This window comes from Cervus canadensis, chromosome 6 (assembly GCF_019320065.1).
Source record: "Cervus canadensis isolate Bull #8, Minnesota chromosome 6, ASM1932006v1, whole genome shotgun sequence".
Taxonomy (NCBI): domain Eukaryota; kingdom Metazoa; phylum Chordata; class Mammalia; order Artiodactyla; family Cervidae; genus Cervus; species Cervus canadensis.
The window spans coordinates 55,211,504-55,272,451 of record NC_057391.1 but is presented as its reverse complement, the minus strand read 5'-3'; the positions used below and the strand labels follow the sequence as shown (position 1 = coordinate 55,272,451).

At 44.2% G+C, this 60,948-nt stretch overlaps 1 protein-coding gene and 1 non-coding gene across 2 annotated transcripts; both read right to left on the bottom strand.

The window, feature by feature from the left end:
* Window positions 1-5,621: 5,621 nt before the first annotated feature.
* Window positions 5,622-5,728, bottom strand: LOC122444362. The gene has a single exon (XR_006270206.1). It is a non-coding gene; the product is annotated as a U6 spliceosomal RNA (small nuclear RNA).
* A 6,224-nt stretch (window positions 5,729-11,952) lies between these two features.
* Window positions 11,953-54,083, bottom strand: TNFAIP8L3 (TNF alpha induced protein 8 like 3). The gene is made up of 2 exons (XM_043471996.1): window positions 53,773-54,083; window positions 11,953-13,472 (listed from the first exon to the last, which is right to left on the bottom strand). The coding sequence occupies exons 1-2, from the start codon at window positions 53,822-53,824 to the stop codon at window positions 12,910-12,912; spliced, it is 615 nt and encodes a 204-aa protein (XP_043327931.1). The 5' UTR covers window positions 53,825-54,083; the 3' UTR covers window positions 11,953-12,909.
* Between the last annotated feature and the right edge of the window lie 6,865 nt (window positions 54,084-60,948).

Here is a 60,948-nt window from a genome sequence, read left to right as displayed (position 1 = left end):
GAATTTGGGTTAATGACTTGGGAGAGGGCAGGGATGGTTAGATGGAGAAATGACAGTGACATGGCAAGTCACTGTGTTTGAACAAGACAATCAGGTTCTGGTTCTTATACTGAACAAGGATAGAAACCGAGGAAGCACAGGGGCAGCAGAAGCAGATGCGCAGCTTTGTGAATCCTCAGGGCAGCCCATGATAGGACTTGGTACAACCTGAGAACAACATAAACTACTCTTTACCTGGGCAGGTGACAATGACCACACCCCTTTCTGTGCAGCCTTGGCTACCTCCCCCTAGTATCAGTCTCCCCTTAAACAGTCACCCAGAAATTCCCCAGAGAAAGGAGGAAGGTCAAACAAAGTGACCTACAGTGAGGGATTCTTCCAAAGCTCTAAAAGACATTACCCAAGATAGGCGTCCAGTGTTGTCATTTATGACTTGTCATAAATACCAGCACTAGCAGTATTATCTTCATATGAGGAGTTGACTTCCTAGTGCTTTAGAATTGCAGCATCATTAATATCTATGAATATGTTGTTTTGTCTGCTGTCATAATTTGTCGGCTCCAACAGAGTTCTGACCAATTTTAGAAGTATCCATGTAAGTGAATGAATATAATGATAACAAGATAATGAAAACAGAACAAAATAAGGTCAAGTATCACATTTACTCCACAAATATTATGATAGAATGAAATTGTTTAAGAGGAGGCTAAAGTAAATCGTGTGTGTGTGTGCAGAGATGGGATGGGAGGGATGATGATGTGTGTATAGCCACCAAGCTAAAAAGAGAAAGGATGCCTAAATAGGGAATCACTTCCCCTGCCCTTGTTAATGGTGTTCATCTTTAGAAATGATTTGGTGGTGACCTAACAGACTAGACTCAGCACATTTATGTACATATAATTTAAACTGGCACTTTAATAACAACAAAAAATATTACTTTATAACACTCAATGCTCTGTGACATGTCTGGAAGTGTGCCATTGAAGGAAATTAATTCTGAAATGGAGTTAGTTCCCACCTATTTTCACTAAAAGTCATTTAGATGGGAATGAATAGTTTGAGATTGACTCTGTAAGGTGTTATTTAAGGGAGCAAATAAAGAAATGGGTAAAAATTATTGCAAACTCCAGTTTTATGAAAATAAAAAAAAAATTGCCTGGGATCTGATCTATGATTCTCTCTTCTTTCTTTGAGTTTGGAATCCTGTCTTGCTCCCAATTACTTTTTCAGCTATTTGACACTCTCTGGGGAACGTTCCTGATGGCTTTGGTTCCCATGTATGCTGAAGGCAGATTTCAGGTTAGGAGGTTGAAGTCCATACCCAGGAGATCACATGCAAGAGTTCAGCTGCTCTTTGAATGTCCATATTGTATAGGTAAACTAGTGACAGAGTAGATTAAAAAATTACTGCTTAGTGGTTTGCTTGCAACTGATTTCCTCCAGACTTCCTCTCAAAGGCCCAAAGTGAACTCAATAATATTATTTCTAGGAAAGTGTGGAAGTGAAGGTGGTAAGGGTATTGATTTGAGACTAGGAGAGACACCTAGGTGTGGAAAACTGGGTTCTTCCATCTCTTGTTTTGTCGCTGAGTCGTGTCCGACCCCTGCCACCCCATGGACTATAGCCCACCAGGCTCCTCTGTCCATGGGTCCACATCTTGAGACTTCTATATATAAGGGCTTGAGATGTGACTTTAGAGAGTAGGTATCTGCCATATAATGTACTCTGGAAATAAGCAGCAACAGAGAGGGAACGAAAAAAAAAAAAGTCTAATATACCATTTAGTCTAAAAGGAAAAAAAAAAAAAACTACACCTTATAGCTCATCAATTCTTTAAATTTATTTTTATTTTTTGTAATGTGGTAGCTCCAGGACCACTTTGGATAGTGAATACCAGTGACCAACACCTTTTAAATGCCTCCTGCTTGAGAGTTTGTTTTCTCGCCTCCCAGTTTCAGTGGAAACTCCATAACCTCTGGGTCCTCTTTACAAAGCATAACTGGGGGTTTACAAAGAAAGAAGATGGAGTTAAGAACATTCCCAAGTAAACCCACCCAATGACTGCTCTGAGGGGTGGAGGTAAACACTCACCAGAAATTCAGGAAGGTTTGAAAGCTGAAGTAAAGTGCATTGAGCTTCTTATAGAACCTGGTAAAGCTCGAGGCACCATTTCTGAGATAAACATCCTTATTCACATGCCACAGACACACTGTTTCCCTCAACAGAGAGACTTGAGGCCCAGCGCTTTTTATGCTAGAGCAAAAGATTTGGGTCAGAATCAAAGTTTTAAAGACTTTTTATTGAAGAAGTTAAAAGATTCGTTGGCCAGCAGCCAAATGTGGTCTGATTTGTTTGCATTTCCTCTGGGAACTCACAGGCAAGCGAGGAATTGGCTGGCCACAACTGTGAGGGTGACCCACTCCCCTGTGGGCCTTTTCTCCCTGGGCTTTACAAGGTGGGGGAGGAGAGCCAGGGGGACCCTTTCTTTACAAAGGCCCAGTTTAGCAGCCGAGTCAAGCTGCAGTTCTCTTCAGGGTAAAGAGGCCTACAATCTCCCTTCCCTACAGCGCAGTGTTTTACTAGTCCACAAGTGAGACCAGCCTCACTCAGAGAGAGAATGGCAGCAAGGGGAGAAATGGGAGGCGAAATGTCACCACTTCTTCTCTCCACTAGTTATGGTCAGAGGACCTGCTCCACGCCCAGAGGCATCAGACATGCATGCTCAATGGGCTGGTTTTCCTTGTTTAAGATCTTGGAGATGTTGAGTTTTACAAAAAGAATTTTTAAAATAATCCTGTTGTCTGTAGTTAACTCAGAGAGCTTGGGGGAAATTTGTCAACAGAATTTAACTTTAAAAAATGAAAAAAAAAAAACAAAACCTAAAAAAACCCAACAAACTTGGTATGGTTTTGGAAGTTAGAGAAGAAGGTATGTACACATAAACACAGAGCATGAAAATCCCTCTGTTTTTCTTAGGAATTTGATCATGTTGGTAGAAAATTAGGTAAAAATGTAAAAGGATACATTATTACAAGATGGTGAGGAGGAAGAGTTGAGAGATTTAAAGAGGTGGGTCCCTGGTTCTCTGGGACTGATGAATCCTGAAATGTGGCTGATGCCCCTTTTTGAGCAGAATTCATGACCTCTTTAATGGTCTGAACACCCAAGTTGGGGATGGAACCAGAAAACAGGAGGTCATACAGATATAGACGTGTTAGGGCATGGGGTGAGTAGGCAGGAAACCCAAGGGTGAATGTGCCAAGGAAGATTCTGGGAAGATGGAATAAGAAGCAACCAGAAATCTCCCCACCTAGGACAATAATTGCACTGGCAGAATTTGTCTTGAGTAACTATTTTGAAACTCTGGAATTTATTGAATAAGGCTTGTAACTTCCAGGGGAAGACTTTAGGAGACTAGTATTGCTTGTAAGGTCTGAGGTGGAGTTGGGAGATGTTAACTAAAGGGTGCCAGGTTTCTTTTTGAAGTGATGAAAATACTGTAAAATTGACTGTGTTTATGGTTGCACGTACCTGTGAGTATATCCAAAGCCACTGAATTGTATGTTATGTGAATTATATCTCAATAAAGCTGTTTTTAAAAAGGTGAGTTCACGACATGGGGATGCATGGAATACATTGTGTAAAGATATGTATTAAAGGTGATTCAAACAGGGACATGAGGGGAGGTTTTGCGAGTTCTGTATAATGTCCCACTTGTTGGGGAAATGGCTTCATTAATATATTTAAAAATAATTCTGGTAGTTTCCTGTATTTGGCTCAAATCAGTAATGACTTACTCATGAATTTCCTTACTACCCTGTTATCTCTACAGAGATATCGATACATTACTGGAGTTGAACACGTGACCTTGAAATGTGTGTCTCAGTAGAGAATCAGTCCTAACATTGAATCCCAGTGGGCCCCTGGTGACTGGCTGACTACCTGGTCCCACATTGTGCAGTTCACTGGTCTTCGTAGTTTTTACTTTGCATTTTCTGACTTACAGCCTTTCCCTTCTGTAATCATGAACTTAGATCTACACTCAAAAATCTTTTTTTAAAAACACTTAAGTATAGTTGATTTATAGTATTTTGTTAGTTTCAGATGTACAGCATAGTGATTCAGGTTTTGTTTTTTGTTTTGCAAATTATATATATATTCCATTATAGGTTATTACAAGATATTGAATATAATTACCTGTGCTATACGGTATGCCCTTGTTGCTTATCTATTTTATGTATAGCAGTTTTTACCTCTTAAATCCATACCCCTAATTAGTCCCTCTCACCCTCTCTCTCCCCTTTGGTAACCATAAATTTATTTTCTTTGTCTGTGAGTCTGTTTCTGTTTTGTTTATACATTCATTTGTATTATACTTTAGATTCCATATATGAGTGATATAATATAGTATTTGTCTTTCTCTGTCTGACTTATTTCACTAAGCATAATATTCTCTAGGTCCATTCACATTGAAATGGCAATATTTCATTCCCTTTTAATGACTGAGTATTATTCTATTGCATGTTACACACACACACATATTATATCTGCTTAATCCAGTCATCTTGGGTTGCTTTTGTGATGGGCACTTGGGTTGATGGGCACTTGAGTTGCTTTCATGTTTTGGCCATTGTAGATAATGCTTCTATAAACTTTGGGGTACCTGTATATTTTCAAATTAGAGTTTTTATTTTTTTCTGTATATAATACAGGAATAGGGTTCCTGGATCATATAGTAGCTCTATTTTTTTTTTTTTTTTTTTGAGGAATCTCTGTACTGTTTCTGGGAGCTCAGATGGTAAAATGTAGGAGACCCAGGTTTGATCCCTGGGTCAGGAAACCCCCCTGGAGAAGGGAATAGCAACTACTCCAGTATTCTTGTTTGGAGATCCCATGGACAGAGGAGTCTGGTGGGCTATAGTCCATGCGGTCACAAAGAATCGGACGTGACTGAGCGACTAACACACACACACGCACGTGCTGTTTTCCATAGTAACTGCACCAGTTTACATTCCCACCAACAGTGTCAGAGGGTTCCCTTTTTACCACACCCTCTCCAGCATTTATTATTTGTAGGCTTTTTGATGATGGCCATTCTGACTTGTGTGAGGTGATACCTTGTTGTGGTTTTGATTTGCATTTCTCTTACAATTAGCAACACTGGACATCTTTTCATTCACTGTTGGCCCTCTATATGTCTTCTTTGGAGAAATGTCTATTTAAGTCTTCTGTATTTTTTGATCAGATTATTTGTTTTTTCACTATTTTTTTTATTTTTTATTTTTTTATTTTTTTTTGGTCATTTGACAAGCAACTTTATTTTATTTTATTTTTTTATTAGTTGGAGGCTAATTACTTCACAACATTTCAGTGGGTTATGTCATACATTGACATGAATCAGCCATGGAGTTACATGTATTCCCCATCCCGATCCCCCCTCCCACCTCCCTCTCCACCCGATTCCTCTGGGTCTTCCCAGTGCACCAGGCTCGAGCACTTGTCTCATGCATCCCACCTGGGCTGGTGATCTGTTTCACTATAGATAATATACATGCTGTTCTTTTGAAACATCCCACCCTCACCTTCTCCCACAGAGTTCAAAAGTCTGTCCTCTACTTCTGAAAAATATGGAACGCTTCACGAATTTGCGTGTCATCCTCGCGCAGGGGCCATGCTAATCTTCTCTGTATTGTTCCAATTTTAGTATATGTGCTGCCGAAGCGAGCACTGTTTTTTCACTGTTGAGTTGTATGAGCTGTTTGTAGGTTTTGAATATTAACCCCTAGTTGGTCTCATCATTTGCAAATATTTTCTCTTATTCCACAGATTGTCTTTTCATTTTGTTGATGGTTTCCTTTGCTGTGCAAAAGCTTGTAAGTTTGATTATGTCCCATTTGTTTGTTTTTGCTTTTATTTCTTTTGCCTTGGGAGACTGATCTAAGAAAATGTTGCTGTAATTTATGTCAGATAATGTTTTGCCTATGTTCTCTTCTAGCAGTTTTATGGTGTCATGTCTTATATTTAGGTCTTTAAACCATTTTGAGTTTATTTTTGTATATAGTGTGAGGGAGTATTCCAATTTCATTGATTTACACATAGCTGTCTAGTTTTCCCAACCCCACTTGTTGAAGAGATTGTCTTTTCTCCATTGTATATTCTTCTCCCCTTTGCTGTAGATTAACTGACTATGGGCACCTGGGTTTATTTCTGGGTTCTTTGTTTTATTCCGTTGAACTATATGTCTGTTTATTGTGCCAATACCACACTATTTTGGTTACTGTAGCTTTGTAGCATAGTCTGAAATCTGGAATTCCTCAGGATTTCTTTGGCAATTCTGGGCCTTTTATGGTCCTATATATATAAAATTTCAGGATTATTTATTCTAGTGCTGTGAAAAATGTTATGGGTATATTAACAGGGATTGCATTAAATCTGTAGATTGCTTTTGGTAATATGGCCATTTCAACAATATTAATTCTTCCATGGATGGGATGGAATATCTTCCCATTTCTTTGAATCATCTTCAGTTTTTTTATAAGTAGTTTATCGGTTTTAGTCTATAGATCTTTTACCTTCTTGGTTAGGTTTATTCCTAGTGTTTTGGTTTTATTTTTAAGCTATTTGAAATGAGATTTCTCTTTTTTAAAAAGCTTTCTAACACAAAGGAGGTCTTGAAGGGGTTCATTGATATGTCATCTCTCAGTCCGTTTGGAAGTATTATTTCATTTAAATAATGAATAACTTCTCTTTTAAGAAACCTTACAGTACAGAAATGTCCAGAGCGTCTTCCCTTCTGTGGTGCTCAGAATGTGAAATTTTGGAACTAGAAGGATTCTTGGAGATTTTGTGCAACTGTCTGCTTTTACAGTTGAGGAAACTGAGGCCCAGAGAGGTGAAGTATAAGGAAATCACCAGGTATTGGGCAAGCTGAGACTAAACCTCCTGACTCATGGCTGATTTCATGTTCTATACTTTCTGCTGCCTATGAAAGCTGAAAAGAAAACCCAAAATATTCATCTCCCCAGCCTTCCCAATCCCAGACTCAACAATCTGTTTCTAAAGTCAAGTTGTAACTGTTTCTGAATCACAGAGCAGGGGCAGCCCCATCCCATCACTGAGGGGTATGATCCTCTTGGCAGGAATGTTGCTGCTGTGAGGGGTGGGCGGAGCCCAATTAATCCCCGGGGAACAGCCTTCAAGCTCTTCCTTCGCAAGTGAAGAGGCTGGAAGAGTGCTCTCTCCCTCCATAACGTAGTTTAATTGCAGCTTCCCTGCTAGCCTCTTGCTTTGTGCCAAGCTCTGGCTCCCACCCAGCTCCTCTTAAGGCAGAGCCAAACCCCAGACTCCCTTGTCCCAGGAACTGGTCCAGAAAGGTCTTAGAGTCGGCAAGAAGGAGCTCTATACCACAGCCTGGGGGGTCTGGCCGCCCAAGCTCCAGCTTCCTGGATAAGTGTTCAGGATTCCTCCTCTGTAGAGACCTGCCCCAGCTCAGCAAACAAAGGACAAGGTAGAGGAAGGACAGGTTAGTCATGGCACTGAGGAATATAGGAATATTGACTGTACCACTATACCAGTATACTGAGAATGTACCCCTGCTGGAGAGAGGTGTGAGAGTGCTTGCTCTGGCTTACTGCTCTTTCTTCTGAGACTGGGAGGAATTCTGAGTGTCACATGCCTTAAGTTCAGACAAGGAATAAGTCCCTGGGATCCTGGAACCACATGTCTGACAGCTAGGCCTCTGCATGCTGCAGGTGTTGCTGGAACTGGGAGGATGTGAACAGGTGCAGGTGACTTCTCTTCTTCCCAAAGAGGCTTTGCAAGTTTTCTCCACTCTACCCTTCCTTGGGAAGAGCAGTACCTGGTGTGTCCAGTAATGGCCTCTCTTGTGTCTTTGAGATTTATTATCAGAGTTGCCAGGAAGGGTTGGTTAATTCTTTGATTATTTATGGTAGCTTTTTCTGGCCAGTTTTCAAAGGGCAGGCAGGACATGTGGGATCCCGCCTTTTCCTGCAGAAGGCCTATGTATCCTCCAGATACAGGTTCACCTCTCAGCCCTTGAGTCCCCACAAATGAGTCTCCATCAAGGGTAGGGTAACAGTCATTCATTCTCTGCAAGCCTATATTTTCATAGGCTTTAGCAACATTTCTCAAAATGGAGAACTCATGGATGCCTAAGCTATGCCTCCCTTGGGGATGCTCAGGCCTGGTTAGAGAAACACATTAAGTTAAATTGTTTTCTTTCACTTGGGTTGATCAATCAGCATGAACAACATTGTAAACACAAAGAGAAACTCATACCCTGTAGGGAGATGATACTACCTGACTGTAAGGTAGCTTCCCATGACTCAGAAAGTACTGAGGCTGATTGTGATTTTTTTTTTAAGTTGTCAGAATGAGACAAAAATTTAAAAATGCCTTTTTAGAACTCATAGAATTTTACCCCCTCCAGACCACTCCTGCTTCCCAGGATGTTCATGGATTTCCAGATGCTCTTTTGAGGAAAAGGATTGTAGAAGAGTCTTTCACCTATCCAGCAAGACCTCCCTCTGCAGCAAGAGCAAGAGATGGCCTGGTTGGGGCTTTGATCCCAGAGCAGGGTCAGACTAAACAAAGGTCACCCACTGACCACACAGTTCCAAGTTGAGAGGATCTTGGAAACCCTTTCTCCCAAGGCCATCTGATTCATGACTGTATTGTCAACATCCCATTCCATTACTAGACACAGTTCACAGCTCAGTTGCTCAGTCATGTCTGACTCTTTGCGACCCATGGACTACAGCATGCCAGGCTTCTCTGTCCATCACCAACTCCAGGAGCTTGCCCAAATTCATGTCTGTTGAGTCAGTGATGCTATCAAACCATCTCATCCTCTGCATCCCCTTCTCCTGCCTTCAATCTTTCCCAGCATCAGAGCCTTTTCCAATGAGTCAGTTCTTTGCATCAGGTGGCCAAAGTATTGGAGTTTCAACTTCAGCATCAGTCCTTCCAATGAATATTCAGTACTAATTTCCTTTAGGATGGACTGGTTGGATCTCCTTGCAGTCCAAGCTAGACATTTCCTATTAATGCACGGTCTTTGCATCCCAGAGTTGGTCTAGAATTTTTACTAACTGGTTTTGCTCTTGACATCTGGGACCACGTTGATTTTTAAAAGCCCCCAGAATATTGGGGACCAGGGTATATAGGCCTTATTTGAGCTCCTTTTTTAAAGAAGTGGATGTAAGACGTTCATTGGAGCAGACAGGGAATATACTGATTTGCCCCTGAAAATGCACAGATGGGTGAAATGGGGATTTGGAGAAGAAGCACAGATGAGAAGTCTTTTCATTTTGCTTTGTCACTGAGCAGAGACCTGGAGTTGCTGAGGGTGTCAAGACTCACAGATGCAAACACAGGGAGGAAGAGTGATACAGACACACGGCAGGCACAGCTGGTAGGGAATGTGTTTCTGTAGGGTTCAGACACACAAAGAAGGATCCAAGCCAGGGTGGGATGGACACTTCAGCACAAGTTCCTGGTGTGCTCCCGTGGGGAAACAGCTGAGTGCTGTGGGATGGATGAAGACTCAGTGATGTCTCCAGATGAAAAACTGCTGTTTCCTGTCTCTGCCCTTGATGTGCTGAGTTAGACATTTCTCTCTGAATTTTGCATGGGACTGATCAAGTGAGTGTTTTAGTACTGTTGCTTCTCTTGAAATCAGTTTTCTTGAGGGTACCACCTAAATGTAGATATCATAACTTTGCTTTTGTGGGTTCTCGCTATTGAAAGTTTAGTACAAAGTTCTGAGCACAAGGGCTTCCCTGATAGCTCAGTTGGTAAAGATCCGTCTGCAATGCAGGAGACCCCGGTTTAATTCATGGGTTGGGAAGATCCGCTGAAGAAGGGATAGATTACCCGCTCAAGTATTCTTGGACTTCGGTTGTGGCTCAGCTGGTAAAGAATCCGCCTGCAATGTGGGAGACCTGTGTTTGATCCCTGGGTTGGGAAGATCCCCTGGAGGAGGGAAAGGCTATCCACTCTAGTATTCTGGCTTAGAGAATTCCATGGACTATACAGTCCATGCAAAAAGTTGGACACGACTGAGTGACTTTCACTTTCTGAGCACAAACGTTACATCTGAAGAGTTTTGTTTTTAAAAGCATCTACTGGTCTCTGTCACATTGTTTTCAACCAAAACAGCTTTCTAGGGGCACTAAGTGACATGGTTAGAGTCGTCAGATAAACCAGTAATGAGATTCCTTGGCCACTAGATTGTTATGTAAAATATTGGAAATGTGTAGCTTTTTAGTTGGCTGATGAAATTCACTCATCACTTGAATTTACATGCCAGTGATGTGTTTGAAAGGTATACTGGGGACGGAGGGTAGACATTGACTATTTTTAGAGGTGTGGTGGGTTCCTTATGCCTGGGTAGCTCAGCTCCCTGTGGCTATTGTTGATAAGATGGAGACACACACCACTGGCCTTGAGGTAGAGTGCCCCTTGCTTGGCTGCCTCAGTGGGGAAGCCGGAGGTGGTAGAATGTTTTGGTCCACACTGCCTTGTGCTTGCGGAGATCTGCTCGTGGAAGTGCTGATCCTTTTCTGACCAGCACAAGGAGGACCCCTCCTTCTGAGGCTGGTGGCTCAGAACCTGCTCAGCTCCGCTGTGCCCGCACCATGCTGTGATGCCTGGAGAGGGGAGAACCTGCAGTCATCTGTGACTGGGGATCCCGCCTTCTTTCCCTGCTGTCTCAGATGGAGAAGAGACAGTTCTACCCATTCCTTTGGCAGGTTGAGCTCTCTGGGTAGGTCTACCTACTTAGTGAAAAAGAACCTGCTTCTAGAACCACCCCGTCATATTAGAATGTGGTGCTTAACCAGACGAGTACAGCAAGGCAGTCATGGAGAGCAATATGTGAAAATTTGGCTAGTGCTGGGCTGCTTGCTGCCTAGTTGGCAGGTGGGCAGGAAGGAGCCTGTCACCTGCAGCTTCCATTGTGCTGTGCTTCGTCGCTCAGTCGTGTCCGACTCTTTGCGACCCCATGGACTGTAGCCCGCCAAGCTCCTCTGTCCATGGGATTCTCCAGGCAAGAATACTGGAGTGGGTTGCTATGCCCTCCTCCAGGGGATCTTCCTGACCCAGGGATTGAACCCAGGTCTCCTGGATTGCAGGTGGATTCTTTACCGACTGAGTCACCAGGGAAGCCCTTCCACTGGCACTGCCTAAATGACCAATGGCCTCCCCAGCCCAAATGTGCACAGGCCATCACTGTTAAGTCCTTGGGACTATGAAGAGGGGCTGAGCCACGCTTGTCAAACAGGAAGACAGGGGCTGACTACCTATTCCCTATTACCCACTAGACATCTTTCCTGTGAACTAATTTTGAGTGCTGGTGGCTGAAGAGCTTAACCGGATGCTTTGTTGTTGATGCAACATGCTGATGTTGACATGGGAGACGGTTGGGGTTGAATGGCCACAGTAGGTTCAGCTGCCATCTTTTCACACTCGCCCACAAACCATCTCTTGATGCTCCTGCCAGAGAGAGGCCATGGGGCAGGGGCATGAATCATGGGGCTTGAGCTAATGTAGTATTTTTGCATTATCATCAGATACCAGAGAAGCATAACAGGACAGAGGTGATGCTGGATGGGCAAGTCTTTTAAGGTGATATCCTCCAGACAACATTATAAGGCAGTAAATACTTTGTGTGAAAGTGAGGCTTTAAGACACACGGGGAAGGAGGTCACAATGTCCATATCTAGCTCCCCACTGAGCAGAGGCACAGGTCTCAGCCTGTACCTGCTCCCCAGGGGTACTTTGCCTTAGGGTCTGAGTGCAAAGCTCTTACTCTTTATTTTCTCCCTCCTTTCAATCCCATCATTCTTAATACCATATCTAACTCCAAGGAATTTGATTTTTTTTTTTTTTTTTTTTAGGAATTTGATTTTTGAATCACAACTCGAAAACCTCTTGTTTGAAGGATAATTCCAATTTATTAACAAACCAGAATAAACAGCACAAAATGACTGTGAAAGACCAAGAAAGACAGACAGGGGTTCATTCAGCCCAACTCTCCTGTGCATGCTGGGACAAACCCTCCCTGTGCCTCCTGGATGGTGCCCCTTGGATGGGGAAGGCCCATCCCACAGGCGCAGGGTGAGCACAGTTCTCCTCTGCTTCTGCCTTGTGTGTGGGAAACTCTCTCTCTACTCCCCCACCCCCCAGAAAGTTCCCCTCTGCAGAACCATAAACCTGCACATCTAAGACTTGAAAAACATTTTTCCACTTTGCTGCTATAGTTTTTCACACCTTTGGATTAATTTTTATGAATGAAATTGTGTGTTTGAAACAGCACATCTCGACACAGATTGCAAACCCAGCCTGTTAGAAACTATTGTTCTTTTCTCCACTGTCTGATAGTCTAGATCCAGGTTGATTCCCACAACATGCCAAAGAGAAACTAGTAAGACCTCATATTAGAGTTATTAAAAGCATGAACATAGTCTCATTTGATCCTCACAGCAACCCGGGAGGTAGGCAGGTGGGCACAATGGTTCCAGGATCCAGAGAACAAAGTCATAACTGATGGAGTTGGGAACCAAATCTATGTACTCTGACCCCTGGTCCAGGGCTCCTTCCACTCCACAAGGTGAACTGGGCTCACCCTGGTGAGCAGGGTGGTTTTTCTGCTCAGGAGAGGTGAGATGTCCTTTGGGCTTGCAAACAGAGGAGATTTTAAGTACATACCTCAGCAGATAGCTCAGAGGATAAACACACCTGAGCTCAATCTAGCATCAACATCAGAGGGATGAACAAGACAGACACAGGCATCTTTGACAAGGGTTTCTTCTTCTTTCCTGATTCTCATGTGGAACACACTGGGTGCTGTAACATGAATGCAGCGAAGTCCAGGAGGAGGGAAGGCATTCAGAGGACTTTTTCATCTATCAGTTTATTGATTCCCTCACAGATCTTCTTGAGGTTGGGCCTACAGTCTCCATCAAGGCTATAAAGGGTGGAAAGGAACTCCACATCGGCAAAGTGGTTGAAGACATGATTGATGCGTCCGTGGGTCCTGGGTGTCAGGTGTCGCTGCACCAGTTCATGCACCAGGTCCTTGCACTCGTGTAGGAGCTTGGAGAGCACGTTTCGATCGAAGGTGTATTCCACCTCATAGAAGCTGACGATGGTCATGGCGGTCTGGTTCAGCTTCTTCCTAAACTTCTCCACTATAACAACTTCCTCTGGACTGAACTGGTTGTTCCGGTAGAGGATCCCGATTTTGATTGCCACCTTGATTAAGTCTTTCATGATCTTGTGGGCTTCCTTCTTGTTATGTATGTGCTCTTTGGTGACTTTGTAGAGCTCATCAAAGATCTCGCTGCTGGTATCATCAATCAGCATGTTGGCCACAGTTTTGCTGGCTATTTTGCTCAGAATTTTCTTCTGGGCTTGAAGGGCAAGGTTCTTTGAACTAAAAACATCAGGACCTATGGTAAGAAAAAAAAATAAAAGTTATATAAATAGGAGAACCTTTGATTAAGTTTCTAGAAGTGAAATATGCTAACTTGAACTTAGGGCAAAAATTCATGCCTTCATAACCCATGACTCTTTTATGAAACCCCACCCTAGCCTGGTTACTCCACTATCCTTGCCACATGATATGCCTGTTTACCTTCTTGAACCTTTTAAATCATGCCTTTTCCTTTCTGGACATGGTCTTCTCGTGTCCAGGCCAGATCTCATCCTTTTGACCTACTTTATGCAGAAAGACTCCTTGAATCTATTTGCTCATGGAGAATTCCCTACAATAATTATTGTACTGGAAACCATTCAGTTTTGCAAATTTACAGGAGGAAATTATTGCTTAGTGATAAGAATGTAGCACCAGTGCCAACCCCATTCCTAGGACAGACCTGGGTGGTTAATCATGGGAGTGTTTTTCGACTGAGTCTTAGAATCCGTATTCATTGAGTCTTAAGATGTATTTTTTTCACATTTGATATCTTGGAAGTAGTGATCTGTCTTATAGTCAATGTTGCCAGGTGGTAGTTGTGCTGTGGTTGCATTACCTGTGTGTGCATCAATTTACACAATAGGAGACAGATTTGAAATAAAAGTCATGAGTACTCTTGAAAGAAATATTGCCTCACCAATGCTCTTGATGACAGAGAACTACACTGTGTGGGAAACACAGACATCAATGCTCCGAGCAAAGATGCTTCAGCCCAATAGTACCCTGAATATGAGGAAACTTAGAAAAACCAAACCCAGTTTATTTCCCATACTTTCCACTTTATAAATGAAAGAACAATATATGTTAAAGGAAATAACACGATGTATGTGTGAAGTCTCTCAGTCATGTCTGACTCTTTGTGACCCCATGGACTGTAGCCCATCAGGTTCCTCTGTCCATGGGATTCTCCAGGCAAGAATACTGGAGTGGGATGCCATTTCCTTCTCCAGGGGATCTTCCCGACCCAGGGATCAAACCCAGGTCTCCCGCATTGCAGGCAGAAGCTTTAACCTCTGAGCCACCAGGGAAGCTTAACACTATGTATAAGTAAGTCTAAAAAGAATCTTCTAATAAGAAATTGGACACAAAACTCTAAGCTGTAAGAAAGCAATCATTTGTAATTTAATTGTAAATATTTTCTTCTTTCTTAAAAGCATATAAAATGGCCTCTTATAATTGATGGGGTCTTAGACTGGATGGAATACTCCATGAAGTTACCAGTTAGCTGACACTGGTATATGAAATGAAACCCATTGGCCATCTTCATTCAACAGTACGTATGTGTATCATTCTTATCTTCCCAAGGAGAGTCAAGTTGCCTAAGGACAGAGACAGCATCTCCCACAGCACCTAGCTCAGTTCTGGGCACAGGGATGGAATGGCATTTGTTAAGTTAAATGCTAGAGAAATTCTGCAGAATAAATTTCCCTTTGAGAACTGAGGGCCCTCTAGGATCCCAAGAGTTCTCTTCCAGCACTCTGTGGCTACATGGAAGTGACAGGCAGCATGGACAGACAGATGGCCACACACGCCAGCTTTTGCAATCCTCTCTGGCCCCTCCCCATCTCAATCCCACCCCCTCTGCTCACCCTGACTCATCCCCTCAATGGAATGTCATTAATCCCTGGGTGCGTAAGTCTCACAAACATGGACTCAGTAAATAGTCAAACACAATTCAGACACAGGCCCCAGCTCTTCCTCCACCCATATGCCCCCTCATGGACTGGCTCCTTCCCTCCCAGCTCAGCCCTGGGTCTTCCCAGGACAGCTACTCCTGCTCACGGACCTCTTCCAGCCGTCAGCCCCAGGGGCATGGCCTAGAGTGGGGTCACTAAAGTGGGATCAGTAGGACTAAAGAAGCAGGGACCATGGGTCTCCCACGGCCCCAGGAGGCTCTCCTGAATGTCTGAGAACATAGATTCTTCAAGTAACTTCAGAGCAAGTGACCCTGACACAGCCAGGATTTTCCCTTCAGCCTCAGTGTGAAGGGAAGAAACATCAATTTTTGACTTTTCCTTACTCTGAGATTAATGCTCTTCCAGAGCTGGAGACAAAGAATATTCCTGCCCAGTCTGATCATCTACCATGGTCATCAGATCTTTGTGTAGATAACCTTTGTCCCCAAAACATCACATTCCTCCTCCCCATACAAATATTTACCAGCATTAAGGATGTTTAAAAGATTGTGCTTCATGCTTTGAAGTCAATTCCACAGGAGAAACTTAAAGACTTTTAAGCTTTGGCTCTGTCACCAAAATAAGTGTATGCCTCTTTAGGTGGATATTCTGTTGGGAAACAATGGAATCCAGATGGATCTGTTCTGGAATATCAAAAAACGAGTCATTTCTTTGTAGACACAGTTCCCCAAAATTGAGAAGATATTTGAAGAAGCACTCTAGAAATACAGCACAGAAGCAACTGACCAACTAACTATGTGTCTGATGGAATATAAGCTCTATGGGAGCAGGGGTTTGTGTCCAAGCCCCACTGGACTCAGTGGGCCCCCTGGACCCAGGTGGCCCTTGGCAGCTATTGTTGAATGAGGGAACACTGGCTTGAGCCAGGCACTTCATGGTTTTATCGCTGAGAGCTGCGGGAAGCTGATGTTTGTACCGAGGCTTTCTTGCTAGCCAGATTCCAAACCCTGTTCTTTTTACCACTAGCATTCTTAATAGTTTTTCCCAGAGCAGGGGTCATCACACCTTTTGTTCTTATATCCCCATAAGAATTTTGAAAAACGAGTACTTCCTTGCATATTTTTTAACTTGACAGTGAGTTATTTTTCACCTTATGGTTAAACAGTTATAATTTCAAAATATATTACATGTCTAGATATTTTAAATATTGATACTTTAAAATCAATGTGTTAAATTATTCTTTTAAAAGTGTCCAGTGTAAACAGGACACACCACAGTGATATAACATCCATTATTGTCCATTTGAAAATGACAGGAGCAAGCTCTCCTTTAAAAATGAGAGCTGCAACATTGTTCTTTTTTCTACTTAAAATTGTATATCTATGACATCTAAAGAACTTTAACTTAGTATCTGTTTTTATGCTTGAAAATGTTTTATTTAATCAAGACATCATAATTCTCTATAACCAAAGGATACATAAAAATTGAAATTTAAACTAAAAGATAATTCTAGTGATCAAAATCTCCAATCCTTAAAAAAATTCCTTAAAAAGTTATCATTCTAATTATTTTGGGTAGAAGTATTAAGCTGTTATAAATACTAAACATAGAAAATAGTTTTATTGGACATGTACCTCCAAGTGAGATCAGTAGGGGCACATCATCACTTTGTTTGACCAGGTTTTGCACCCCAGTGAAATGTATTGATATTTGTTCCAATAAGATTCTTTATGGGTGGGAACTCCATGATGGAACCAGTGGAAAGAAGGAAGGATCACTGCGCTTTGACCTCAGATTGTTGTTCTGACAGTTGAATTTAGAAGAGTATTGAAGTGAGAAAGAGGAGTTGGACTTAGATATCGATTCCCTCAAAACTCTCCTCATCTGCTCATCGCATGGCAAGTTTCTGGACTCACCATGGTGCACACACCAATTTGAATCCTGCTCTTTTGTAAGAGCAGTGTTGTTCCATGAGATGTTAAGTGCTGTTCTTTTTGGAGGAATAATGAGTTTCTTTTTTTTTTTTTAAAAGTTTTACTCCATAATTATAAAATATTGGTTAAATTTCCTGTGTTGTGCAATATATCCTTGTAGCTTATTTTATACATAATAGTCTATACCGGGTAATCCCCCACCCCTGTTTTGTCCCTCCTCTCTCCCTCTCCAGAAGAAGGTTGCTATGGTAACCGATTGTTTATTCTCTATATCTGTGAGTCTGCTTCTTTTTTGTTATATTCACTAATTTGTTGTATTTTTTAGATTCCATGTATAATGGGTATCATACAGTATTTGTCTTTCTCTGACTTATTTTACTTAGCATAATACTCCCTGAATAAAGAATTTCTTGATCAAAAAGGTTTGGAAAACATTAGGTTAAGCAATATTAAACAGATTTCTTTCCTATGAGACTTTAAAAATATTTCTTTAATATATTAAGGTGTTTTATCAGCTGTCAGAGATGGGTGGGTATAATTGGTAGAATAATGATCCCCAAAATGTCCACATCTTAGTCTTGGAATCTGTGCATGTACTACCTTACCTGGTAAAATAGACTTCTTAGATATGACTAAGTTAAGAATTTGGAGATGGAGAAATTACCCTGGATTAGCCAGTAAGCCTGATGCAATTACAAGACTCTTTATAAGTGAAAGAGGGAGAGAGAGTCAGAAAAAAGACTTGATGATGGGGGCAGAGGATCAAAGGGATGTAATGTCTGGCTTCAAAGATGGGAGAGAGAACTGCATCAGTCAAGGAACACAGCCGGCCTCTAGAAGTTCAAACGGGCAAGGGAACAGATTACCCCCTAGAGCCTTCAGAAAAAATGCAGCCCTGCTGACACATTGGTTTTCAGACCTATAAAACTCATTCAGGATGTCTGATCTCTAAAGCTGTGTGGCGATAAATTTATATAGTCTTAAATCCTAAAGGAGATCAGTCCTGGGTGTTCATTGGAAGGACTGATGCTGAAGCTGAAACTCCAATACTTTGGCCACCTCATGCAAAGAGTTGACTCATTGGAAAAGACCCTGATGCTGGGAGGGATTGGGGACAGGAGGAGAAGGGGATGACAGAGGTTGAGATGGCTGGATGGCATCACCGACTCGATGGACATGAGTTTGAGTAAATTCTGGGAGTTGGTGATGGACAGGGAGGCCTGGCGTGCTGCGATTCATGGGGTCGTAAGGAGTCGGACAGGACTGAGGGACTGAACTGAACTGAAATCATTAAGTTTGTGGTAATTTGTTATAACAGCTGTAGGAAACTAATTCAGGTGAGTAGAGTGTGGAAATGTTCTTGTTGTTTAGTCACTAAGTTCTATCACTCTTTTGACCCCATGGACTCATTAGGCTCCTCTGAGCATGGGACTTTCCAGGCAAGAATACTGGAGTGGGTTGCCATTTTCTTCTCTAGGGCATCTTCCCAACCCAGTGACTGAACCCATGTCTTCTGCTTGGCAGGTGGATTCTTTATCACTTTAGCCACTAAGGAAGCCCAGAGTGTGGTGAAGCATTTCCCAGTTTTATCTAGTTACCAAACTGTGTTTTTTGAGTAGAGTGACCAACCGCCCTGAGTTGCCAGGACTGAGGGGTTTCCTGTATGGTGGACTTCTGGTGCTAAAATTTGAAAAGCTCAGGCAAAATGGGACAATTTGGCCTCTTCCTGAGCCACTAATGATACATAGATCATTGACCTAAAAAATGAACAATGTTGAAGTTGCTATCATCTCAGCAGGGTAAGATGCTTACTCTTGTTGCCACACATACCACACTTCTCTGCTTGCTTTTTAATTCTAGAGTCAATCTTAACTGTTTTTGGTCTCTTTTGGGCCAAGGTTTCTTTTGTTCCTTGGTTTCTCTGCAATTACTGAGCATTTACTCTTTGTTCAACTCTGTAGAAGTGCTGTGGGGGACGCCCTCCCCTCTTTCTCCAATATTAATTGAGTCCTACTCTGAATATGGTCCTGCAGGGAGGCAGGGTAGAGACAAATGAAGCAAAATACTTTAACATGTGAAACAGCCCAAATTGGCATGAGTGAGAACAGCTGGTGGAAATTCTGGGCTCTGAAGGTGGACTTGAATGTGGATAGGTGGGGATGGCTACAGTATCAGGAGGTGGTTTCTAAAGTCATTGAAATAGGCCAGCAATTTCCCCCAAATCACAAAGGCCTTGGGTGGTTTCCCACATATGTTCTCAGCCATTTCTCTTGTAAAAGAACGTGTCATTTACCTACAAAGGGACTTGTGGTACAAGCTTCTATGCTGAGCCCTCAGGAGGGTCACAGGTATTGAATCTCTGAAGCCTAACAATCAAGAGGCTAGAGCAGAGGGATTACGGATCATCGAATTAGAAGAGAAGCTTTAAGAAAAAACAGCAACCAGGCAGATTCCCACACTCTACTCCTAACTGTCAGTATTAAAATCTTTAGAAGGAGGGCCAGCACTCACAAGCTCCCTAACATTTAGCATGATTCCGACCTACTGAAGGTAGGACCCACCAATCACGGCATGCCCCAACATGTATCTTACAGAACACTGGTCCTGTCAGATGTTGCAGGGGAGAAGGTTTTGTGGTCAGCTAAATGAGTTTGTAGATGACTATATATTGTGGCTGGCTTTTGATGTTGTGCCACACCAGACAGCTTATTAAAGGCTCTGAAAAGCCCTGTAGTAAAGATACCTGTGTAGTTTTATTATTTATTTGATGAAATAGCATCAAGACATCAATCTGGTCAACTCTGACAACTCCCGGGGGAGGGCTGGAGAGCCAATACTCTTTCCAACAGGCACACGATTCAAGGGAGAGTGTGTGCACCAAGGGAGGGCTCGGGGGTAGGGGGGGGGGCAGACTTTTTTTTTCAATTTATTTTTAATTGGAGGATAATTGCTTTGGGACAGACTTTTGCATGTGGCTATCTTGGACTTGTTTCCTTCTGCCCATCCTTCTGTCTCCATCTTTTGCAGGGGGACCATGTTGGCGACTCACCAGGGAGAAGCACTGCCGACTGAGAGGAAGAGCATGAACTTTGGAAGCCAAGGTCAGGAGTGCCCTGGGAATACCCGGGAAAACAGGTCAAACTAGTGTGCATGTGTTTGTTTGGGGGAAACACCAAGAAGATCTAGGCTAGGTCATGGCAAAAACTATTCTCTTCTTCCTGCATACAAGCCTTAAAAAGGCTCTTTTAGTCAGTGACAATTCTCTTAACCATGTTTCAACAACAGTACCCATTCCCCAGCCATGAAAAGTAATGGATTGTTTACAGTATTTGAGAATCTCTGAGAATGGAAATAGAAAGGTGATTATGCAGCTTATGTGACTCGCACAAGGAGATGAGACTGAGACAGCTGCAAAGTCCATCCTTGTAGAAAAAAACAGGAGCTTCCTTAAACCAAGATTGATAAAGGAGCTCAAATAAAAAGATTATGAAGCCAGTGCTCTGAGAATAAGCACCGTTGGAACATTACAAGGAAAGGAGAAGTACCAGAACTCTGCTGGGAGAATGGCATAGCAATGGGAGTGAACTAGTTTGAAGAGAGAATGCCAAAGGTAATTTGAGTGGGCCCTTTACTGGAAAAGTTGATGGGCCCCAACATGGAGAAGTGTTGGGGCCAGTCTGAGCTGATGCTTCTGTAAATGATGTTTAGCTGTAGCACAAGTGATGTTTCCACGTTTCTAGAAACACTAGGCTCTCCTGGATGGTGAAATGCCAAGCTGGTGGTGATAAACAGCAGGAAGGATGAGTGGGCAGAAAAGAGGCAGATGAGCTTCATCATGGTGAGAGCAAGGTGATACATTCTGGGAAAAATAAACGATGGTTATGAAAGATGACAGGCTCTCAGCTGTCAGCTACAGCCCAGAGAAGAGCTCTTGGGCATCAACCCAGGATGTGCTGTGGCAGAGAGGGGCTGGGGGACAGACTCGGCTCTTTTCTTCTTACTCTCAGGACTCGGTAACTTCTCTACCTCTGATTAAAGAGTGTGTGTAAAACATGTATGGCTGTATGGATAGCTGTGTCAAAATTATAAAATTATCTGTAATAGCCAGCGCTCACATGATCTCACTTCACTTCTGTAAATAGCTTAGGAAAATGGCAAGGAAGAGAGTAGGCTAAAAATTGTTAAGTAGAAGTTAGGGGTGGAGAGGGGACCATGAGAAAAACAATCTGTGGTGCTTAATAAGCACCATCTGTCAAAGTAGGAGGCCCAGAGTACAAGGAAGGGGGGAGGAGAGTCCCCAGGGCGCGAGGAGGGGTAAGACCTGGGCAGAGGGTGATCTGTGGTTGTCCAGGTTTCTGGCGCTCAATCACTTACGCCTCACTGGGTTTTTGTTTTGTTTTGTTTGCTTTACTTGAGTGTAGTTGATTTACAAAGTTGTGTTAGTTTCAGGTGTATAGCAAAGTGAATCAGTTATCCATACACATATGGCCAATCTTTTTTTAGATTCTTTTCTCATATAGGTCATTACAGAGTACTGAGTAGTGTTCCTTGTGCTTTACAGTAGGTCCTTGTTAGTTATCTATTTTATATATAATAGCATGTATATGTCAATCCCCATCTCCCAAGTTAGCTGTTGGAAATAAAGTCTGAGCAAGTCTCCTCGAGACGGAGCAGCCCCACATACTACTCTGAATGTGAACTTCCACGATGAGCACCCATCTTCTGCTCACCTGCACAGGCACCCAGAAAAGCTGATCATACTAGTCATGTTCTCCTGCCTTGAGGACAGAGCCCCTGGGCTCACTCCTGTGTGCGTGCATGCTCAGTAGCTCAGTCGTGTCCAACTCTTGAGTACCCTATGGACTATAGCCCACCAGGCACCCCTGTCCCTGGGATTTTCCAGGCAAGAATACTGCAGCAGGTTGCCATTTCCTCCTCTAGTGGATCTTCCTGACCCAGGGATTGAACCCATGTCTCCTGCGTCTCCTCTACTGACAGGCAGATTCTTTACCCCTTGAGCCAGCTGGGAGGCCCATGAGAAGACCCAAGGTCTCCAAATTTCCACCACCTGCAATAAGAAGCAAGCAGCTTGTGGGTCCCATGGGTGGATCACCATGGCTTGGAAGGGCAGCAGCCTCCACCAGGCACCAGGAAGGGGTGTGAAAAATGAGAACATTAGAATTTTATTTCTGTTTCCTTGTTTTCTAATGAGATAGATTAAGCTTTACTAATGTTTAACATTCAGGCTGACCCTGGGGCCCACTGGTGTGTGGCAGTTTAAGGAAGGAGAAGATGCCCCTATTCCCCAGGGGGTGGGAAAGTATTCAGTATGTATCTCTCATTTCTTTGTTCCATTTCAGCAGTTTTGGCTTATTTTGGCATATGTTTGTGTGTGCTTGCTTAAATAGACTTACTGCTTATATTATTTAGTTCTGACTAAACTAACCATTCAGAGAAGGCAATGGCACCCTACTCCAGTACTCTTGCCTGAAAATACCATGGACGGAGGAACCTGGTAGGCTGCGGTCCATGGGGTCGCTAAGAGTCAGACACGACTGAGCGACTTCACTCTCATTTTTCACTTTCATGCATTGGAGAAGGAAATGGCAACCCACTCCAGTGTTCTTACCTGGAGAATCCCAGGGACGGGGGAGCCTGGTGGGCTGCCGTCTATGGGGTCGCACAGAGTCGGACATGACTGAAGTGACTTAGCAGCAGCAGCAGCAGCAGCAGCAAACTAACCATTATGAAATGGACCAATGATTTCAAAAGATTCTTGCAAGAAACAAAACTGAGGTCTGAAGACAATATACCAATCATGCCAGCACAAGTAAGTAGCAAGAACATGGCAGAGCTGATGATTATCTTCCTCATCACAAGAGGTTTTCCACAGCCAAATTATAAGGTAAAAGTAATGATTTAATCAGATCAGACAAGAAATGAGCTATAAAAATTTCAAAAATTCTAGTAAGATTATTTGAAGTATGGATTTCATACACTTGCACTTGCCTCAAGATATCCCCCAGGGCAGTAGGAAGCCATGGCAATTTGCAAGACGCTGAGTGCTGAGTGCTAAGTCGCTTCAGTTGTGTCTGACTCTGTGCAACCCTATGGACTGTAGCCCGTCAGGCTCCTCTGTCCATGGGGATTCTCCAGGCAAGATTACTGGAGTGGGTTGCCATGTCCTCCTCCAGGGGATCTTCCCAACCCAGAGATCAAACCTGTGTCTCTTAGGTCTCCTCTCCTCCCTTATATCAGGCAGCTTCTTTACAACCAGCGCCACCTGGGAAGCCCAGCAAGACAGACACATTGTGATTTTGATCTTAGCTTGTACTGTGGGTGAGGGTAAGAGGCAAAAGAACAGCCTGGGTAACTTTGGGGGAGATGGATGAGTCAGGGGTGAGGCTGAGTGCTTCTTCTAGCTTGGGAGACGTGGGGTGGGGGACATTAAGGCACCACCAACTCAAACAGGCATCTGGGAGAGCGTGTGTGGGGAGGATGACTTCAGGCCTGAGCATGCTGAGTTCTAGGGGTCCTGGGGGCATCTGGGTGGAGACGGTCACACGAGCCTGTGCAGCGGGCATCTCCGGCTTGACGTGTTCTACCCTGAGCTTCCCATTTCCCCATTCAGACCCAGTCCCTATCCATCAAGCAGTTGACAGTGAAAAGACTTAGCTTCCTTAAATAATTAGCCAATTAAAGATCCTGGGGGATAAGTAGGTTCTTCCTTTAAAATGCAAATTCCTCGTTAAAGTATAGTCTCTATTCACTGCTTACTGGGGATCACATCAGAGCTGCATTGTAGCCCTCCTAGGGCTTCTCTCCCTCTTCATGGTCCACCTCCCCACCAAGAAAACGGATTATTTTAGAATGAGGGTAGGAAGTGACAGGTAGGTTTGGGTACAAAGGGCTGAGGTGGAGGGTGGAAGGAAGAAGGAGGAAGGACTGATTTGTCAGAGACAACCAAAAGCAGGGGACAGGGTATCGCAATAGCCCCTCTTTACCCACACTGAGTCCTGCCTCTAGCTTGGGCTTGAAAGAAAGTGAAGTATTATTTGCTCAGTCGTCTCACAGTCTTTGAGACCCCGTAGACTGTAGCCTGCCAGACTTCTCTGTCCATGGAATTCTCCAGGCAAGAATACTGGTGTGGGTAGCCATTCCCCTCTCCAGGGGATCTTCCCAACCCAGGGATCAAACCTGGGTCTCCCGCATTACAGGCAGGTTCTTTAACATCTGAGCCACCAGGGAAGGGGTGCCCTTAAAATCTTGCCCTTGGCTTAGGCCTGGGATCAGTCACAGACTTTTGCTTTGCCCTGGGTGGCTGCTCAGTCCTAGAGATTCATTCATCTAGCAATCAGGAATGAGGATTTGAGTGTTTTGCGGGGGGCCAGACATGATGAAATTTCCTAGCTGTATTGGTTGTTTTAGCATGCTGAGAAAGAATATACGAAAGCAATGGTGGACAAAACAAGGTGCCTGCATAGGAAAGCAGCTTCAGATTGTTGTAATACCTGACACTGAATAAGTACACTTTAAAAGCAGCATTTAACGACCTTCAAGATGAAGACTCTTTTTCATTTCAAAAAAAATCCCTGGGCCTTGAAATAACATCATTTCAGGTGAAGAAATCTGGCAGGGTCAGCTGTGAGCTCTTCCAGCTCATTATCTCAGTATGTCTTCAGTTCAGTTCAGTTCAGTTCACTCAGTCCTGTCCGACTCTTTGTGACCCCATGAATCGCAGCACGCCAGGCCTCCCTGTCTATCGCCAACTCCCAGAGTTTACTCAAACTCATGTCCATTGAGTCGGTGATGTCATCCAGCCATCTCATCCTCTGTCATCCCCTTCTCCTCCTGCCCCCAATCCCTCCCAGCATCAGGGTCTTTTCCAATGAGTCAACTCTTTGCATGAGGTGGCCAAAGTATTGGAGTTTCAGGTTCAACATTAGTCCTACCAATGAACACCCAGGACTGATCTCCTTTAGGATAGACTGGTTGGATCTCCTTGCAGTCCAAGGGACTCTCAAGAGTCTTCTTCAACACCAGAGTTCAAAAGCATCAATTCTTCGGTTCTCAGCTTTCTTCACAGTCCAACTCTCATATCCATATATGACCACTGGAAAAACCATAGCCTTGACTAGACGGACCTTTGTTGGCAAAGTAATGTCTCTGCTTTTTAATATGCTGTCTAGGTTGGTCCTAACTTTCCTTGCAAGGAGGAAGCGTCTTTTAATTTCATGGCTGCAATCACCATCTGCAGTGATTTTAGAGCCCCCCAAAATAAAGTCTGACACTGTTTCCACTGTTTCCCCATCTATTTCCCATGAAGTGATGGGACCAGATGCCATGATCTTAGTTTTCTGAGTGTTGAGCTTTAAGCCAACTTTTTCACTCTCCTCTTTCACTTTCATCAAGAGGCTTTTTAGTTCCTCCTCACTTTCTGCCATAAGGGTGGTGTCATCTGTATATCTGAGGTTATTGATATTTCTCCCGGCAATCTTGATTCCAGCTTGTGCTTCTTCCAGCCCAGCATTTCTCATGATGTTCTCTGCATGTAAGTTAAATAAGCAGGGTGACAATATACAGCCTTGACGTACTCCTTTTCCTATTTGGAACCAGTCTGTTGTTCCCTGTCCAGTTCTAACTGTTGCTTCCTGACCTGCATATCCACCCACCCATCAGCACTGAGGAATTCGTAACTCAATTAATTATCATGTCAGAGATAATTAACTACAAGCACCGATTATGTACCCCAGGTAGTGTATACTATGTATATGATCCTCACAAAAGGGCTGCAAAAGGAAGACTGTGAATCCTATTTTATAGATGAGGAAACTGAGAAACAGCAGATTTAATTAATTCATTTAAAACTATGAGATTAGTAAGTAAGACAACTGAATTTGAGCCAAATCAACTCTAGACAAAGCCTGCAATCTTTGCCTCCCTGCATCTGCTTTTAGAAAATTGTCCCTGGTTCCCTAATGACTGTGATTTCTCATTTATTTGGAAAATTAAATAGGTCTCAATTAAAACCATCATCCAGCACTGAGATTTACATTTCATCATTTTTAAAAAATATTATCCAAAAAAAGCCAGTCTTATGATGTGACAGAACAATAGCACCTATTCATCAAAAAGTGAAGGTAGATATAGCTTTCATTTTGAGAGGGCATTCTATATATTTGAACAGAGTTACATACTGGCTTTGTTTTTCATATTGATTTTATAGCTAGCTTTGAAAAGTGAATGAGTGACATTTTTACTTAACAGAACTAACTGAAGCAGATATTTGTGAAGTCACTGGGGTGGGGGTGTGTGTGTGTGTGGTGAATCATCTCCAACTCAACAGGTTAATTTTGGAGATCTGAGAGATATTTTTGTCTCACTGCAATAGAAGAGCAACTATCACTAAAAACAACATCTATGATATATGATTTCTTTAAGCAAAGCTTATTCACCCCTCCCCAATCTCTCTTGCATCTAACAAATAACTAGTGTGTCTCCCTGAACAGCAGGTCATACTCAGGCATAATAAAATAATAAAAATAGAGTCTATGAATGTAGTGCATTATGCACAGTAACTCATCGTATCCTTGCAACAATTCAACATGCAGGCACTGATCACCACCATCATCATCATTTTACGTACAAGGAAACCACTGCAAAGTGAGGATCAGTAGCTATTTAAATGCACCATTTAGGAAGTGGCAGAGTTGGATTCAGGCTGCCCTAGAGTCTTGTGCTTCAACCCGCCACACTACCTGCCATTCATGAGGTGATAAACACCAATTAGTTTAAATGCTTTTTTGAATTACTGCCCACTTTAACATGGAGATTGAGCTGATTTTCTCCTCAGAAGAATTAATTTCTTACAAGCCCATGGAGCATTTCAAATATATAGACAAAACAGAAGATAATATAACAAATTCTACTTGTATCGGTCACCACACAGATGGAACAAATCTTGATATTTTGCCCTCAAAGACGGAGATGAAGCCCTCTGTTTTCAACTTTCTTTCCCTTCTGTCTCCTCAGCTCTAACTGCAGCTTCAAAAGTCCATGTTGTCTTTTTCTCATCCATGTTTTTATATATTTACCTCATGAATATGCACACATCAGCATTATACTGTTCAGAGTGTTTTTAAACTTCAGATGAAGGTATCACATTACACAGATCCTTCTGCATCTCTTCATTCAACCTCATTCTTGCAAGATTGATCTAATTAGTCATTTCATTGCTTACACGAATATATTCTATATCCATGTTTCATGTTGATGGACATTTAAATTATTTCCACTTTCTGTAAGAAAGTAAGTCCACAGTCGCATCTCCTTGTGCACACACACAATAGCCTCCTGGGTTCTAAACCTAGACCAGCACTGCCAGATCCTGCACCACAGCTGCCAATTGCTTCCAGCGAGACTGTGCTAATTTTCACTCCCAGCCGCAGTGTATGAATTTCCTGTGGATCCACTTCCCCATCAACACTTCAGATAATCCACATTTAAAATTTTTGCCTATTTGTTAAGAACAAAATGGTATCTTGTTTTAATATGCATTTCCCTGATTGCCACTGAGAGTTAATATATTTTGTGTATATTGAGCATTTAGGTCTTTCTCATCTGTGAATTGCTTATTCATATAGTCATTTCCCGCTTCCCCCGTGGCTCAGCTGGTAAAGTATCCGCCTGCAATGTGGTAGACCTGGGTTTGATCCCTGGCTTGGGAAGATCCCTGGAGAAGGGAATGGCTGCCCACTGCAGTATTCTGGCCTGGAGAATTCCATACACTATACAGTCCATGGGGTTGCAAAGAGTCACGACTGAGCAACTTTCACTTTCTTTTCATGGTCATTTCCCACCCAATTGGATTGTGTGTTTTTTCCCTGTTAATTTGTAGGAGTTTTTATGTATTATGGATTCTAAATCTCTGCTGATCACATTACTTGTGAAAATCTCCTCCCAGTCTGTAGCATTACCCTTTAATTTTATCTATGCTGTCTTCAGCTATATAGAAATTCAAACTTTTATTATAGTTAAATTTATCAGTCTTTCCCTTTATGGTTAGTGGTTTTTGTGAAAGTGAAGTGAAAGTGTTAGTAGCTCAGTCATGTCCAACTCTTTGTGACCCCATGGACTGTAGCCCACCAGGCTCCTCTGTCCATGGAATTCTCCAGACAAGACAGGGGAGTGGGTTGCCATTCCCTTCTGCAGGGGATTTTCCTGACCCAGGGATAGAACCCAAGTCTCCTGCATTGCAGGCAGATTCTTTACCATCTGAGCCACCAGGGAAGTGGTTTTTATTTTGTGTTAAAAAAAAATTCTTTCCTGCCATGAGGCAATAAGTGAGTCTCATATATTTCCCAAAAGTTTTAAGGTTTTGTTTTTCACATTAAGGTCTTTAATCCATTTGGAATTTATTTGTGGGTGCTGTAGAAGGTATATTTTTCTCCTCATAATTTATTCAATTTATTGAATAGCTCATCTGCCTGCTACTCATCTGCCAGGCCACCTTTTTCTTATCAAGTTCCATATTGCAGAGGTTTGAGTCTTTTACTCTCTTCTATTGATCATTTTGTCTATTTCAACACCAATACAACACTGTCTTAATTACTGTTCCTCATAGTAAGTCTTGATTGGCCATAGGGAAGTTCCCCCCCCCCCCCATTTTATTTTTCTTAGAAATTGTTTTTATTACTCTTGCCTTTACTCTTCCCAATGAATTTTAGTGTCATTTGACCAAATGAACACCTTGTATTCATCTGAAGTAAACTGATATGTTTATGATAGTAAGCTTCCCATTCATTAGCATGATATATCTCTCCATTTAATCAGAATATCTTCTCTGTCTTTCAGTAAGGTCTTACAGTCACATCCATAAAGCTCTTGCATATCTTTCATTAACTTCTAGGTACCATATAGTTTTGGTTGCTACTCTAAGTGTAATTTTTTTCTACTATATTTTCTAAGTGGTTATTGATAATGCATGGGAACCCAGCTGATTCCTGCATTGTTGCTGTTGTTCAATCACTAAGTTGTGTCTCCCTCTTTGTGACCCCCAAGGGCTGTAGCACATCAGGCTCCTCTGTCCTTCACTATCTCTTGGAGTTGGCTCAAATTCATGTCCATTGATCCCTGTATATTTGTCTCCAATTGAAAAACTTTGTTGAGTTCTGAGTCCTAGTAGATTTTATGTAGCACTGCTTGTATTTTTTTAATGTGGATCGCTACACTGCCTGCACAGAATGATTGCGTCTACCTCCTATTTAATTTTCTTGCCTTACTGCCTTGGTAGGAAACTGTAGTACAATATTGAATAGTAAGAGTGGTATTTGGCATCCCTGTCTCATTTCTGACTTTAACAGAGTTGCTTCTAATAATACTTCCCACCACATATACTGTCTGCTGTAAGATTTTTGATGGATACTGCTTATGAAGTTAAGGAACCTTCCTTCTCTTCTTAGTTTACTAAGGCTTTGTTTAAAGTAAAAATATGTATCCAATATTATCAAACACTTTCTTTGTACCCACTGAGATGATTATATGGTTTGTCTCTCTTAATATGTGAATTCAACCAATTGTTAAGAGACTTTTTAACTTAAATCACCACTGCATTCCTAGGATAAACTACTTAACTTGGTCATGTATTTAATATACTGTAGAAATCTATTAGTAAATATCACAGTCAGCATTTTGCAATCATGCTCAAAGGTGAGACTGGTCTATAACCTTCTTCTAGTATAGTCTTTGTCTTATTTTGATGTCAGAGGAAACTAACCTTATAAAATGGATTGGGTTGCTTTCTGTTTTTCTGTTTTCTGAGACTGTATGTGTCAGACAAGGATGAATGGTCTTTTGAAGGGTTAGTAAAATGTGTCCATAAAAGCCACTTGTGACTAGTGTTTATTCTGAGAGTAGGGATGAATGAAGAATCAATTTCCTTAATGTTTCCAGGTATAGAAGAGCAATACTTCCATAAAACAGCACATTCTTATAATTTTTTTTATTTAACAACTACTTTAAGCTCTTGAGAGCTTAAAATCTAAAATCTTAATCTAAAATCTTTAGAGTTTTATTACTTTCCCTAGAGCATCCACAAAGTAGGTAGTCATTCTGAATGGTAGATCACTCTCAGGAGTAAAGAGACAAACACCACTCACTGGCATAATTTTTAATACTGTTCTCCTTATTTTGTTTTAAGAGGGGAGACTGAGGTGCTGTTTCTCAAAATATTTTCTTTCTTTAATAAGTTTATTATGAAAATGATACATGAACACTGAGAACCATCGGAAAAGGCAGGTAAGCTAAAGGAAGAAAGTAAGCACCCCATGATCCCATCGTGCATAATGGTTAGCATGTATATATATTCTTCCAAACACTCTCCCAGGCATATGCACTTTCATATTCACAAACATGGGAACAATGAACAGTATTTTCTAATTTGCATTTTCACGCAACATTCTGAGGATATTTTTCTCTGTCAATAATTAGATTATATATATGTATACATATATATAGATGATATAATTTCCCCCTGCTCTGATTTTCCCATTTCCTCTCCCAACTCTCTTTTGATAGACTTTAATTTGTTCACAGCTTTTGCTACAAAGGGCCTGGAGACAGTAAAAAATAACCCAGCACCAGGGAGCACGAAGAGGGGAAGGGTGTCCGAAGGTGTCTCTTGGCAAATGGCAGTATTCCCTCCTAATGCTCCTTCCTGAACCAGGATATGGCAGGTGACAACAGAGGCAGCCCCACAAGCAGACCCCTTGGCTCCGCTTCCCCCCATTCCAGCCCTCCCACGGGGGCCTGCTGGTCTGTGTCAGTCAGCAGTCATACTGAAATCAGAGCCACAGGGTGGCTCACCCCTTCACTAGGATGGCTGTGCCCTAGCCCAGCTGGCTGAGGAAAGCCAGGTAGATGAGAGCCAAACAGCACCAGAAACACAGCTGGCTCTCCATGAGGGTGGAGCCCTGAGCCCCGCACGCCCACAGGTGAGTCCAAGGGACCCCTGTCGGGGCGGAAGGGGCAGAGCCCCAGCTTGTCTGTCCCAGCTGAAGGCCTCTTCCCGCCCAGGGACGGTGGCCCGCACACCTGAGTCCAGCCCGCCTGCAGTCCTTTCCCTGGGCTGCTGTGCTGTGACTGGCCCTGGGCGCTAAGAGGGCTGATGCTCGGGAGGGTGTGAACCTCACACCTGGGGCAGTGTCCATCAAGCAGAAGTAGTCCAATAAATGTTATGTGAATGTCTGGATGAATGATTTAGCCTGTTCTTTTCTCACACCTGGAGGCCTAGATTCTATCTGTTCAAGATACATTCTGGAATAAGGTATGTATGCACAAAGTGCAGGCTGAACTGATCTCACTAAAAAAAAAAAAACAAAAAAAGTACTGAATTCAGCTGAGGGACTGAGATCCATCCCTTGCCTGTCACGCAGAGCTGTCTGGCCCAGTCAGGCTCTGTCTGTGCCCCACAAGCAGCAGCAGCACCTGGGGGCCATGATGCGTCACCCCATCATACCCTCAGCGCTCAATTCCAGCAGGAACCCTCTCTCCACGCCAGCAGCATCCACCCCTCCTACCACCCCTGAGCCTCTCCCCATTCACGCCCTTCACGCTCACAGGCTATTTTAATACTCAGGAGCTGTTGGGGATCAGAATAGCACAGGCCATGTCTGTCTCTCCGGGTGATTCTCTTTCTCTGCTGGCAGCTCCCAAACTGTTCACCAAGGCAGGTGCTCAAACACTCAGGCTCAGGCCACCAGACTGCTAACAAGGATGCCAGTAGGATGCTACATTCAGAGCCGTGGGAGGATGCCAACTTGGTAATATGTGAAATTAGTAAACAGACCGATGCAGTAAAAACGGCAGTCTTCAGAATTCTCCAATTTTTGGATAGCTATAAAGCTAAAAAGGTTTTTTTTTTTTTTAAAGCAGGCAATAAAATGAAACAAACTCTTATCTATATTGGAAAAATAAACAAAATATGGGCTGAGACAGTGGGTATTTAAGCCCAAAGCACTGATGCTCTTAGAAGGTGCTATAATGAGATTAATACAGTAATATGTTAACCCTCAGTTTAGTGAGCCTAAAAAAGATGAACAATTTGCTGTACTAGGGAGGTTGAATCACACGAGGGTGAAGAAACCAGAAGGTAATTCTGGATGGGAGATGATTTGGCAGCCAATATTATGCCTTGCTTAATGTTCTACTTAATTTTTTTTTTTTTTTTCGTGAAATAAGAATTTTGTACAATGACGTTTTTGGATTTCAGTCAATATGAACAGGAAAGGGGCATATGTAATATGACTTATAGTACCCCTTAAGGGTATTCTAGAGTAACTGGTTTTTTCTTGTTGTTCATGGATCTGAGATATGAGACATGAGTTGAGACACATTTTGGATATCCATTGGTGCCACAGTCATATCTGGCCCAGTTTGCAGAGGGGAGTTGGGATGGTGGATAGCTTGCTCTCCTGCCAGGTCCCTGGAGGTTGGGTGCCTTAGTTCTGCTGGTACCCCACCTCTGAAGGAACCACTCTGAACAAGAGAGTAGCTGTGGAGACTTGCTTTTCTGGAAGTTGCCCCTAAGTATGTCTTTCTCTGAGGCTTCCTTTCTAAATTAAACTTTCGCCATAGTTGTCTCAAAGGCAGTAAAAGCCTCCAAAGAAAGTTATTTATACTTCATGATAATATAAGACAGTACCACCAAAAAGTTTCACTGTTTCAAATCAAGTCAGTAGGCACCAGTCACTCTAAGATGCTGATAACTGCTGTCTTGGGGAGCCAGGATGCCAGGGCTGTGGCTATGAAGTTGATCCCCAAGTTTGGGGAAAATCCCCAATATGGGGAAAACTGGGTCCTGTCTCTCCATGAGCCCACAGCAGAGGAATGGAGGCAAGAGCCCCAGGGCACTCCCCGTGTGCTGTGGGACCAAGTCTTCACCTTCCTGGTTTCTACATCTGGGAGCTAGACTAGATTATTCCACTCATTTGTTTTATATTCTCAATTTAATAATAACCTCGTCAGAATCAGAAACTGAGTTTTAAAGTCCACTAAAAAACCCCACTGGGCATTCTTGAGATAGAGCCCCTGCCGATGGGAGAGACTCTCAGCTTTCCTTCTTTCACACTGGTTTCCCTCCAGCCTCCAAGCTCTCTCTCAGCTCTGCACTGCCAGTGGTTTCCGCAGTGGAATGCCTCCTGCTTTTCCGTCCTTCTGAAAACCTGGGGCATGGACCTTGGAGCCTCCAGCTTCCTTTCCTGTGGCTTTCCTCCAAAATTACACCTTCCCTCTCCCCCCCTCCCTACTCCAGCCCCAGGGCCCTTGACTTCTCTGTCAGACGTCAGCCTGTGCTTGCCACAGAGCAGCGGTCAGCAGGCTCTCCCCCAGGCTTCTCCCGGTGCTGACCTCAGCACCCGCAGACCAAGCCGCAGACAGCCAGCGCCGGCGGGCTGCCCTGTGCTGACGCAGCTACACACAGGAGCTGTGTCCCACACGCCAGGCCCTGTTCCTCTCACCAGGCCCACAGCCCTGTCATCCCACCTCTCTGCCCCCAAGAGAGATTGGCTCATCCTTTCCGCGGTTTCACCCGTGGCTCAGTGCATCTTCTCCCCAGATCTAAGCATCCCTTGCTGTCCTCCTTCCCTCTCTCCTCTGAGCCCTCCTTCTCTCCAGAACAAACTCGGTTCTTGGGGCCTGTTCAGGGACCTTCCATTTGGCGTCACGTGTTCATTCACTGCAAGTTCCAGGAGAGGGGGACCGGGACTGCTATGTCCGCCATGGTGTCCCCGGCACAAAGAAGGAGCTCGATGATAGATTTAAGCCTCAAACCCCAACACTGACTGGTCAGCACAGGAAGTGAGGTCACGGGGAAGAGGGTGAGCCCGGGGACCCAGGAAGAGGCCGGAGGCAGGTCAGCCACAAGAGGACAGAGGAGCTGCGGTCCTGTCCTACCCTGGCTTTCACCCGAGACTCAATGGCATCAACTCTCATGAGGTCACCCTCCAGTTGTCCCCAGGGAGTGACTGGATATGGGAGGACACTTTGTTGTCATAGCATGGGAGTGGGGGGTTCTATGGGGCATCAGTGGGTGTGGCCAGATATGTTACCTCTGCTGTAATTTCTGGGACAGGGAATGCCTGTGGCACCCTGCGACACACACTCGGGCCTTGGCTCATCTGACCTCCAGCAGCCCGCGACGCTCCTTCGGTCTCTGCTTTCTGGATTCCCCCGTCTTGGTTCTTCACAGCCTCTTCCAGGTCTCCTCTTCCCTCTGCCCAGGCCTGAGGCCTAGGTGTCCTCCGTTTGCTCAGGGCCCTTTACACTCTTGCCACACACTCTCCCAGAGTGTGAGATGTCACCCCTTGCTCTTCCCAATACGCCTCCCAGCCCAGGTGTCTCTGCTGAGGCCTAGCCGCACATGTTCTTGCTTGCCATCTCTTTCCACCTAGATTCCCAGGCCTCTCACCCTCCACGTGCTCAGAGCTTCCCTCAGCCTCTATCTCCCACCCCTTGGCAGCCTCCTCCTTGTATTATATGTGGCTTTGCTGCCTGCCCAGTATCTGGACAAGAACGCGGGGGCCATCCTTGCCTTCTTTCTCTCTCTCACCTCTCACATCTAAGGGGGCATCAGACTGTCGATTCAGTCTCCTTTACATCTTCAAATGTATCTGCCTTTCTTTGTCTCACTGACACCACCTTAGTACCGATCCTCATCATTTCTCACCCAAATGATTGTCCGTCTCCTCACTCATCTCTCTGCCCCAGCTTCCTTTCTGTTTTCCACACTGGGCTTGACAGTTGACTTTCATGATGCTCCTCCACCAGGGAGAACATTGACCGGCTGGCTTCCCATGGCCTTGAAGATAGAGGCCAGACTCTTCAGCATGGGATGCTGGTTGCTGAGCTCACCTCTCCAGCTTCATCCTCCACAGACTCTGAGCTCCTGATTCCAGGCAACGCGCAGCAGTCACCTGTCCTGCTCCATCATGTCTGGGTCCCCTCTTCACCTTTATATATTCTGTTCCCCTGTGCTTGAACTTTGGCTGTGCCCTCACCACTAATTCCTATTCAGTAACCTCCGGGACTCCCCTGAAGGACTTCTGACGTCTCAGCAACGTTTCTCTGCAACCACTCTTCCCTCTGTTATATTCTTATCACCATGGAGAGCAATCATCCATTGGTTGAATGAGTGACTTTATATCTCACCAGTCTGTGAACAACTTGAGGGCAGGAATCGTCATTAATTTAACACTGCAACTTTAGCCAGGGATTGAAACATAGTGACTGTTGCATGAATGAATGGCTAACAGTCTTGACATTTAATTGAAATCCACTCACACTCACGTCAGGAACAATAATGATAACTGAAGCAGGTGGGGTCTCAGGACACTGATGCCTGCTTCCTCCACACAGGGGCCTGAGGTTGCCACACTGCCCCCTCCTGACCTGGGCATGGTCACCCTGAGCTGACCAGTTACTTTTCTTTTTAATCTTATTTCTAAAAATCTTTTTTCAAAGTAATACAGGTACATTATTAAAAAAGTTAAATCCTGCTATAAGGCTCATAATGCTGTAGCCTCTGGACCACTTCTGATGCTGGCTTTTTGGAGGCAAAACACTTTATAACAGTTGCAACTAATAATTACTAATTATTAGTGATTACTAATAATTATGTTTAACTTCCTTTCACAGAAGGTGAGAATTTAGCTGTCTTCTCCATTCATTTCTCAATCTACCTTCCGATTTGGTTCTATTTCAATATTTGGTTAAATCAAACTTAAGTGATTATATTGCTGTGATAGAGATACCATTCACAGCTGAGTCATGTATGTTCTGTCACTTCTATGACAGCATTTCCTTTCTTATTCATCTTGTTTTCCCAGGAGTTAAGCACTGCCTTGTATTTCTTTTGGTTAGTTTTCTATCTACCGGGCAGTAATTCACTCTGCTGCTGCTAAGTCACTTCAGTCGTGTCTGACTCTGTGCGACCCCATAGACAGCAGCCCATCAGGCTCCTCTGTCCCTGGGATTCTCCAGGCAAGAACACTGGAGTGGGCTGCTGTTTCCTTCTCCAAGTAATTCACTCTACCGGGCAGTAATTCACTCTCAAAGTTCTAAGCAGAATATAAAGTGTTTCACAAGAGGTTCAAACAAATCAACTAATCTTTCTTGGAGACTCCTCTGGGAGCACTGTGTGCCCTGGCTCAGATGTGGGTGCAAAGGTCTCTTAGCCCGCTTCAGGCTCTCAGCTCAATTCTCCCTTCATTCTTGATTCCTTCTTTCCTGTATCTATCTCCTGTTTCTTGGTTCTCACAGCTTCCTCTTTCTTAACTTGCTCCCCATTTCGGTGTAACGCTTTGTCTGGTATATGCATCAGCAAACTGCCTTAAAGGGCCAGAGAATTAAGGGCCAAAAGTACAAAAAAGTACCTATAAAACCATTTACAATGTAACCATTAAAAAAGTAAAAATGCTTCTAGCTTGTGGGACCCACAGAAACAGGTGACAGATTCGTCTTGGACTGGGGATGTCAGTTGGCTGACTCCTGGTCTAGCAGCTCCCTAAGGAAGGGAGCACAGTGAGGTAATTTTTTTTGAGATCTACTTTATCATACAATGATTTAGTCTACCTCACACACTTAACTGATAGTCTGACTGCATTCAGAACTCTGTATCACCAGTCATTTGCCTTGAGAATTCAAAGATACTGCAACACTGTTGTTTAGTCCTCAGCAGTTGCTATATAGAAAACTAGTGCCTTAAAAAAAAAAAAAAAAGAAAACTAGTGCCTTGTTTTTTGTTTGTCTTTCATTTTTATTGCAGTATAGTTGCTTTACAATGTTGTGTTACAGCAAAATGAACTCGTCATATGTATACATGTACCTTGTCCCTTTTGGACTTCTTTCCCACTCAGGTCCCCACAGGGCATTAAATAGAGTTCCTTGTGCTATATAGTTATGTTCTCATCAGGTACATATTTTACACATAGTATCAGTAGTGTATATGTGTCGATCCCAGGTATCCATAAATTTGTTCTCTACCTTTGTGTCTCTATTTCTGCTCTACAAATATGATCATCTATACTGTTTTTCTAGATTCCACATATATGCATTAATAGACGATATTGGTTTTTCTCTTTCTGACTTACTTCACTCTGTATGAGACACTTTGGGACCATCCATGTCTCTGCAAATGACCCCACTTTGTTCCTTTTTAATGGCTGAGTAATAGTCCACTCTCTATATGTGCCACATCTTTACCCATTCCTCTGTTGATGGCCACTTAGGCTGTTTCCGTGTCCTGGCTATTGTAAATAGTGCTGCTGTGAACACTGGGGTGCATATATCTTTTTGAATTATGGTTTTCTCTGACTAGTGCATTGTTAAGAGCCTGGTTTTTCCCTCTGGAAGCTTTTAATATCTTTGCTTCATGACAAGTCTCCAGTCACAGCCATTTATCTTGGCGTTTCCACTGCCAAAGTCCCTCTAGCACTCGGGAGGGCTTGTGGGATGGGTGGGAGGATCAATGCAGAGGAAATGGAGAGGAACACCTATCTGGGAGGGGCTGCAGGGAAGCGAAGCACTAAGGATGAAGCAGAGATCTGGGGCCAAGGGAACAGGCTGGCAGGGAAGTTAGAAGGACTTGCTCCTGGGGTGGAGGTAAGAGGCCAGAAACCCCCAGCTGGAAGCCAGCTTTTCTCAAAGTTCTGGGCTCTTTAATATTAAAGGGGGCTACTCTCCAGGTGGTGAGGCTCAGGAAGGCTGGGGCAGCCATGTCTGTCTGGCTGCTGCAAGCCAAGTGGCCCTCAGGAGGTATCACCTCATACCAGCCAGAATGGCTATCATCAAAAAATCCACAAACAATAAATGCTGGAAAGGGTATAGAGAGAAGGGAACCCTCCTACACTATTGGTGAGAATGTAAATTGTTACAGCCACTATGGAGAATAGTATGAAGGATTCTTAAAAAACTAAAAATAGAGCTACCATATGACCCTGCGATCCCAGTCCTGAGTATATATCTGGAGAAAAACATGATCCAAAATGATACATGCATCCCAATGTTTATGGCAGCACTGTTTACAATAGCCAAGATGTGGAAGCAATCTAAATGTTCTTTGGCAGAGTAATGGATAAGGATGATGTGGTACAAATATAAAATGGAATATTACTCGGCCATTAAAGAGAATGAAATAATGTCATTTGCAGCCACATGGATGGACCTAGTGAATGTTACACTGAGTGAAGTAAATCAGACAAAGAAGGAGATATATGACATCCTTTATATGTGGAATCTAAAAAGAAATACAAATGCACTTACTTATAAAACAGAAAGAGACTCACAGACTTTGAGAACAAACTTAGGGGTGCTGGGAAGAAGGATGAGAGGAAGGGATAGTTACGGAGTTGGGGATGAACATGTACACACTGCTATATTTAAAATGAATAACCAACAAGGTCCTACTGTATAGCACATGGAACTCTGTTCAATATTATGTGGCAGCCTGGATGGGAGGGGAGTTTGGGGGAGAATGGATACATGTATATGTGTGGCTGAGTCCCTCCATTGTTCACCTGAAACTATCACAACACTATTAATCAGCTATATTCCAATACAAAATATAAAGTTAAAAAAAGAGAATCGGCCAGACCTATGGCCCCTCTGGCTTCCCTGCCACATGACCTGACTCCTCAACCGCCTGACCAAGCTGTGCTTAGTCCTCGTCCCTGGTCTTTATCCTGCCTACATGACAGTCTCAGACCCTAATGACCACTGACCTTCACCCCTCTTCAGACTTGGCTCAGACCTCAGCCACTCTCATTGGGTTGTAACAATACTGCAGAGCTTTTTTTTTTTTTAATAATTTTATTTTTGGCTTGAATTTATTTATTTTTGGCTGTGCTGAGTCTTCATTGCTGTGTGGGCTTTTCTTTCCTTTCGGCAAACGGGGGCTACTCTCTAGTTGTCGTTCGCAGGCTTCTCATTGTGGTGACTTCTCTTGCTTCAGAGCATGGGCTCTAGGCTGCTTGGGCTTCAGTAGATACGGCTCCCAAGCTCTAGAGCACAGGCTCGATAGTTTGTGGTGCACGAGCTTAGTTGTTTTTAGGCATGTGGGATCTTCCTGGATCAGGTATCAAACCTGTGTCTCCTGCATGGCAGGGAGATTCTTTACCACTAAGCCACCAAGAAGCCCCGCAGAGCTATTTTTATATGGAGAGTTTTTTTTTTTTTTTTAATGAAATAAAGAAAACCAAGGATGGTTGGAACCAAACTTCTTTACCCATGACAGCGTGCTAGCCCATCACTGACTTCCCTCCTAGGGTGAAGGGAAAGACAGGTGATAGTCTCTAGAGATCCTGCTTGGGTGCTTATAGAACCTGCTGGTCTTAGGATATGCCATCCATCACTCTTGACATAAACACCTGCTTTCTCTAGGAATGTACTCCTCTCTCAATTATTCTTCCTCTCATATTCTCTGATCTCTCCTTTAAAATCCACAGTCGTCATATTCACCCACTTGCAATTAATAAGATATGGCTTTTCAATAAGGAAACTGATACTGCTTTCCACTTAAAGATTAAGAAAGTGATTTTTTTTTTAAAAGTTCAATTTGTATGCTCTCTATCTTTGATCTTTTTTTTTTTTTATTAGTTGGAGGCTAATTACTTCATAACATTTCAGTGGGTTTTGTCATACATTGATATGAATCAGCCATAGAGTTACACGTATTCCCCATCCCGATCCCCCCTCCCACCTCCCTCTCCACCTGAAAGTGATTTTTTTAATGGAAGGGGGAACTTTTCTGGCAGGGTGAAAATGCTTAGTTACTATATGTTTTTATATCTGAGAATGAGTAAAATAATCATCAGTATCTTTAAGTTCAGTTCAATCGCTCAGTTGGGTCCAACTCTTTGCGACCTCATAAAATAATCATATTTTATAATATAAATCAAGAAAGTAAAGATAGACAAAATGCTAGCTGATGGGGAATATCAGTCACTAAGGGTGAATGGGGCTAATTTAAAACTAGGTTAAAAACTAATTAATGTGAGTCTAAAGGGTGAACACCTTTGTTTCCTATAAGTTTCCTGACTGGGCTATCCCTATTTGATGGACTTGAGTAAAATAAGGTGGAGATAGGGAGGCAGCAAATAATACTGGGGCCATGATATCTCTTATTTTCAGCTCCAAGATACACACAAAATCCAATACATTTTTTCTTTTTCTTTTATTAAAGTATAGTTAATTTACAGTGTTATGTTAGTTTCAAGTGTTCAGCAAAGTGATTCAGTTATATATATATATTTTCTGATTCTTTTCCATTATAGGTTATTACAAGACCTCAATAATTTCTAATTCCTTCAGAAATAGATACATATAATACTTAATATCATATTAACTTTTCAATGGGCTTCCCAGGTAGCTCAGTGGTAAAGAATCTGCCTGCCAATGCAGGAGATGTGGGTTTCAATCCCTGGGTTGGGAAGATCCCCAAGAGAAGGGAATGGCAACCCATTCTAGTATTCTTGCCTGGGAAATCCCATGGACAGAGGAGCCTGGTGGGCTTCAGTCCACGGGGCCACAAAGAGATGGACATGACTGAGCGACTAAACAACAACAACATTTCAATAATGAACTTTTTTGGAAAGACAGATCAAACTTGGAGGTGGATGACCAATACCTCCTAAAAGCTAATAATCCTGTTAAAACAGAATTTTAAATGCCTCTTCTTTTTTTCAAATTGTAAAAGTAATGAAGACAAAGTCAATGTGAGGATGAACAAGTGGAAACTGAAAGTCACTCATGTTTGGAATGGGGGTTGGGAGGGAGCATGGTCAGGGATAGAGGATGTACACACTGCTGGTCAGCAAGCAACAGCAAGGCCACAGTCTAGAGCCAAAATGGCTGAGTCAGCAAGCTCACCCCGCAGGTCTATTTGGCTTGCAAGGTTCTGCTGCCCTTGGCCTCAAATCTATAAGCTCATTATCCACCCTGACTATTCATACTTCCTATACCTGGCATGGAGGCTTAGGCCAGGTGGGCTCAGAAGGGAGTGTGTGATAAGGTGTAGGTGCAGAACTGAAGCCAGGGCAGTGGGTAAGTAGGAAGGGGGCTGAGGAGAGAAGCCTCATACAGAAGTGTGAACATATACCCATTTGACCCCAAAGTCTGGGCTTATATATTTTTAGGTTGCACATTTAGATTTGTTTCTGTCCCTCCAATTTTTTTTGGAGGGGGATGCAGCTTTAAATAGTGGAAATCTACCACTTATTTTGTGATTTGGGGTAAATAATCTCTGTGGATGTGTATCTTTATCTATAAACTGGGAATAATTCCTGCTTTCTCCATGTCCTGGTTTTGCTCTGAGATCACGTGTATAGAAGATTTCACTCTTCTTATGACTTCACAATTTAATTTTGAATGACTTGGTGGCTGGTGAGGTCGCCAGAAGAGCTGAGAGAGGGTGATGGCAAGGTAACAGTCCAGGTGTAGCTGTGCTGAGTTGGGGTGTCTCCTGGACAGTAAGAAGATGAAGCCCAGATGACTTTGAAGGGCAGGATTCTTGCTCTGGAGAAAGGACCAGGTTAGACCACAGCTTTGGGAACTTTTAGCTTCATGCTGGAAAAATGGGCGGGCTTTTCCAAATGAAAAAGGGCTTCCCTGGTGGCTTAGAGGGTAAAGCGTCCACCTGCAATGTGGGAGACCTAGGTTCAATCCCTGAGCTGGGAAGATCCCCTGCAGAAGGAAATGGCAACCCACTCCAGTACTCTTGCCTGGAAAATCCCATGGACGGAGGAGCCTGGGAGGCTGCAGTCCATGGGGTCACAAAGAGTCGGACACAACTGAGCAACTTCACTTTTCCACTTCCCAAATGAAAAGTGGGCAGGCTTTTCCAAATGAAAGTGTATTGTTAGAAAAGAACAAGGCCAAGAGCAAAGCCTTAGGAGACACAGGTAGAAAAAGGTATTAATGAGGGATGGCAGAAGGGGAAATTAGGGATAAAGGGAAAAGGAAGTGGAAGAGGAACCAGAGATCAAACTGCCAACATTCGCTGGATCATAGAGAAAGCAAGGGAATTCCATAAAAACATCTACCTCTGTTTCATTGGCTACACTAAAGCCTTTGACTGTGTGGATCATAACAAACTGTGGAAAGCTCTTAAAGAGATGGGAATACCAGAATCTTACCTGTCTTATCTTACCTGTCCCATCTTAAAGAGATGGAAATACCAGAATCTTACCTGTCTCCTGAGGAATCTGTATGCAGGTCAAGAAGCAACAGTTAGAATCCTGCATGAAACAACTGATTGGTTCAAGACCAAGAAAGAAGTATGACAGGGCTGTCTGCTGTCACCCTGTTTGTTTAACCTATATGCTGAGCACATCATGAGAAATGCCAGGCTGGATGAGTTACAAGCTGGAATCAAGATAGGTGGGAGAAACATCAACAACCTCAGATATGCGGATGATGCCAGTGTAATGGCAGAAAGCAAAGAGGAACTAAAGAGCCTCTTGATGAAGGTGAAGAAGGAGAGTGAAAGAGCCGGCTTAAAACTAAATATGAAAAGATAAGATCATGGCATCCAGCCCCATTTCCTCTTCTTGGGCTCTAAAATCACTGTGGATGGTGACTGCACACATGAAATCAGAAGATGATTGCTTCTTGGCAGGAAAGCTGTGACAAACCTAGACAGGGTGTTGAAAAGCAAGGTCTGTATAGTCAAGGCTGTGGTCTTCCCAGTGGTCATGTACAGTTATGAGAGCTGGACTATAAAGAAGGCAGAATGCCAAAGAATTGATGCCTTTGAACTGTGGTGCTGGAGAAGACTCCTCAAAGTCTCTTGGACAGCAAAGAGATCAAACCAGTCAATCTTAAGGGAAATCAACCCTGAATGCTCATTGGAAGGACTGATGCTGAAGCTGAAGCTCCAGTATTTTGGTCATCTGATGTGAACAGTGGACTCATTGCAAAAGTCTCTGATGCTGGGAAAGATTGAGGGCAGGAGGAGAAGAGGGCATCAGAGGATGAGAGGGCTGGATGGCATCACTGATGCGATGGACTTGAACTTAGGCAAACTTCAGGAGATGGTGAGGGACAGGGAGGCCTGGCATGCTGCAGTCCATGGGGTCTCAAACAGTTGGACATGACTGGGCAACTGAACAACAACAACAACAGGGAAAATCAGGATTACATATGATCAGAGAAACCAAAATTTAAAAAAGTCAAGAAAATTCACATTTAATTCCCATCATGTACTGCTTTGGGTGCACTAAAAGTTGACTGTATTAACTTAGCTCTGCTTGCTTTGTTTGACTGAGACTGAATCTATGAATTAAATCTTAAGGGTGAGAGAGAGGCTAACACAGGTGAACAAATTTCCCTCCTTCCTTATAAAGTAAAAAATCAATCTAAACAAAGGGTAAAAGCATAATTGGAGAACTAGAAACCAATAAATGTATTCCCGAAGCTGGAAGTTATTAAACTCAAAGTAAATTAACCTTTGCAATTGTCGCCATGCATCTATAAAACCTACCAAATTCCTCTTGGGTATTTAAAAAAAATGTAAAAATATTCTTAGGGCTCCATGTAGGGCTCTCCTGACTGGTGAAGTGGGCCCGGTACATGGGAAGGGCCTGGTGTGGGCCTGTGGTGTCTGACTTTTGGGCGCTGTGCTGGGAGGGAGAAAGCTCAGGAGAGGAAAAGGGGAGGGGGATGGCAAGAACACTGTGGAAGGTGTCAAAAGGAGACATGGAAGTGGTCCTTTTGATATCCCAACACCCAGAATAACTCTGATCCTTTTTTAAAATTATATATGTTTTTGCGGAGCAATAGAGCCAGAGTATCTGGCTTCCAGCTCTGGTGCTGATGCTGTCTGGCAGTGTAGCCAATGTTCTTACTAAACATTTCAGAAGCCGGGCTCTTGTTCTCTTACAAAACTTCCTTCCTCTCTAAATAAAGGTCTCTTGCATTTTTTAGGATGGCTTTTGGACTACACTCTTTTGGAAAAGCCCATCTATTCTTGGGACTCAATCTAATTTTCTTCTTTGTACTGTTTTTGCATATTCTATCATGAGCTTGCATTCCTTTGGTTGGAAAATAATGTTACTGAAAAGCAATAAGTAAGAAACCCAAACCCAAGTTGTTCAGCTCAGTATCTCGTCATTGTGCTATAGTCTCAACTTTGAGTTTTTTCTTGCCCTTGAGTCCAACTGGTCACCATGTCCTGGTGATTCTATATCTAGAATGATTCTAAATACTGGAGTGCAAAAAATGCCTAAGCGCACTCTCATCGAGGGAACATTTGTTTGGCACCCCTCTTGACGCTGCTTTTCAACCCTCTCTCCTCTCTGTCTCCTCTTCCACCACGTTGCCAGGTCCCTAGACATACACATGGTGGCAGGGTCCTTCCAGGACCTTCTCTCCCTGACAGCTGCTTTGTGCTGCTCTCCTCTTCTTCCCTCCTAAACCAACCCTTACTAGCTCCTGTTTTGGAACCCATGACAGCCCCTCCTTGCCCATGTATTATTGGGCCACTGCAGGAAATGTCTGCAGCTTAAAACTGGGCCTTCTGGAGGTAGAATGTCCTAACCTACCAGTAGGAGCCTGAAGAAGGAACCTTAGCGTCCAAGGGCCCTGTGGGAGCTGGTGGCGGATGTAAAGGAGCCTGGTGGCATCTACTGACCTAATGACAGAGTTTACCACAGTAAAGAGCACCGTGTTTGGAGTTTAGACTGGCTCCATATCCACTGAGAAACTGAACATCCCTGAGCAATTTACTTAACCTCCCCGTTCCTCAGTTTCCTGGCCTATACAATGGGGCTATTTATAGTACCTAATCTATAAGGCCTGTGTAAGTCTTTCAGTTCAGTTCAGTTCAGTTCAGTCACTCAGTCGTGTCCGACTCTCTGCGACCCCATGAACCGCAGCACGCTAGGCCTCCCTGTCCATCACCAACTCCCGGAGTCCACCCAGACCCATGTCCATTGAGTCAGTATGCCATCCAGCCATCTCATCTTCTGTCATCCCCTTCTCCTCCTGCCCTCAGTCTTTCCCAGCATCAGGGTCTTTTCCAGTGAGTCAGCTCTTCACATGAGTTGGCCAAAGTATTGGAGTTTCAGCTTCAGCATCAGTCCTTCCAATGAACACCCAGGACTGATCTCCTTTAGGATGGACTGGTTGGATCTCCTTGCAGTCCAAGGGACTCTCAAAAGTCTTCTCCAACACCACAGTTCAAAAGCATCTTAAATACCATATAAATAGTTAACCTTGTCTCAAATACATTGTATGTGCTTAGATAATATAAAATTAAGTACAAATTCAAAACATCACTATTATTTTACATTCAGTACCAGCCCTCTGGGACTGGACTCTGGCTGGCAAAGACCATTTCTCATCTTGTTTAGTATGTTTAGTATATGCCACAACTTCTTAAATCTACTTTCTCTACCTTGTGACCTGAACCCCAGTCTTCTCTCCCTGACTTTCTTAATGTCATTCCAAGCAAACCAAGGAACCAGACTCAAGTGTGGTAGGGAAGAGCTGCTGCAGAGGCCTGCCAGGCAGACGGCCCCCTTCACTTCCCTCCCATATTATTCCCCCCAAATCTGGTTATATCTTCCTAGCATAACCCTCAGGCCCCAAATTAGGAATGCGGGATGTGTGTGCTCACCAGAACAACCCTTTACAGAATTTCCTCCTGCACATGAAACTGGATGCCTCTACGATAGAAACATCAACTGCGAGTTTCCATAAAGCTGTGTATCACCAAAATGCTTCCTTTCCAGGCTAGAAAATTTTCTCAGAAAGCATATTTTACTTTCAAGAAGACAATCTAGAAACTAGTGGCTGCTCCTGTGGTTTTTCAGCTGTTTAAACCAGTATTTGGACACCACCAAAGTGTCTCTCTCTCTTTTTTATTTCCTGGAGAACTGAATTACAAAATACTGGTTTCTATTAGGGTGTGTCTAGCACTTTCTTTGCGGCCAAGCCTTCCATTTTTATAGTCTGCACACTAGATTTTCCATGAACAAGCTCAATTTTATTCCCAGGCAATGATGTTTAGGAAATCCAATATGAACATGAAGACTGTTCTAAGGCAGTTTCAGAATTTGTGCTATGCTGTTGCCTAAAAAGAGCACTTCTGATGTATAAAAAATATGTTTTGGGGGCATGTCGTAATATATGTTGGGGAAAAGGGTACTCACTACTCTTTATATTTTCTTAGATTGGGCTATCTCAGAGAACTTATCTGCTAAATTCTTCTTCTCAAGCCTTTATTTCTATACTTGTACAGAGTACAGCCCAAACACCCACCTACACAGGCATTTTACAGTAAGAGTTAGAAGCCAAGTGACTGAAAAACAAAACAAAATTATGTATATAGTGTCTTTACAGAGATTTACATGTGAATTCAGATGGGAGCCAATGGTAACTCTGGAGGAAAATGAACCAATTAAAGAAAAGTGCTAATGGAAAGTGTAACTATAATTTGGTTTTGCTGACAAATAAAAAAGCAGGTGCCATATTTTTAGAGAAAAATAATGTAGAAAATAGCTTTATATTTACATACACATACACATTTTCTCTCCATCTCCAGAAATTTACACATTGGCCACACCACCACAACACCCAGTTTTACATTATGAATATGTCCACCCTCTCCTCCTTTTAGCCCTCTAAGGGGGCCCTACTGGGCTACACCAGGCTTCTCACAGACTCCTTTCTGTCCCACCTTCTCTGTGTCCCTTGGCTCATTCTTCCCATTGAAATCCTTCACTCCTTCAAGGCTATCATCAAGGCCCATCTCCTCCATGAAGCCTTCCCACCAGAACCCCAAACCATTAAGCCCCATGCTCCAAATCTGACACTATTTAAAAAATTTATTTCAATTAATTTATTTGGCTGCACTGGGTCTTAGTTGTGGCATGTGGGATCTAGTTCCCCAACCACGGATTGAATCTGGGCCTTCTGCATTGGGAGTGCAGAGTCTTAGCTACTGGACCACCAGAGAAGTTCCTGAATCCTCCACTATTTATTGCTGATGCTGTCAATTTTACAGATTCATTTTGGATAGGCATTTTCTCTCCCTATGGCTGCAAGTCTCTTGAGGGCAGGGCCACATCTAATTCCATTTCTTAAAAAAAAAAAAACCCACAAAAACCAAGTTTTATTTAATTTTTGGCCACAACCTATGACATGTGGGATGGATCTTAGTTTCCCTACCAGGGATTCAACCCACACTTCCTCCATTGGAAAGTGGAATTTTAACCACTGGACTACCAGGAAGGTCCCTAATCCCATTTCTGTCTGCTACCATAGTCCCCCCACATACTGAACACAAAACAGATGATGAACCAGTATCTATTGGGTGGTATGGGTTGAACAGCTGGGTGCAGATCTGTGAGATCTAGAATGGCTAGTTTCATCTGGCTATCTAAATTGCTCTAATGAGGTCCAGATAATATTCATAGCTGCCTATAGGCAGGGCTGCTACCCCTCATGAAACATTCCTGGAAAACTATGGAGGCCACCCGTTGTAGATGCCATGGTGTACGACCCAGGTCCCCCTTCAGGAATGAAAGGCCAAGCACTCCATAAGCTGCTGGAAGTGCTGCCTGCAGACAGCTCTCAGCTGAAGGGGACAGCTTTGTCCAAGACGCAGGGATGGCCTGCATCTAATGACTGATCATTATGTCAGGGGATATAAAAGCCTCGTCCCTTAGCTCAGCTCAGTTCTGTAGGGCTTTCCACCTTCAACTTGTTGTTGGGCCTGCTCTGCAGCTCAGCTCCGCCCTCTGCCCAGCCTGGCATCCCTCCCCTCTATTTGTCTTCCCCAGGTATTGATCCCAAGACCCTCTCCCAATACACACTGCATGCTAACCTCCATCTCAGAGCCTGCTTCCTGGAGAACTGACTTATACCAGAATTTGTAGATCCATCCATCTATCCAAGCAGCCAGCCAGCCAGGCAGTAACCTACCACTGTGTTTAGGGCACACAGGTGGTGTTGGTGAGAGGTGATACAGAGGAAAAAGGCCCAGTCTTTACCCTTAGGGAGCCAAGGCCAATACCAGATGTGAGACATGTACAGGAATAACTGTAAAACACACAATGGAAAGTGGCTGGTGTCAAGAGAGAACATATAAACAGAGACGTGGCCAGGATGTAACCTCGGGGCAATGGTGTGAGTCTTCCTGCACTGGCTTAAGCTGTGGCCATCAGTACCTGTGTCCTATCTGCCCATCTGATCCCAAGCCCTCCTAGAGACAGAATGGACTATGGCCTTATATCTCTTTTCATGGCCCCATACTTCCCAACACAGAGTCCCAGATAGTGCAAGTGATCTTAAAACACTGAAGCAAAGCACTGAAGGAAAGCGTTGGCAGTCCTACTTTATAGGACAGGTTTTTGGCTGCCTATCTAGCCTGTTAGTGCAGGGCTCTCAGGAGGCTTCTCAAATTTCTCATTCATTTACTAGGTCCATAAAACCTTGGAAACATGAAAGCATGAGGCAAGGTCCTGATCCTCAAAGCAGCCCACTGTGTGGATGGGGCCAAAGCCCCTAAAAATGTCCACAAATAAGAATGAGACCTGGGACTATGACTAATAGCCGAGTAGTTCATCATCCCCAGGTGGTGTCCTTGCCCGTGGTTGTGTGGTTGTTCAGTCCGTTAATTGTTAATTTGTCAGGCGACAAAGGTTACTGAATAGCCTCCACAAATAACCCAACAACAAGAATCAACAAACTCCAGAACCTCATGATCCTCCAAAACCAATGTCCCAGCATAATTTACTATGGGTGGGGGGAGGTGTCTGTAAGCAAAACTTTGTTGTTATTCACTCACTAAGTCATTTACCACTCTTTGTGACCCCATGGACTGCAGCATGCCAGGCTTCCCTGTCCTCCGCCATCTCCCGGAGCTTGCTCAAATTCATGTCCGTTGAGTTGATGATGCCATCCAGCCATCTCGTCCTCTGTCATCCCCTTCTCCTCCTGCCTTTAATCTTTCCTGTCATCAGGGTCTTTCCCTCACTATTAAGCATCTGATGGAAAGAAAGGAAGCGCTGGTGGGGTGGGGAAGCCTGTCTCCTGCATTTCCCTGCCTTAGTCCAACTCAACACGCCAGTCCCCTTCCACTGTCCCTCTCCTTTTACTGCTTTTGTACAATCTGTCACCAACTTCTGTTGTTTGTTTCTCTGAAATGGCATTTGCATCCTTCCTCTTCTGCTTCGCTTAGGGATACCATCCCCTCTGACTGTGTGGTCACACCCTGGTAGCCGAGACTCCAAGCCTAGGCCATCTCCCTACTTCATGTCTGTCAGATGTGGCTTCTGTAAACAGAGCTCTTAGTCAGGGACATCTCTGCTCTGCTATCAGCTCAACTGGGGCTCCTTCAGCGCCATCAGGACCAAGTTATTAAGACCCCCTCTAGTAAGTGGCTCTCGTACATTCATCTATATTTCCCAGTACACCTTAGTATCCCAGAGGAGGGTATGGCAACCCACTCCAGTATTCTTGCCTGGAGAATCCCACAGACGAGTAGCCTGGCAGGCTACAGTCCGTGGGGTCACAAAGAGTCGGGCGCGACTGAAGCGACTTAGCGCACACACACGCACACCTTAGTATACGCCCTCCACTCCCAGTGCTTCCCTGTTTACCTGTGCCTTTGCTCAATGGTGTCTGACTTCTGGAACACCTTATCTCCTCCTGGCTAACTACTGAATCCTACCCACCACTTTGCTACTCTGTCTACCTGGACCAAGCTTAGGACCTAGGGAATGGGAAAGACAGGGAGGGCAACGTCAGAAGCCTGCTGTTTTCCTACTTCTTTTATTATCTTGAGGTTTCCTTACCACATCCCGACTCCATCGCATGGAAATGCTTTTCTGTGGCACCTACCCAGCCACAGGGATGCTCCATCAGTGTGACTGCTCGGCGCTAGCTCTGGGTAGAGGGAGCTTGTCTGTTTCAGCTGGGGTAGACGTCTCAGTTTTACAAGCCAGAAAGGAAAAAAACTGACACTGCTAATGTTTACTCACTTGTTGCTTCTTAGGAAAGACTTTCAGTCTGCTGAGTTAATATACCAAGCTCTAAGATTTCTGAGAGATGGATGGTGGGTTTCTCAAAGGAGAGACTGCCAAGTTGGGTCTCTGGAAAGAATCCAGTGTTCCATAAACGCTGTTTCTTTCCTAATCATAGACAGAACCATAAAACTACAGAGAGGCAAAGGAGAGCTTCAGACAGCAGAATGACATAGAAGCACCATCCTCTGCTTCTTGAAAAATAGAAAATGCAGATTAGGACAGATCTTGTCCACACTCCCCCCTTGACCTTCCGATGCAGGGACTGCTCCATGAGAGAGCAGTAAGGCAGTAAGGCAGACACTGCAGAGATCTTTGGAAAAGGCTCTTGAAAGGGGTACAGTAAAGACATTTCCTCACTCCTCTGCCAGTTTTTGACCAGGAAAGTTATGAGATGGGCAAAAATGGAGAGCAGACTAGTGACTATCTCCCCTGTCTCCTGTTACCTTGAAGGGAAAAGGTGAACCAGCGTGTGTGGGGATTAACCCCTGTTCTATCGGAAGTGGCATAAAAATGGCTAACCTCTAGGTTAGAAGGTAGACTGGATAAGGTGTTCTCTACTTTGTGCAACTTTCTCCAGAGCTAGAAGAGACAGATGGTGAAAGCAGTAGTTTTGAAGGTACCCGTCTTTATGCCTTGAACTGGAAGATGAGGATGAGAAGAGGTAACTTAAAAATAGCCTCTCCCAAACAAACACATCTGTGTGTGTGTGTGCACATACACATGAGACAGAGTGAAAAGGAGAAAATTCAAAACAAATCTTCTCAGGCAATTACATTAATGTAATAATAATGACAATAATACTAATTGTTTTATATATGTTATAAATGTTTTATACATGTTATAAATGTTTTATACATGTTTTATAAATGTTATAAAATGTTATTCCCATTTTACAGATGGGGAAGTTAACTTGCCCATCAGGTGGCGCTAGTGATAAAGAACCCACCTGCCAATGCAAGAGATGTAAGAGATACTGGTTAGATCTCTGGGTTGGGAAGAACCCCTGGAGAAGGGAATGGCAACCCACATCAGTATTCTTGCCTGGAGAATCCCATAGACAGAGGAGCCTGGTGGGATATACGGTCCACGGGGTTGCAAAGAGTCGGACACGACTGAAGCAACTTAGAACACATGGGGGTAGAGATTGAGACCCAGGTCTTTCTGATTTCAGAGTCTAAGCTCAGGACTTTAATAAGGTCCATCTTGCAGCAGGGCTTTTCTACAAGTTCAGGAAGGAGAGGGCATTGAGGAGGAAGCAGCCCTCCTCTCAGCTCCCTGTGAGGTGGGTACACACAAATACACACATTAATACTCTAAGATGCCCCACTTCCTCTGCTGTCCTCAGTTACAAACCCACCCAGCTTGCACAGGTCCACAGATAGATGTCATGTTACTTACAGGGACAATGATCACCCCTACGGATAATTTAACCTGTATCTGAAGCTGCAACAGGAGTTTCCTTTTGATAGGATGTAGCCACAGCCAGATGATGAATTAACACTTAGTTTTGAAGGTGTCACGAAGACTTTAAGATTGAAAGTAATGAGTGAGACTGAATGCCATTTAGCAGAATGACTTGTGACATTCAAATAAATGTTCAACTTGTGAGATTCAAGCACACAGAGGAAGAAGGAATGACTGTAGAAAACAGTAAGGCACAAACAAATGGTGACAGCTCATAGAACTGGCTGCCCTATTCTTCACCGGATCCATCCAACCTCGGTAGTCACGGCTCGGCTGCTGTTAGTAGAGGTCTTCCACACAAACAGACATGAACCCCCAGGGATATTCCTTGCTGAGCAGGCTGCAGGGAGAAGCAACCAGACCCTTCAGAACTCTTTTCCTCCCCTGTCATCCAAGTACCAACTCTTCTCAGTGTCTCCTGCCACCCCCCCCTTCTCCCCCCCTCCTCTTTCTCAGAGCCTCCTTATCCTCCTCCCCTTCTCCATCAACCGACATAAAAGATCTGAGGGTGGGAGCCCGGAGAGCATGTTAGTTCCTGAGATTTTGAGAGAGTAAAGTTTCAGTGTCAATGTATCCACCTCCCCTCCTCCTTCTGAACTCTAGAGATATACTTAGATACACACAGAACACCCACTGGAACTTTTAAATGATGGGAAGAGATCCACAAGCCACCTGTGAAACAAAAGCTTGGTGCTTCATAGTCATGGGAACATACAGGTTGGAGAAGAGCTCATGTTTATTAATCAGGTCCACACATACCTACACAAAGCAGGTGGCCCTTGCACAGAGATAGGAGTCCACACACACAGGCATCTTGACAATGCCACCTTGCTTCTCCTCCATCCTCCTCTCTTCCCACCGAGCTGTAGGTATTTACCACAGCTGCTTTGTGAGGTGCAACAGAAAGGCAGTCACTCCGCCCTTGGCTGTGCCCTGGCTATGATTTATGGGTAAGGCACCTAACCCAGTTCTGGAATATGGAGATAGTAACCACCATGCTAGGTGCTGTGAGGATGAAGGAGAATAATATATGCAGGGCCTTTGGCACAGCTTCTGGTGCTGACTTGCCTGATTCCCGAGCCTGTCTTTCCTACACGCATGCCTGGGCTGATGGTGTCTTCTGACACTTGGTTCCCACCCTGGGGACCCTGTCTGACACTGGTAAGAGTGGGAACTAGTCTGGGACCTCGGATCTGTACCCGAGGACCCCAGCTCTCTGGTCACAGGTCTGCTGACCACGGCCAGCCTGCAGGGCGGCGTGGAGCGCGGGGAGCCACGGGGTACTTGCGAGTGCCATAGGTCTTCTGCCCCTGGACCCGTGGGCGGTGGGTGGAGCGGGCCAGTGGAGGTGGGCAGAGCCCAGTGGTAAGTCAACTCAAGGCTGTGGGTGGCTTTCTCCTGTTGCTCAGTATCAGGAAGAGCGGGGGAGGACATTCATTTTTTCCTAATTGCTAATTCCACCCATTGCTTCGATTAACTATCGATTGTGAAAAGCTGGCGGCTCCCCTTAAAGGCCAAGCTCGGCCCCCGCGCGCCACCGTGTCTGTCTCCCTGGACCCTTCGTGGGGGACCTCCTCCGCGTGTGCAGGGCAGCGATGGGCCAACGCTTCTGCACCGGCTCATCTAGCAACCTCGGGAATCGCAACCGCGAGCTGTGGTTTGAGTCCTGCCTGGCCACCCGCGGGGGCATTTTCTTCCTCGAGTGTCCTGTCACGCCCTCGGAGCCGGTCATCTGTTCCGCAGCGTCCCTGGAGTCCGGGGTTCGAGGACCCGGCCGGCTCTTGGAAAGTTATTTCAAAAAGCAGATGTGTTGCAACCCTCACTGCAGCAAACTACAGGACACAGATTTCCCGAACCTTGTCACTCCCCCGGCCCAACACCTCCCCACCCCCTGCCCCGGCCCGACGACCCGAGCCCTGCAGCGCGGAAAGCCACCTTCAAACGCACCTACTCTCCCTCCAGCGCCCAAATGCAATGGGGAGAAAACCCCAAAGCAAAGTCAGAGCGCAGAGTCGTCCCAGTCCTGGCCTGGAAAGGATCGGACTGTTGGGGATCGGCCTCCCGCCCGGCAGCTCCGAGAAATACTCGCGATTTCCCGCCCGGGCCTCCCCTCCTCGATGCCCCAGTGTTCCTGGCGGGGCTGCCCCGACTCCTCGTACCTGCGGCGGTCCCAGGCTCGCCCTCGCTCTGCTCGCCGGAATCTGAATCCATGCCGCCGACTGGCGTTCACAGCCGTCCGCCCGTCCCCGGGACACCCGGGGCCGGCGTCCGGACTCAGCCAGCCGCGTCGCACTCCGGCCGGGCAATGCGCGGCGGCCGCGGCAGGGGGCGGCTCGGCAGAGGCCAGCGCGGCCCGCTCTCCGCTCCCCGCGCCCGCCGGCCGGTGCCTGCGCGCGAGGCGAGCGCGGGGCGGAGGGTGGGGCGCGCCGGGAGAGCCGGGAGGAGGGCGGGGAGCCGCGAGCTGGGAGGAGCAGGAGCGTCCGGCGCCCCGCGGGCTCCAGACTGGGGTTAAATACCCGGGGGAGGCGCCGCTCCTCCACCCGCGCTCCGCGTCTGGCACCCGCAGCCCTGGACTTGCGGAGCCGGGCGAGGTCGTGCGAGTTGGCGAGGCTGAGCCCCTTCCCTTGGAGGTGGCCAAGTTTGGAGAATTCTTAAATGAAAAAGCTCCTCTACCCAAGTTGGAAAAGAAGAGGTTCCGAGTGGGAATGCTGGGGCTGCCCGGGTTCTAGTCTGACTTCACAGTTCGGAGATCTTGTTAACTTCTCTGTGCCTATTTCCTCACTTGGAAAATGGGGAAAATGAGAGTTCCCTTTTGTCCCGGATGGTGTGAGGGGAGTATATAAATCATGCGTGCGAGGGGCCAAGAGCAGGGCCTGGCACCTAGAGAGGAAGTAAACAGCGTGCGGCAGGTAAAACTAACGCCGGTGGCTCTTCTCCTGGCGTGGGTGCGGGCGGCCGTGGTCTGGAGCCCTATCTGCGGTCCAAGGCAGGACTCCCCCTCCTGCTGGCCAAGGAGCCAAGCCATTTCCAGGCACAGACTCGGGCAAGAATGGATTTAAAAACCTTTACTTTAACACAGAGTGCTAAACTTCCTCAATACCCTCCTCCTTCCACTTTCTAAAAGGAAAAAAAGAGACAGCGAGAAGCAGTCTATACTGATTTAGTAACTGAGACTAAACTGGGGGTGAATGCACGGAGCACTAAGGCCTGAGGGGCTCCTTTGTTGTTAACTCCTGATTATCCACGCAGTCTTATTTTCTTCCTGAATTGTCAGCTCCAACACTTACATAACCTTAAGCCGGCTTCTCTACATGTAAAGTGTGGGCAGAGAACAGGGACACACTTTATTGACCTGAGCGAAATGAAATTGGAAAGAGAGAAGTCTGACCAAAAGAGCCATTTATTGTTTCCTGTGTGCTCTCATTTTAATCTCTACAATGACCCTGTGAGGAATTTGAAAAAAATGTTTTGGAGGTCAAAAATGGTTGAAAGTTGGCAGTTTCGAAAAATTTAACTTAAACTGTTATCTCCGTTTTGAGATGTGGAAACAGTCTCTGAGCCTTTGGGCTCAGGCTCAGCATGTGGGTGAGTTGGGCCTTGAAATCTGACCTGATGTCTGAACTTTCTACTGACCGCTAGTGTCACAAGTGAGTTTGGCCTCTTGACTGCCTGGAGTCTGCCTCTTTCGGAGGAGGTCTGGACTTTTCAGAGTGCAAATATAGTTCTCCTTTGGGTTCTCAGAAAACATTTTCTGGGTGGCAAAACTCATGGACTTAAGCTAGTAAGAGCTGGATGGATTTCCTTGGAAGGGTCTAAAGAACCCTCGCTAGACGTAAGATCTTGGGCAAATGGCTTAATTTCCCTTAGTTTTCTCAGGTGATGGCACATCCTTCATCGGGTGGTTGTTAGGGAGTGAGTGAAATAATGATTGTGGAAGCTAGTTAGTACCCAATGCCTGGCACACAGTTCATGTTTGATAAATGGAAAGAACATTCTTAGATCTAATGGATCCCATTTAGAAAAACAAAATATTTTAAATCACAATTTTAAGTGAAAAGAAAAAAACTCACAGCAGTCACAGTGATAAAAGTTGATACTCAAAAAACAAATAGCTGGGTCATTTTAAAAGTTTGGCATCATGGCTTTGTAGCCTTAAGGAAAAACAAGGATGATAGCATCAGAGAACAGAGCATATTGGATTGAAAAGTCATCCAGCTTCCTCTAAGGGCCATGCCTAAATTCAGCAATAGGAAATGTGAAACTTTCTCTGTCTCCCTAGACCTACTTTTCTGGCACTTGGTGGAAGCTCTTTTTGTTTTTCTTGTTTGTTTTAATGGACAGGTGATCGATCTGGGTTGAAGACAGAAATACCACTGAGACATCTACACATCTTAGTGCAAACAGGGTAACTCACTATTGGAACTTGATCAACAGTAAACAAAGTACTGGGAGTGCAATTAACAACAGAGATATGTCCATCAGTCATCAGCTCTTTACTGAATACGTAGTACATTTTAGACCAGAGATAGGATTCCAAGGGCAGAGGATGTGTGTGTGTGTGTGTGTGTGTGTGTGCTCAGTCATGTCTGACTCTTTGCAACCCTGGGGAGGGAGAGGGCTGATCAGAGTGCTCCTGAGAAGTCTATGAGGTGAGTTGTCAATAAGCAACACCAACTAGTTTAGCCATCCCTGTATTTAATCGTAGTATACGTCTACAAAAGGAGGCAGATGTAGAATGAAAAACTGAATGTGGAATTAAACAATGGAGAAGAGAGATCCAAACCAAATAAAATCTCCATTCCAATTTCCTATGATATGCAATCTGTTGTCATGGGATAGCAAGACAAAGGGAAGTGACTGCTGGCACGCATGTGGGTTTAATGAGGAACATTAGTGGAACATACCTTATCTGTCCTCCCAGTGTGGAAAAATCTGTATAAGAGAAGGAAGTCCTTAAAATAGTATCGGCTGACCATCATCCCGACAAAAAAGGGGAAGTCTGAGGTGGGTGAATCTCAGATATACAAACCAATCCTAGTGTGTTTCTTTAAAAGAAAGAAAGAGAAAGCTCTTAGAAAAGGGGAAAGGACTTCCGTGGTTCCTCTGTATATTTTTAGAAGAATGGCATCACTTTGCAGACTTGAATCTAGACTTATAAACCACTTTCCTCAGTGTTTCCACTACATCTTTTCAGCTTGGCTACTCTTCAGAAACGAACATTTCTAACTCTTATTGGTCATTTCTTAGCTTCAGCTAATGAAATCGGTGTCTTTTAAGGAACTTTGTCTGGTGGGAAAAGCATATTTATTTGTAAGGTGAAAAGAAATGGATAATAAGATAGATCCATTTCTTCTAACACGATAATATTCCTTTAATCCAAGCCAGTGCTATGACTCATCTGCCTGTCTCCTCTTGTGGGATGGAAAGGGAGCCGTCTGCAACCTTCGGCAGGCAGCCGGGAGGAGTGAGGGAGGGAGGTTCCTCTCCAAAGCTAGGGCTGCTGTTCTGCTTCAAAAATTCACAGAGTTCTGGAACTGCCATTTCTTTGGGCAGAAGTGGCCCTTGGTACTTTGGAATCAGATCTTGCCTGGGACAGCTTCATTTTTAATAACTTGTCTCGAGGTGGTTGCTGGCACCAAGGAAGCTTCTGCCCAGAGCCAAGGTGACCTCCATGGGGCTCTCAGCAAGCTGGACCAGTGGGGTTTGAGCTTGCTTCCTATCCATCTGGCAGAACAAGATGCTGGAAGACAGCCTTGAAAGAGGGGGATTTTCCTTTTTTTTTCCCTGGCTAACAAAATAATTTTTATTGTTACCCATCCTACCTTGCCTTATTTCAAAAGCAATGCACATCACTGTAGAAAAAAATGGGAAAAACTTACAAGCAAAAGAAGATTTTAAAATCCATTCATAAGTCCACCAGTGGCAGTAACTATTAGCATATCTTTTGAAAAATTTCCTTCTTTGTGTGTATAGCAGTCTGCTTTTGTAACGTGCTTTTTCCTTTAAACAGTGTTGAACATCACTCCATCTGACAATATGATTTTTAAAAGCTGCACAATATTCTTTTATATGGGTGTACCATAAGTATTTAAACATCCTCTATTGTTGGGTATACAGGTTGTTTCCAGTTTTCTGCTAAAACAGCATCAGTGAATATCTTCATGTTGAAATCTTTGCACATGTCTTTAATCAGTGTCTATCAACCTTCAGCAGCCTCCATTGTTCTTAGGAGGAAAAAACAAGACAGAAAATTATAGCTAACAAAATAATAGCTGTATCTATCCTGAAACATTAAGGTTATCAAGAATTTTAATGAGCACGATCTGTCTTGGCAGAGGATGGGTTAGTTGAGTTCATTCTTGAATTTATCAAGCATTGATTGAGCCCAGAGGGCATTTTTATGGGTTGAGGTGAGGAATAGAAAACATCCTTCTGCATTTTTTGGTGGGCACTGTGTCCTCTGCACAGGCCCATCCATGTCCAGACGCCTGTGGGGAGTCACGGGTGGAAGAGGCTGGTCATTTGGGCATTAGGCTGTTCTCCCAGGCTTTTAGTTCTGCCCTCATGAGCTGCCTACAGGACAGCTTCCTGAGCAGCTAATGCAATGATAGTGACTCTAAAGCACAGATTCAGAGGGAGAGGGAAGTTGAAAAAGAGGGAAGAGAAAGAGAGATAAAGAGGAAAACTCCATGGCCCCAATCTCTGTTGTGTTTTGGCTCAGCTTCCTATGGGGCTGCTTGTAAGCCTTTTAAACAGAAGGACCAGGATCATAGGTTCGGCCCCACTGGGAGTCCACCTGATTACATATGGTATCTTGGGCCCCCTGTGGCATTCTGTCTGGGGGCTGCAGGATGTGAGGGTGCTGTATTGGAGCTGTTCTTATACCCATCCGCAAGGCTTGTATATGGGCACCCTAATTGACTGATTTTGCTGTTCTGTATGTCTTCCCATCTTCCTGGATCTTTCCTGGTGAGGAAAGGGTCAATTTATTCCTACTGGGGAGAAGGGTGGGCTCAAGACCCATGAAACTCAAGCAGCAGCTAGAATCCTTCCAGTTTAGGAAGATAAGCGTGTACCCAAAGACTGTATAGGGGCAATGTTGCCCCAGTTTTCTAAAGTAAGAAAGGAGTCGATTTCAAGAATCACAGATCCATAACAGGCCTTTTTGGCCACTCTTTAGAAAAAGTCTGGAACAAGTAGGTTTATATGTGTTTAAAGAAGAAAGTGGTGATCACCAGCAGCCAACATGGGCTCATTATGATGTCCCATTAAGATAACCATGTTAACTTTCTTTAAACAGTATCATTAGGTGAATCAAGATAATTTTATTTAACTTAGAGGCAGCAAGTATTAGTTAAGCACTCTGTGCTTGAAGTGAAGAGAGCTGACTGCCACGGATGTTATATGTTGTGATATAAGTAAAGAATTTGATCAAGTCTTGCATAATTCTTTTGCTGTTAGGTGGATCTAGAACTGGTTGGTTGAGCAGCACTACCCAGTGAGGCTTGATTCATAGTTCTGAGTTAACTTAAAGGGAGATCTCCGGTGGAGTGACACAGAGCTCTGTCCTTGTTTCTGGTCTATTCTATTCTTCTTTTTCTTCCTCCTCCTCCTCTTCTTTTTAATCCGGCGCTTTGGAGGATGAATTTGGTTGTGCTTATCAAATGTGTGGTTACCCTGCTAAGACAGGTCAGGAAAGACTTGAAATCACATAGTAAAAAAGTAGATGGGTCTTGATAGTCCATAGACTCCACATGAGTCAGCAGGGGAATGACTGCTGCATTGCTCTGAGAAGGGTGGGATTAGTCCTCTGTTTCTGAGCTGGTGTTAGGGTCACCATGGGTCTTGTGAACATCTGGTATCACATCCCAGGGAGCTCCCAGAAGTAGGGATACCAGAACAGTGAGGGAGGTTTGGGAAATATTCTGTATAAGGAAGTTTGAATGTCAGGCTTGGGAAAGAAAGAAAACAAGACATAACAGGATGGGTGTCCTCAGATGTGTAAAGACCTAGATGCTAGGCCGATAGAGAACTAGAGATCAGTGTTATAAGTTATACACTGTTATAAGTTATACACAGTATTATATGTTATACACTGATCTATAACACTACAGATCAGTGTTATAAGAAAGTAGAATTTGTATTTAGGGCCATTCCTGGCCTGCATGTCCTCAGATCCATCCTTGAACTTTCTCTGCTCTGTATGGAGGAAGAGCTGACCGTTGCAGGCTGCATTTGCCATCCTGTGATGTGAGCTAGTTGCTAGCTGGATCTAGCAATGTGAAGCACTGGCAGAAGACTGGAGGACAGGGCAAGAAAGAGCTGGGATATTCTCTCCAGCCCTCCTTCCCTCAGTCCTGTGACCATTGCTGTATCTCCTCCGTGGCTCCAGCTCCCACTAATGGACCAACTGTAGTTCCAGCTTCCATCAGGTGACCATGGCCTCTGGGTTCCAGTAATAACACCCTCTCTATTTTTTCCCTCCAGCCCAGGATGGCAGTGGCTTCCTGCTGTTGTTAATATCTAGGCTTCCTTGGGGTTCCCCCAGTGGTGCTAGTGGTAAAGAATCCATCTGCCAAGCAGGAGACACAAGAGATGTGGGTTTAATCCCTAGGTGGTAAAGATCCCCTGGAATAGGAAATGGCAACCTGCTCTTCCCTGGACAATTTTATGGACAAAGGAGACTGGCGGGCTACAGTCTATGGGGTCACAAAGAGTCGGACATGACTGAGCACAAACACTACAGCCTGCCATACTGCCCTCTGACTTCTCAGCTCTTCCATCCCCCTGTGACTGGTCCTCTGCATTATTCTGTTAGAAATTATATCTTTTCAGAGTTGGGATTAGAAGTCAAGGCTCCTGACCTGAGATCAACACTCTTTTCATTTCATGTTGTCTGTCTCCTCCTATAAGATTTTTATTAACCATCCACCCATGGTTTCTATTAGTCACTCTTTTGATCTATGGGAGGGAAAATTGAGTCTCCTAAAGCATTTTTTTAAAAAATTCTCTTGTGATTATGTGACAACCTTGTTCAATAACACTCACTAATTATTTTACAGAACAAATACTGCTCGCTAAGTGTTGAGTGGAACATTTTTTCCCTCCCTTCAAAGCATTTTGTACTTAGAAAAGCTAAATACACATTCCAATCTGGAAGATTCCATTTATATAAGTCTCTGATTTCATAATGTCTATGTTGAATTGAGGGCTGTAGAAAAGGAAAGGAATGCTCAAGGCCACCTAGTCTAACCCCATCACTTTAGATGTAAAGAAACAGGTTCAGAAAGATGGAGTGGCTTTCCCAACTTTAGGGACAGAGTGGGGCAAGAACC

Bases quoted from the DNA above. Each gene is read 5' to 3' on its own strand.
- TNFAIP8L3 (XM_043471996.1), bottom strand. From the start codon at position 53,824: ATGGATTCAGATTCCGGCGAGCAGAGCGAGGGCGAGCCTGGGACCGCC. The intron at 13,473-53,772 runs GTACGAGGAGTC...TTCTTACCATAG, and splicing joins CGAGCCTGGGACCGCCGCAG to GTCCTGATGTTTTTAGTTCA.